The following is a 60948-nucleotide window of genomic DNA, read 5'->3' on the forward strand; positions in this document are numbered from 1 at the left end:
AAAAGTTAATTATTTGATGTTTCTGTTTTGGCAGCAATCATGGCTCTATTATTTGATCTGAAGGCACTTGTTGACATGATGTCAATTGGAACACTCTTTGCCTACACTCTTGTAGCAATATGTATTCTGATATTAAGGTATGCATCGTTCAAATCAAATTAAATTATATGTGGGAGGTCTTAATCAAGTTATCTGTGGGAGAAACGAAAAACAACAAACTAATTGATAGAGGCAGTCCATCCTTTTCTGGTTGGCAAAACATTCTTAACAATTGTTGCATTCGCACAAAACATTAACTGTATATTTCACAAAATCCAAATATACTTATACGTATAAATATATATGTTTTATTAGTATAAAGTAAACGTATATAATGTAGTTATTGGTTACTGTGACTTGTATGTGTTTCAGGTACCAACCAGATGCCTCTGAGGGTTCCATTGATGATGACAAATCTGAATCATTCTCTGTGACTAGGCTCCTCCACCCTCCCTCTCATCCCACTGCTCGAACCTCTAAAAATGTATCCATGTTCACTGTCTTTATTAGTGAGTGATTCTCTTTATATCCTTTTCTCTGGGTTGTATACTGTATTTGGTCTCATATTCAATACTTTGACCAAGTTCATGTTGTTTTATGAGTCTGACATAGGTCTGTTGACCTTTTTTTCCACAGTATTTTTAGCTATAGTTTTAAGTGTCATCATGACCAAGGCTGTGGAGTCTGTGCTGAACCAGGAGTGGTGGAGTCTTTTATTGGTCTCTGTGATCCTTTTGCTTCTGGTTCTCACTGTCACCATTATCTGGAGACAGCCTCAAAGTACAACCAAAGCTGCTTTCATGGTAAGGTTTCAGTACAGTATTGAAAATAGAGTAGGTTGATATTAAACCGGAACGTTTGTTTGACTACATTTTGTTTGATATTTCTGTAGGTTCCTTTCATTCCAGTGCTTCCTATTTTGAGTACTTTTGTCAATGTCTATTTAATGGTTCAATTGGGAGAAGACACATGGATTCGTTATGCTGTTTGGATGGCAGTGGGTAAGAAATATCTATGAACATCATGAAACATACTTTAAGTACAATTAAATCTATTATTTAAGTATTATGTCATTGTAATAATATATTTAGTGACATTGCATTTCTTCACATAGGGTTACTCATCTACTTTTGCTATGGAGTTCATCACAGTGTGCAAAAGCAAAGGCTAGAAAATGCACACAACCAAGCCAACATTCAAAGCCTCAACACAAACATGGATCAGAACTTTGTGACAGAGGATAACTCCTGTGGACCTGATATCTGATATGCAATTTGAACTGAAGATCTGAAAATAAATGAAGAAGAAAAAGAGACAATATTGTTTAATGTAGTCATGAGGACAAAAAGGTCATGAAATGTCTAATCTTATTTTATCTTTCAAAATATATGCCCCTCTAAGTCATTACACCGTATATATTAATTATGTCAGAAACGTGTAATTGTGGATGTCATAAATAGAGTTATAGCTTACATACACAATAATAAAATGTATATTAATAGAGAAATCTGAAAGGTTATGGAATAATTGGTTAGAAACATCCTTCATTGTATGATGTGGAGCAATGCAATATGATTTTAAACTGTAAATTGAAATGTTTTCACTGTCGAATTACTAAATATAATAGATGTTTTTATTCTGTTGTGATTGTCATTACAATTTCTCTATCAAATAAGTGTGTTCTTCGCTATATTCCACACTATATAATTGTTTGCCTGACTGGCCATCGGATTTGGGCAACTAATAGCTAAAAAGCAATACTGTTTTCTTATTTTAGCCGTAGCGTATTAAAGTAGCAAAGACCACAAATTTGCATTGACCACCAGTCAAACTCCGAAAACGTCTACCACCCAAAAAGGGGCGTGGACATGACAGGAGGGCAAAGTTCCCGGATACTAGATTTCTCGCATACTCACATTTCACATACTTATACAGTGTGAACGCACTGCATACTCAAAATCTACGTCATACCTAGCATGAATATTATACTAGTACGCTATTCCGAACACAGCCTCCGTTTAGGGCAGTTCAGAGATATTGAGCGTCAAAGTTTTTACATTCCATTATGTTTTGTGAGATGGAACCTTTGTATTTTATGAATTACTAACTCAAAAATGTCAACATTTAAAAAAAATAACACCACACAGGCATTAATAAACACCTAATGGATCAGATTATGTAAAAAACTCAATTTTGACAAAAATGGAGATAGAACCGTATAATTCTAACGTCACCTATTCATAGCTTTCATGTGACGTCACAGCATAGTGGAAACGCCCACCTGACGGGCAAAAGGCACTTTTTGCGGGCAAAACCCACGGGCAAAACCCACTTTTTGCGGGTTAATAACTTTGATTTCCCGTGGGTTAGGAAAATAATTCCAACGTGTCCGGATAGAGTAGAAGACAGGGAATCCAACACTATTTGAATGGAGTCGATCCTCCACTCCTATCACCGTGGACACAGCAAGGAGCGAATTCCCGGATATAAATATTCCCTCGCCTCGCTGACAGCGGGAGTTGGGAGTTTCGTCCAGCAGCCGGTGAACGCCCGGTTGATCGAGTTTCATATTAACTCTTTGACTGCCAGCCATGTTCAGAGCGGAGAGCTCCACACTGCCAGACTTTTGGGGCATTTTCGCTGAACTTTGAAGACCCACCAAATATTGACTTTTCGGACTACATAAACATTGAACATATCTACCAAAACGAAAGTTTGTTTCTAGCCTCTTTGAGTGTTTAGAAATCGGCCGTAGAACATAGGGTGGTTTCAGCAAAAACACCTGATTTTGACCAATAAACAGAGAAAACGAGTTTTTTCTGCAGAGAAGCAAATTCAAGCAAAACGGTGACTGACGTCCACATATTTTAGTTTTAGTGACACCTCAAACATCTGAAAAGTTGTTTACTTCTATGAAACAATAAAAACAACACAGGAAAAAAGGCTTTTGATGACAAAATAACTACATTTATTCACAGATTTAGAACATTTAGAATCATCATCACTCAATAATAATTTTTTTATGTGTGGTAGGCTTTGAAGCACTCTCCTGAGTGCAGGGGTACATGGCAGGACCTGCACCACATTCTGGTCTCTCTCCTTTTACCCCTTCGAACGCAGACCCTACATTTTCTTGCTGGCTGTGTGTTATTGCTGGTGGGCCTTAATTTTTCCAACTCATGCCTGGCCATCCGGCCATCCAGCCTGCTGTCTGGGTCTCTCTGTCTTGCTGCCCTGGTTTGTCGGACCTCCTCTTCCTCCTCCTCCTCCTCCTCCTCCTCCTCCTCCTCCCCCCCCCTCCTCCTCTCTCCCCCTCCTCCCCCTCCTCCTCTCTCATCCTCTTCCTCCCCCTCCTCCTCCTCTCTCCTCCTCCTCCTCCTCCTCCCCCTCCTCCTCCTCCTCCGCTACATAGTTTTTTTCAGTCCACGACCTCGCCACCCTCCTCATGAACTCCAAGTGTGTTTTGCACATCCCCGGGTTCCTGGCCTTGTACAGCACATATGCATTGAACACACACAGCTGAAATAAGTATGCCACAAACTTCTTTGACCAGTTGAGTGTTTTCCGTATGAATGGGTAATATGCAATGTTCTGGTCAAGTTTGTCCACCCCATTCATGCAGGCATTGTATGCCACAACACACTGCGGTTTGAGCTGACCCACCTTCTCCTTCTTCCCCTTCTGCCACACCTCCACCCTCTGCATGCTGTCATGGTGGCAGGTTGTCACCATCCTCACCAGACGCTTGTCCTGCCATGCCATAACCAGCACCCTGCCATTGTGCCGCACCACCCTCCCCTCCACACCCAAGTCGTTCTTTGTCGGCTCCCTTATGATCTGCGGTTCCCCCCTGTTTTTTCGCAGTGTTCCGCAGACGTTGGTGTTGGCTTTGATCAACTGCTCACACAGTTGAACAGAGTTGTAGAAGTTGTCCATGTAAAGTGTGTATCCGTGTCCTGTGAGACGGTCAAGGAGGGAGAACACTGTGTCTGGGAGTGTGTTATGCTGGCCAACATAAGGCTTCATGTTAAAACAATACCCAGTATAAGAGTCACACAGTATGTAGGATTTAATTCCATACTTCACCGGCTTCTGAGGGTAATACACTTTGAATGATAGGCGGCCACGCCACTGCATCATTCCTTCATCAATGCAGATACTTTCAAAGGGCTGATACAGCTCTTTGAATTTGGCTACAACATGATCTAAAATAGGACGCACTTTATACATTTTATCTGTGGCGTCCTGTGATGCATTATTGTTGTAGTGGAGGAACTTCCAGATGAGCTGATACCTGTTCCTGGACATGGTTTTATTGAAGTATGGAGTGGCGTCCTGTGGATCCACACTCCAATACATTTCTAGTTTTGGCTTTTTTATGTAATCGTTTCAGTTCTGGGACTGTCACCGGTTTCCATGACCTCCCTCTGGAGTGTCGGGATGTGTCGGGATGTGCCTGTAAAAACTGCTTGGCATACAGGTTGGTTTGATCTGCAATGTGCTGCAGCAGCTCATCAGGAATAAGCAGCTCCAGGAAATCAACTGGCAGGTCAGATTCCAGCTCTGCAGCAGCATTCTGGGGTCCAGGGGTTGCCGTGAATGGAACCTTTGTGGGTTGCCAGTCACCGTGACCCCAACCAGCTGCTTTCTCTGAAGACAGCCGTCTCCTTGCAGTAAACCCACTGGTTGAGGCACGTCCTCTGCTCGATTCAGGAACTGTAAAATATTGAAATATATACCATTTTATACAAAATATATATACAAAAGGCATGTTTTATTGCTTTGTAATGATGTAGTGTAATAGTGTAATAGTAATAGTAATAGTGTTATACTGCTATAGTGATGGTTATAGTTTCAGCACAACACACACAGGTAGACATCAACACAGAGAGGTCACACACAGGTCATCAACACACACATCAACACACAGGGGTAGACTTCAAAGACACAGGTCACACACAGGTCATCAACACACACATCAACATACAGAGGTAGACTTCAAAGACACAGGTAAACATCAACACAGAGGTAGACATCAACACAGGTAGACATCGCACGCACGCACACACACACACACACACACGCACGCACACACGCACGCACACGCACACACACGCGCGTGTGAAACAGAGCCTCTCTGACCTGAGGCAAGGACCCCAATTGAAATAAGCCAGTGGCTTTCTTGGTTTTTTATCCTTTTAGTTGACCTTGTATGTAATATGTACTTTCATGTACCTACTTCTGCAAACCTTCTAATAAAGTTTTCAATCAATCAATCAAAAGGCAAATGTATTTGTGTAGCACATACATGTAGACCCAAGGTTACCCATAACTACCTCATAACTAATATTAGCCTTACATCACATTACCCATAAACATCCCCTCTTCATCTCCCTCATATCTGCACACACACACACACACACACACACACACACACACACACACACACACACACACACATACACACACTCACACACACACACTCACACATACAGGCACACACACACACACACACAGACACACACACACACACATACACACACACGGTCTGTAAAGAATACAAAAAGAAAAACAAATTCATTCATTCATTCATTCATCATTCAACAGTTTTACCTTTGCTTTTCACACGTGTGTCTTGGATCGTGGATCCGCGCTGATCTGGAGAGGAGCCCCTGCTGCTATCCGATATGGGTGGCAACCACTCGTCCGACGAGTCGGGGTCTGTTTGAAGAACTACTTTGCTCCAATGGCCGCGCGTCTTCTATACCAGATCTGCTCGCAGATCTGCTTGACTTGATCGGCACCACACTCCTTGCAGATCCACTGCCAGACAAGCTCTGTGCCAGTGTCAACTGCTTATAATGCTTCTCTCCTGCTCTCGCTATTTTCGCTATACGTTTCGCCATCTCTTCAACCCTCAACAAGCCAGTTCCGTCTCCAGGCTTTTATAGCTGAGCTAAATCGAACTACTGCCTCCATCTGGGACAGAAATACATTACACCCAAGTCTGAAATTCACACACTAGGTGTAGAACATGTCAATAAAGCGATCCCCACGAAAAAAAAAAAAAAAAAAAAAGACGCCAAATGGCGTCTTTGGCAGTCAATAAAGGTTGGCTTTCAAATTAAAATGTCCCTTAGTTATAAACTATTTTCATTAGTTAGTTTCACCCGCCCACAGAATGCGGTACATTCAACGTAACGTTCCATAGTGAACGAGCCCGGATCTGTAGCAGGTGCACGCGAGCTAGAACGAAAATTCAGAGAGATGAAAAATGGCCAAACGGTTGGTAAAGAGAAAAGTTGATTCAGAATGCAGGGTTTTTAACCAACAGTGCACAAGTGATTATTATTGTTAAATGCAAAGAAGTTTGTCAATAAATGTATTAATGTGATCGCGGAGGAGGTGTGTCCCGTGAGTCTGTCCCAAGTAGGCACCAGATGAATTGAAACAATGGGGGATAGATAATGTAGATGCCCAGCTGCAGGAGAAAACGAAAAAATGTTTCCGATATGTTCATGATCTGTGTCAAGCAGGGTTTATCCTGCATAGAGAATTATGAGGCGGCCGCCTCCGTCATATTTCTAGCCGCCTCCAGCTCTCAACAAAACTCTGACGGTCGTATTAAACTCGGTGGATTTCTGTCATTTCTGACTGCAATTGCGGCACTGCGCCGACGTGGTGGCGGGGGCGCTGTTTCGCAAATAAGTTATTGATTGATTGATTGAAAACTTTATTAGAATGTTTGCAGAAGTAGGTACAGGAAAGTACATATTACATACAAGGTCAAACTAAGAGGATAAAAACCCAAGAAAGCCACTGGCTTATTTCAATTGGGGTCCTTGATTTTCAATTCATCGTTACATGTAAGACAGACATAAGAAAAGAACTAGTACTATCTACATGATAATACAGACAAATAACTATTACTATCTACAAGATAAACGTACATCCATCATGGGAAGAACAATACAACAAAACATAAGGTATGTACAGCGGGTAGGACAGGTGGGGACATACACCACAGGTGGGGGCGGGGGATAAAACACAAAGTATGTACAGTGGGTAGTTCGGGTCTTTTAATCTGATTTTTGTTTTAGAGGGTCCAGTTACGGATTGCAGCCTCCTGTAAATGTTTTTTGAGAGTGGTTTTGAAGGTGGGCAGTGTTTTGCACTCCTTTAAGATTATAGGAAGGGCGTTCCACATCTTTACTGCATAGTTTGCAAACGAGTTTAATCCCTTGTTTGTGGTGCAACGCGGTTGAACGTGGTTCGTGGAGCTTCCTCTGGTGTTGTAAGTGTGGACGTTGTTCACTTTTTGGAAGTATGTTGACAGGTACTTGGGTGTCTTTGTGGTGTAGCGTATCTTGAAGACTAGGCCCAGTGCAAGCTGCTGCACTCTGTCAACTACTCGTAGCCAATCAAGGCTCAAAAAATGAGCAGCGGTTAGATGTGTCCTAGGGTTGAGGCCTAGCAGAAGCCTAACCAGTTTATTTTGGGCTGTCTGGAGTCTTGTTTTATGGGCCTTTGTGGTTCTATAGTACCATGATGTTACGGCATAGTCGAAGTGACATTGAATGAGAGCTCCTGATAGGGTCCTCAGTGTGTTTTTACTGACAAGTGAGGATATCCTGTACAAGAATCTAGTTTTATGGTTCACTTTTTTGATTACTTTTGCTGCCATTTTATCTCCGGAAAGATTTGCCTCTAAGATGGAGCCCAGGTATGTAATATCCTCTTTTCTTGTGATATTAATGTTACCCACTTTTATTTTAAAATTTTCAGCCTTTCTGAGTTTAGATGGGGATCCGTATAGGATGGTTTCAGTTTTACCTAGGTGTATTGATAGTTTATTGTCAGCTAGCCAGATGCAGATTCTACTCAGTTCAGTGCTTAGCGCTTTTTCCACCTGCAATATGTCCCTGTCAGAGACCAGCAGAGCCGAGTCATCCGCGAACAGGAACAAATTGCAATTACATGCTGATGACATGTCATTCACATATATTAGGAACAGTAAAGGTCCCAATATGCTTCCTTGTGGAACGCCGCAGGTCACTGGGAGGGGGGGGGACAGTGTTCCGTTCACACTAACCACCTGTTCCCTCCCCTCTAAGTAGGATTGCATCCAGCTCACCGATGTTCTATCGAACCCAATTGCTTTCAGTTTATCTAACAATATGTGGTGATCTACTGTGTCGAAGGCCTTCTGGAGGTCCAGCATGACCATGCCGCAGTACTTGCCCGAGTCCACCTCATGGTTGATGTGGTCGTTCAAATAGAGAAGGCATGTGTCAGTGGAATGGGATGTTCTGAATCCTGATTGAAATTCATACATCAGATTTTTTTCGGTAAGGTACCTATCGACCTGTTCATAAACTATTTTTTCCATAAGTTTCGAGATGGAATTAAGAATAGAAACAGGTCGGTAGTTGCCTGGGTCTAATTTGCTTCCTTTTTTATACAGTGGGGTTACCCTTGCTATTTTAAAGTCAAGGGGGACGTGTCCCTGTTTGATGGAGAGGTTTATTATGTGGGTGATGATTGGGGAAATGGAGGCAGCTGAGTCTTTTAGAAATCTGGCTGGAATATTGTCATGGCCCGTGGCCTTTTCTGAGTGTAGAGCGCCTAGCTTTTTAAACACCTCATCGTTTGACACCATGGAGAGTTTAAAATCATCATTGCGTACACCCAGCTTTCGTGTTTACTAGTGAAACAGCTGATAGTTGATGTTGACTGCTCAAGGAGAATACATATTTGAAAGTACAGAATGCCTGAGAGCCTTATATTGCATTACATTTTGAATGGTCATCTGGTGCCTGAATATTGTGTTTTCCTTTACATAAATAATGACATTTCCACCATAAATTGATGCAGAAAGGGCACAAATTGCATCTAAATTCACCAGAATGCAAGAAATTAAGTGTTTGATGCTCGTTTAAGGACCCCCAGACAGCCCTGCTTCATGGGTCCCCCCGTGTATGATGAGGGTCCTCCCTCATGTATCAGACTGTAAAACTGATTATATTTCATTGACATATCACTATAGGTATAAATTCCATCCAAATTCAACTGTTTAGACTTTGTTTGCTTTGCGCAACCGCCTCCATTCCACTCCGTTCCATATTATTTTATGTTAGTGACCGACCCAGGCCCCCCATCACAGAAAGGAAAAATGATGTGGCCCTCACAGAAAAAAGTTTGGGGACCCCTGCGGGCGGCTAAAATAAGAAAACAGTATTGCTTTTTAGCTATTAGTTGCCCAAATCCGATGGCCAGTCAGGCAAACAATTATATAGTGTGGAATATAGCGAAGAAAACACTTATTTGATAGAGAAATTGTAATGACAATCACAACAGAATAAAAACATCTATTATATTTAGTAATTCGACAGTGAAAACATTTCAATTTACAGTTTAAAATCATATTGCATTGCTCCACATCATACAATGAAGGATGTTTCTAACCAATTATTCCATAACCTTTCAGATTTCTCTATTAATATACATTTTATTATTGTGTATGTAAGCTATAACTCTATTTATGACATCCACAATTACAAGTTTCTGACATAATTAATATATACGGTGTAATGACTTAGAGGGGCATATATTTCGAAAGATAAAATAAGATTAGACATTTCATGACCTTTTTGTCCTCATGACTACATTAAACAATATTGTCTCTTTTTCTTCTTCATTTATTTTCAGATCTTCAGTTCAAATTGCATATCAGATATCAGGTCCACAGGAGTTATCCTCTGTCACAAAGTTCTGATCCATGTTTGTGTTGAGGCTTTGAATGTTGGCTTGGTTGTGTGCATTTTCTAGCCTTTGCTTTTGCACACTGTGATGAACTCCATAGCAAAAGTAGATGAGTAACCCTGTGAAGAAATGCAATGTCACTAAATATATTATTACAATGACATAATACTTAAATAATAGATGTAATTGTACTTAAAGTATGTTTCATGATGTTCATAGATATTTCTTACCCACTGCCATCCAAACAGCATAACGAATCCATGTGTCTTCTCCCAATTGAACCATTAAATAGACATTGACAAAAGTACTCAAAATAGGAAGCACTGGAATGAAAGGAACCTACAGAAATATCAAACAAAATGTAGTCAAACAAACGTTCCGGTTTAATATCATCCTACTCTATTTTCAATACTGTACTGAAACCTTACCATGAAAGCAGCTTTGGTTGTACTTTGAGGCTGTCTCCAGATAATGGTGACAGTGAGAACCAGAAGCAAAAGGATCACAGAGACCAATAAAAGACTCCACCACTCCTGGTTCAGCACAGACTCCACAGCCTTGGTCATGACACTTAAAACTATAGCTAAAAATACTGTGGAAAAAAAGGTCAACAGACCTATGTCAGACTCATAAAACAACATGAACTTGGTCAAAGTATTGAATATGAGACCAAATACAGTATACAACCCAGAGAAAAGGATATAAAGAGAATCACTCACTAATAAAGACAGTGAACATGGATACATTTTTAGAGGTTCGAGCAGTGGGATGAGAGGGAGGGTGGAGGAGCCTAGTCACAGAGAATGATTCAGATTTGTCATCATCAATGGAACCCTCAGAGGCATCTGGTTGGTACCTGAAACACATACAAGTCACAGTAACCAATAACTACATTATATACGTTTACTTTATACTAATAAAACATATATATTTATACGTATAAGTATATTTGGATTTTGTGAAATATACAGTTAATGTTTTGTGCGAATGCAACAATTGTTAAGAATGTTTTGCCAACCAGAAAAGGATGGACTGCCTCTATCAATTAGTTTGTTGTTTTTCGTTTCTCCCACAGATAACTTGATTAAGACCTCCCACATATAATTTAATTAGATTTGAACGATGCATACCTTAATATCAGAATACATATTGCTACAAGAGTGTAGGCAAAGAGTGTTCCAATTGACATCATGTCAACAAGTGCCTTCAGATGAAATAATAGAGCCATGATTGCTGTTAAAACAGAAACATCAAATAATTAACTTTTTTTGATAAGTGAATTATGAGAGGGAATCCAAACAGATTTTTAACAGGACTATATGTGTGGTGGCCTGGGAAAACCCTTCACATGGTGGCATTTTGACATTTTGATTTTTTAATATTTCCATAAATTAGAAATTCTCAGCTATTCATAACTGGTTGAATGACTGAGATAGCCCTTTATTTTAAAAAGTTATGAGCATTTTAATGTATCATGTCAAAAAAGTGAAGGGTCATTGTTCTGAAGGCCCAGAGTAAGAATTCGAATTAGTTAAAATAGGAGTCAATTATATTTATTATTACCGGTAGTAGTAGTTATCTGGCGAGTGTCCACCGCTTGCCATGTTGGCACTAGTTTATCCGGCTCGAAGGACCAATTGTATCGGGGGGGATACACACCCGTGGACTATTATAACCTTAGTGGCACTAATTTAACACTAACACTCTATATAGACTAAATGGGATTTAAATGGTGGACACTGACTAAATAACTGAGGGGGAGGGGACAGGTATCAAAGATGGAACAATTACAACATTTAATATATACAGATAACATACACAAATGCACATACATATAACATTGACATATATCTAGCCTATCTAATGGTACCAGTAGCCCGGGTGTAGCACGTGTGGTGATGGATGGAGGGAGAGGTGGAAAGTTCAGTGGAAACTCCGTGGAGGTAGCTAGTAGACAGATGGATCGTCTTCTGAATTTCCCGACTCAGGACTGGACGGGCACGTCAGACTCACGATGAATTGGAGCAGAGATGGCTAGCGTCGTTTACTAGCCGCATCCCACGGTCCTAGTTCGTTGTTCACTTCAACTATCCACACAACAGCAATCTTTAACTTCGGTTTACTAGAGGTTTATGATTTAGCTTATATGTAGGTGATACATTTCTCTATCCTAGCCACTCACGAGTCCCGAAATTAACCCTCTTCTCCGTTACGAAACCACCAACTGACTCGACGTCGTCAGGAGCACCAAACATTTCCTCGCGAGAGCATTCTAGGGTGCGTTCACCAAAACTCGCACAATTATCCAGCAACACAAAAACGGCAACGTCTCACAACAGAACACACACAGCATTCAAACGAGTGGCATTAATAGAAAATAACAAACTTGGGAACCTGAAGGGGTGGGAGTGGGGTGAACTACTACTAATAATAAATATAATTGACTCCTATTTTAACTAATTCGAATTCTTACTCTGGGCCTTCAGAACAGCCGCCCCCTAATTAGTGGGCTAATTAGTTAACTTAAACAATAAGGCACAGAGTCATGTCACGTCAGGTGGTTGAGTCAATTACTGTCCATAGTCGATCTCTGACTAGGTTGGGGGTATAGATGTGGAGGGGTCGGGTCGATCGTCATCCTGGGAGTCTGGGAAAGCAGGGAGCTCGATCAATTCCGCTACAGGTCTGGTGTAGGTCCGCCCTTGGACTACGACTTCAGCAGCCCTGACCTTCCCGTCCGATCCCTTAATGACTTTGCTCACTCGACCCGCTGGCCACATGGCTCGGGGCAGCGACTGGTCCACAACCATTACGACTGTCCCTACTGTCAGGTTGTCTCTTTCCTTGACCCATTTCTGGCGGGCTTGAAGGGATGGTAGGTAGTACAAGAGAAAGTGGGACCAGAATTGATCGGCCAGCACCTGGCTGTCTCCACATCCTCCTCCCACGCATCTCATCTTGCCGGTACACAGCCTGTGGTAGGGCAGGGTCCAGCCGCCCCATAAGGAGGTAGTTCGGTGTAATGGGGTCGACATCAGCTACGTCCGTGGATACGTAGCCGAGCGGCTTAGAGTTCAGTACCCCTTCTATCTCTGTGAGGACGGTGGCCAGAACCTCATCTCCTACAGTCTGGGCTCCCAGGACTGTGTACAGGGCTGCCTTGATAGACCGCACCTCCCTCTCCCAAGCCCCTCCGAAGTGGGGGGCGTTAGGGGGGTTGAATTGGAAGGTCACTTGTGATGGAGCAAGGCGGGTCCTGAGCTCTTTGCTCATCTCTTTGAAGCTCTCCCTCAGCTCTGTATATCCTCCGCGGAAGTTAGTTCCTTGGTCAGACAACAGAACCGAGGGGGTCCCTCTCCTGGCCTGGAACCTCCGGAACGACATGAGGAAGGAATCTGTACTCAAGGATTGGAAGAGGTCTATATGTACAGCTCAGGTAGTCATACATTTGTAAACGATTCCCCACCGCTTCTCTGTTCCTCTTCCTCTCTTCACACTGAAGGGGCCAAAACAGTCCACTCCGGTGGAGTGGAAGGCTCGTTCTCCGACCCTGAGGCGGCAGGGGGGCAGGTCTGCCATCTTTGGTATTACAGGTTGTGCCCTCCACTTACGGCAGTCAGCACAATTCCGTTGGAACCTGCGTACGGCTTCTCTCCCTTGTGGGATCCAAAAGCGTCGCCGGATCTCCGCGAATACTCGCTCGGCCCCAGCGTGGCACACCGCCTGGTCGTACTTCTGGATGACTAACTCTGTCACCCTGTGACGGGTACCCAGGACGATAGGGTGTTTTGTGTCCTCTGATAGATTCGGGGCCCTTCTCAACCTGCCACCCACTCTGATGAGCCCCTGGGCGTCAAGTTCCGGGGCTAGGGTCAGGAGTCGACTGTCTGATGCGACTGGCTTTCCTTGTGTCAGGCACTCCCTTTCTTCTGGGAAGGAGTCCCTCTGCGCTCTCTGCCACACCAGGAGCTCCGCTTCCTCGTAGTCAGCTGCACTGAGGTCGGTAGTAGTGGGGAACTCCGAGTGGTGCCAGAGGAACGTTTTCTTCTGGAGGCTCACCAATGTCAGGCAGTCATCCATGTTGGGGCCCTCCGGGGCCTGATCTTGACTCAGCCCGCAGAAGAGGGACTTCTTGATCTCCGACTCATCCTGACTCTTCATCAGGGATGGTTGGGTGGGCCACTCCTCCTCTGGTAGCCGGAGGAACTCTGGTCCGTTGTTGTAAGAATTAGGGAGGACAAGATTGGCAAGGGACGTCCCTCTAGTGATAACATCTGCAGGGTTTTGTCCGGTGTCTATGTACCTCCAGCACTCCGCTCCTACCAGTTCCTGGATCTCCGATACTCGGACTCCTACAAACACCTTGTACCGGCAGGATTGGGACTGGAGCCAGGTGATAACGGTCGTAGAGTCCGACCACAAGACAGTATCACGCACAGGTAAGGTGAGTTCTTCCTTCACCAACTTAGCTAACTGTGCGCCAACCAGAGCTGCGCAGAGCTCCAGGCGCGGGATCGACTGCTGCTTTCGTGGGGCTACCCTGGATCGGGCTAGGACAAAGGCGACGTGGACCTCTCCTCCCTTGTCCTTAGCCCGAAGATAAGCCACTGACCCGTAAGCGGTCTCCGAAGCGTCACTGAAGATGTGCAGGTCAATCTCACTGGTCTCCAGGTTGACCATCGAAGTGAAGTAACTCCGGGGGATGGCGATCTCGCAAAGCAGGGGGAGTTCTTCTTCCCACTCTCTCCATTGGTCAGCGAGATGCTCCGGGATGGGGTCGTCCCAGCCCTGTTCTTTGGCCCACAGCTCTCTCACCAGCATTTTCGCTGGTGAATCAAGGTCATCTCTTGAGCTTCGCCTGGTGTCTGCGCCATCCATGTTTCACTGCTCGCGGCTTTGGCCTCTGGGGGGAGGCGACGGAGGACTCGGGGGTCACTGCTGGCCCACTGTCGGAGGTCGAACCCGCCCTTTGCCAGCGAGGTCCGCAGCTTCATTAGAATGCTCTCCGCTTCTTCAGGAGTAGCGACGCTCTGTAGACAGTTGTCCACATAGAAACACCGCTCGACACTGTGACGGACATCCTCTCCGGCGTCGGGGTCTTCGGCGACGTGCTTCTGGAGCGCGAATGTGTCGCAGCACGGACTACAGGTGGTGCCGAAGGGAAGTACCTCCCACTGGTAGATGGAGGGATGTTCGTCGTCGGGTTTCTCTCTCCATAGAAACCTCAAGAGGGGTTTATCTTCCTCCATCAGCCGGACTTGTAGAAACATCCCTTTTATGTCTCCGCTGATGGCGACCTTGTCCTGCCGAAAGCGGATCAGGACTCCAAGGAGGGAGGGTCCAAGTGTGGGACCAGGAAGGAGTAAGCTGTTCAGGTTCTGCTGCCCTACCTGAAAGCTGCAGTTAAAGACTAAGCGGTCCTTTCCGTTGTGTGAAACTTTGTGGTGAGGCACGTACCAGGACTCCTCGGTCCGTTCGGCTTCCTGGTCACCGATCTTCCTCACGTAACCGGCCACCATCAGTTTTTTCCATCTCAGCTCGGTAGATTGCTGCTTGTTTGGGATCCTTGGCTAGGCGCCGCTCTGTGCCCCGCAGGTAGTTACCCGTGATTTCCTTGGGCACACGTAGAGTCGGCATACCTTCTCGCCGTAGGATGGGGGTCACGTATCTTAGCACTCCTTTGTCCTCGAGCCTCGTGGTCTTCTGCTCGAGGAGGGCTACTGCAAACTTGTCTTCCTTGGATCGGACCATCTGTCTCTCGTTCTTAAACGGGAGGTCGTCCAGTTTCCACAACCGTTCGACGTGCTGCAGGAGGGTGGAGTCTATGTGGTCCACCATTGTGTACATACATCGGGTTGATGTAGATCGACCATGGGGCACGGAGATGGGACCCTGGAGGGTCCACCCCAGACGGGTCTTAATCGCAGCTGGGCATCCTCTGGGTCCGAGGTAGACCGCACGTGTGTAGGGACTATGAGGTCTGCGTGGTCGGATCCAATGAGGAGGGTCGGGGTGACTCCATTGATGGGCGGTATGGGTAGATGGCGCAGATGTTCGTACTTTCCCTCAACTGTTGGATGGGGTAATCGTAACGGGACAAGCCAAGTCATTACTACCCCTTTCTCCTCCGGGTCGGGGGAGGAGCCTATGCAGATCGGCCGGTCTCGTTTGTCTGCTTGTGATGCGGTGTTAGTCTGCTCGCCTCGTCGGTATGCGAGGGACAGATCCATTTGTGTGTCTTCTAGTTAAGATTTTATTACTTTATGCTTATTGTGAGCATCAGTAAACTGGCAATAACACAGGTGGAAGTATCGTCTCTCCTTTCGCTCATGTGTGCGTGCGTTGCTTAACTGAGAATGAGACACGTTCAACGTGACGTTGTTTCTCTAGCAAACTAGCCACCACAAAAAGTGCTGAGTGCTGAGGCACAAACATGTACATTTTCAAGCCTGCAAACTGTGACACTTTAAAATAATGTGAAAAAATACTTTTGTGCAATATGACAACCCTAGTTGACTATCTGTGCAGTATAGTACAGTGGATTGTGTACATAGCCTATTGATGTAAACCAGCTCCTTTACCTTCTTGTGATTTTATGCTTTTATGCTTTTTCTAAAAAAAAAAAATAAATCCTTTCCTAACACCAGGGGAGCCACCCCTCCTAAATTTCGTTGTTTGGTACCTGTACTGTAGCAATGACAAAGTCCATTCCATTCCAAAACATAAAAATAAGTACTTTCTCTTTTGTTTTCTTAAAATGTTTATTCACCATAATGTAGTATGGAGTTCAAAGTACTAGAATACCACATAATATCAAAATCGCCAAAAATCGCGATTTCCATCTATTTTTGCTCTTTGCCACAAACGAACGCCAGCGACATCCGACGGGTTTTCCCAGGCCACCACACATATTATGAAAGAACCTTTCTGCAAATAGGTTGTGTCATCAGTAACATAAAAGACTGGAATGTTTAAAACAAAACAGAATTGATTAACACTGCCAATCTTCCACTGCTAGGGAACATAAGAGGACGACAATCTTCTCACTCAGTTGAGGATTGTTTTTTGTCATCCATCCTTTTCTGAAAAAAAAAAAGACAAGAAATCATTTAAACTAGATAATAAGTCCCAAAAGGAACGCCACTGATGCCCAAGAACACCAGCACTACATTAACACATCGCCATAGTAACCTCATCTTTGAATTTGGCAGAGATTCCTGGGTGCTCTGGGAGGTGACAAATCCCTACAGTGCCGTCAGTAAATATTCACCCCCCCCCCAGACTTTCTCTCCTTTCTTTTTCCCTCCACATTCTGTTGTGTTACAACCTCATTAAGATTTCCAACCTTTAAGGTTTCCAACGCGTTCACTTTGACAGCCCTAATTTTAAAGTCTGGTTGTAAACAACTAAATGTGGAAACGGTCCAGAGGTGGGAATACTTGCCAAAGGCACTGTATATTTATTTAGAGATGTAGATTGACAGTAAAAAACTGAGGAAAGTGGAGAACGTGTTCTGGTCTACCAAGGTTAATGACGCAGAAGTTCTTATAATGCTTTTCAGCGACATGCTCATTCTTCTGTTTGTTCCTTTAAAAAAAAGAGCAGAAAATCACCTTAAGGTTCAGGTAATGTTCCTCACTGCTACAGTGGATCGATTTGGCTGTTTTCTCATTGGTGTAGAACATGTTGCACAGCTTGCAGAAGAATCCAGTCCTTGGTTCCACATAATCAACCCCTGCAAATAAAAGAAAAAGATAATCTCAGGTTTGTTGTCTCACTGACGTTCAATATACGTTCTCAATGACAGTGATAGTAAACCTTCCTTTACACATGACCACGTGCCAATTCAGGGAGAAACATCCAATAAAGCAACATCATTGAGAAAAAAAGAAGAAAAAAAAAAAAGAAAAAGTGTCCTTACCGATGGGGTTGTCGGGTTGGTAAGGACCTAGAGGTTCCTCCTCCTTCTTCTCCTCCTCCTCCTCCTCCTCCTCCTCCTCCTCACCTTCTGGGACGGCTCCAACACCACCGGCCTCCTTACCCTCAGGGTCCCCAGAGGGCCCCTCGCAGTCAGACACCGCGCTCTGGACCTCCTTTCCCTGGAAACACAGCAATGTCATTCACTCAGCCGCTCTACACATTCTGAGATACAGAGATACCACCGCACAAGTGAATGCACCCGTATTCATATGTCCTCACCTCCCCCACGGAACACCTCTTTGTCCCATCATCTCCACCACAATCCTTGTGTCCATATCTCCTCTTTTTTTGCTGGGCCAACCATCGTTGTTCGTATTTCAGTGGAGCATTCCTGTGTTCAGAGAGCAAGAGAATACAATGTCACCCCATTAACAGTAAAATAATGACTGGATACATACAAGCATATGGACAGTTATCAATAGTTTCAAGAAAAGAAAGGAGCAAACCAGTTGAGCTAGCAGTGCAAATGATGTAGCTAGATACAACCATAACTCAGACATGTTCAACGAACAAGGATGTTATTCCAAACACTAATCTAAATAATGTTTGTGGTCAGAATATATTAATGTAAAAAATACTTTACCATGGTACCAGTGAATCTCCCTTTCTGCACAAAGAGATCATTAAATTGGTTCCTTTGAATCGGGCAGGGGATTTAGAATATTTCTTCACTATTTTCTGAGCAGCTTCCACCGTCTCCATCTGGATGTAGCACTGAAAGATTAAACGAAGAAACAATTCACATCAGAATTTTTACATTTCTCTAAGAAACCCCCTCAAATAACAAAATGGGCCCGCCGCGAAAGGCTACCTTTCTCTGACGCCAGTTCAAATTAAAGCCAGTGATTTTTCCATAAGGATAGAAGAATCGGAACAGGGAGGCGTCAGAGTACTTCAGGAGCGGAAGCATTCCTACGTAGATGGATCTCCCACTGGGACCCTACATGGACAACATCACATGATCATACTGTACATATAATAGAGACAACATCCAGCATCCATGTCTGCTACAACCTCACCATATGGATAGGTATAGCTTATTCAAATGATATATTATTCAAAATCAGATTTCAATCTTCTCATATCAAGTTACAGTATGGGTACTACACCAAACCTACCTCCAATTTTTGCAGTGTAAGGCACTTGCTTACATAGACATTTTTCCCAAAGATCTGGGCTTTCTTCTTGTCTTTGTAAAATGTCACCATTTCACTTGCTTGTTCTGAAGTTTCAAGCTCTAACCATGCCTGGAAATAAAGCAACATTAGTTAGTTAACATTAGTACCCCATAGAAAAACAGGAGAGTATCTCATTTATAAACCTACCTCCTGTTTGTAGAAGGATATGGCATGGTTCACCACTTTCCCAAAAGGCTCTGCCAGTTTCAAGAGGACATCCTCCAAGCCATAGCCCCTTCTGATGGGGCGTATACTAATCACTTTTCGTTCCTGTAATGAAAGACAAAAACGTTGTTTTTGCAACCGAAAAAACTGCCCTAAATGCCAATATGGTGGCAAAATAATATGCTGCCTATTAGTACAGTAGAGGGGAGGGGGTTTTGAGAATTAATAACATACATTAAATTCCACTTAATCTTTATCGATGGCATTTTATTTTTGGGTGTATTTGGCTGTTTTGATTTCGGGTATGCTATAGCTCGACTATTGATAAACAATTTTTGCAATTGGAAATGGTTTGGACAGCTGTAATTTTAATTGGTTATACAAAATGCATGCACCGCTTTAATGCATGTGTCGGGATTAGTGGCATTCTTTTTCCCCCTGTTCTGCATTATTGTTATGTTAGCCTAATTTCCGTATTCATAAGAAGATATAAGATTAACACTAGAAATAAGTGAATAAGTTAAAGTTGGCTTATTTTGCGTTTAAGATTAAGTGATTTCTTGCCGATGACTGCCTTTGTGAATGTTGTAATCGAAATATTGATTATTTGTTCATACCACCCACTAATTATTGGACCATGAACATTTTCGAAAGAGTTATGCACATCCTTAGTTTAATAGCATACAGTAATAGTGCTGATTGAGTGAACTATTCACACAGTTCACATGGCCATTGTTGACATTGTCTTCCTAGATGAACCAAGTACAGTAGTTGCCATTTGGATGAATACCAACCTGTGAAGAAGACTCAGTTGGATCTGCAAATAAGAACAAGAGTTGATTATAGATTGGAATCTACAAATGACCGTAATGCACTTTTCATATATCTGAATAGTAAGAATATATTTTTCTTTTGGTGTCAAGTAAGATCCGTTTGTTTTGCATCATTCATTGCTTACCGTCCTCTGACCCCCCTGCAGCATTGTTATCAAGTTCATCCAATGTAACAAAATCATCCATGTTCTCAGGAAAATCCATATCGTCCATGTCCTCCTGTGGAAATATCAATCAATAAATTACATAACAAAGAGTTTCAAAAGCAACGCAACGCGATATTGGGTCTCTCATGACAATGGTTATGCTGCAATCATTTGTCACCTTTAAAAGCTGATGAAACACTGAATATGACAGTTACATAATCTTCTATTCAATGGTCTGAAACTATGCTGCATGAAAACAAATGACATTGAGTCAGTGTTTCCTCTATATGCATTTATTGGTGGCGGGCCGCCACGAATGAATTTCCTCCGCCACAAATTGATTCAGTCCACAAACAAAACAAAAAAAAGTTCTCAAAAAAATAAATAAAAAAATCTGAACATTTTAGCTGATTAAAATATATCTGATCCTAGATCAGCGCTATAATGGATAATGGATGTTGACTAAAAGTACACCTAAATCCACGCCCATCTCTCTCTAACCGCTGATCCAAAATCAGATTAATGACATTAAACATTCAGTTGACGACGTGACACAAGGGCTCCTGATTGGTCTAAATGTGAACTGTGGTATTCTGTGTACAGGTCACCGTAGTGACATCAGGTCAGGTGGGCAGGTTACGACGAGACAACAAGAGACCGGTATTGTAGAGCTTACAGAGCGAGTTAAAATAAAGACACTACATTGAAATACAGAAGGACTCACGTGTATGTTTAATAGAATAACACGACATGGTGTCAGAAGTCCTGTAAGTGAGTGTTAAGAGTTAGATCGGCCGACAAGTGTAATTTGAGCTCGTGACGGTGAGAAGGGAGAAGAAAAGATGGATGCTAATGCTAACGCGGGAGCAGCTGCAGTCCAGGGGGGTATTCCATCAACGTCGCTAAAGGAAAATCCTGGCTTATTTTGGATAACTCTCGCGAGACTTGTCAGAATATGCCTGGATATTTTTCCAGTTTCAAGTGCTACGTTCAGCATCCAGCCTCCGGATCAGCCTAGCATCTAAAAGATACAAAAAGCTGATCTAGCTAGCTAGGTGCACAAATAAGCTACAGCGGGAGAGCCATCAGCATCGGCTAGCTGTGGTGGTGTATCAGCAGACATTAGCAAGTCAAAAAACGATTCTTATGTGCCGTCACTTTAGCAACGACACAGTATTGTCAAGGGGAAAAGAAGGGGAGACGATTTTTTTATTGACAACGGAATTACATGCTGGAAAAACATGCAGACACAGACAATAAGAGACACACGGGAGAAGTACGGGAAAACAGGGCTGATGTGGGTGTCATCAAAGGTAAGAGTTTGTTTTCTTTAACTCAGCTGATACTCAGCTGTTTACCGAATGCTCCATCTGACTGTGAATTTACTTCTGTAATTATTGTAATTCGTATTATATTATAGCTGATGATCTTTGTGTGTGTGTATGTGACTGTCAGTCACAAGTTTATATTCTGTATTTTCATAAAAAAAATTTGGGCCATCCTCTAGTTTTGGCTGAAATTACGTCGTTGTTTTGAGCACGCGTGCGCGGGGAAAAAAAATCGTGCACGCGGTGCGCGCGGTCAGGGCTACCCGCCACCAATGTAAAAATTCCTGGAGGAAACACTGAGAGTTGTCAAACAGTTTAAACCCACTGGTCAGGATGATGCCATGCTAGGGTTGCCGATAATCTACATGACAGTTAGGCATATCTATTGCTCCTTTAAGAGGCCAGGGCAGACATGGTACTGCAAAGACTTGCCCATGTGTTCTAGTTGAATCCATGTTCAACCATTAAGTTAACCATTTCAAAGGCCAAATACTAGCCAACCTTACACAGTGACTATTCCATAATGAATATCAAATGTCAAATCAACATGTGTTATGTAGTTAGATATGTAGTGTCTAGATTCTGTGCCCTTGGAAACCGTTCAAATGACTAGCTATTTCACCATTAGAGATACCAAGCTTATAACGCTACCCAACAAACTCACAATGGTCAAAGAATATTCCAACAATCCATGACTGAAACTGGGCCTTGCTGACTTGAGCCACAGACAACATGTCTGGGCTGACGACGACACTGTCAGACCGACTTGATTAGCCAATGAAATCTCAGCAAGATTTCAGCAGTTCTAGAATATAAAATGACCGTAGTAGCCATTTCAAATGATCACAGTGGAAGATCTCAACCAAACCAATTTTTCTTGGGAATGTTCCCAGAATTTCAACCAAGTTGAGGGGTTAAAACAAAAATGCTTTATGGGCCCCATGGCTGGGTACCTGCAACTTGGTCACTTGATATAAACCTTATTTTCAATTCTGGGAACAATAAGCCTTGCTTTGTTGGTTCAGGTCACAAATATGAATGACAAGAATTCCTTACATCATCTTCATGAAAGCTCCTCTGCTCCATCTCATCCTCCAATGGGACGTCAGTATTGCAAAGAGCAGGATCATCCGTAGCCTTTGGATCAGAATCCACCAAGCTCTCGTCGACCAAAAGTTCGGGGGTTTCCTGTTCCCTCTTGTCTTTAGCGTCTGCCGCAACAGAGTCACTTTTGGAACAAGCAGGGTCTTCAGCATCAACATCAGTGCCGGCCTTAGCATCAGCATCATCGCCAGTCTTAGCATCAGCATCATCGCCAGTCTTAGCATCAGCATCATCGCCATTCTTAGCATCAGCATCATCGCCAGTCTCAGTGTGAACATCATCGCCAGCCTTAATGTGAACATCACCAGTCTCAGTGTCAACATCACCAGTCTTAGTGTCAACATCACCAGTCTTAGTGTGAACATCACCAGTCTCAGTGTCAACATCACCAGTCTCAGTGTGAACATCATCACCAGTCTCAGTGTGAACATCACCAGTCTCAGTGTCAACATCACCAGTCTCAGTGTCGTCAACATCATCTAACATGTTTTCTTCGTCTTCCACCGTAATCCCCTCTTCAGTTGGATCCGTGTTTTCCATATCAAGTGGGTCCTCCTTGTTGTCCTCTGATGTGCTTTTCTGGCTCTCTCCTTGCTCCACCACTTTCTCAACAGGTTGTTTGCTTGCGCTGGTTTTCTGTTTGTTTGTTGAGTTTGAGGTCTTGCTGGTATCTTCACTCTTGTGCCTTTTACTGGACTCTACTCTTCTGGACGTGGCGGAGTCAGGACTCTCTCTACAAGGCAAAAACCATTGAAGTAAACTTCTCCAACACTCAGATGAGTCCCATAGGAAAATTAACCTGGCCACCGAAGCCCCAGGAGAAGGACTCATTACTTACCTTAATCGCTTGTTTGAGGAGTTGACTTTGACACTCTTTCCATTGATCCTGAGGGGGTTGGTGTGGTAGTACTTCACCATAATGACAGCATCCTCCCAATCTACCATCTCGATCAGGGCCTGCAGAGAAACAAGAAAAAGGTCTACAGAGAGATGCTTCAAGAGTGGTACAATGCACATTTTGGTGTGTTCATTTTGGTACATTTTGTAAATACATGCCCTGGATTATGCATTTATCTCTAGTAATTGTGTTCCTTACAAATAAAAAGAAGTCATAACTTGAAATCACCACAAAAATGTTAAGCCAACCTGATCGTTTTGAAATTGAGAATGCCGCACTTCCCCAAACATTTTGGCCAGCTCCATAATCTCAGTTTCTCTTTCCTTCCCAGGAGGAACACAGGAAAAAGTGACCAGTGCGTTGTTGATGTTGCGTTTGGTTGACCGTTTCTCTGGTTCATCCAACCTTGGTGTCTGAAGAAACAAAAACAAAGCTCATACTATGGTCTGTGAAAAACGGGAGAGACTGACAGTTTTGACTTTAAGAGGGTACACTTACATGAATATTGCACACCCTAGGTGACAGGTACATGGTTATGTTATTGTTCTTCACGTAAGCTGGCTTAACACGCATCAAGCTGTTCACCATACTGACTGCCTCCTCGTGTTCACTAAACTCCAGGAAGCCCTACAACAAAGCAAAAGACAACATTTGGTAGATATTAAACTACAGACAATTTCAAGAGTTGAGTATTCATTCATTTGCTATTCCAACACACTTTTAAATTACCTGGCAGAGAAACACCAAATGTTTTACAACCGTGCCAAAGGGCTTAGCCAGAGTCAGCAAGTCTTCAACACCAACAGAAGAACCCCGGGGAAATTTGGTTACCACCACCTTTGTTCCAGCCTGAAGCAAGTTATGAATAAAACAGTCAAACTTCAACCAAGTGTTTAGGTTAGCACACAGTAATAATTATACCTTAGATAATAGCCCACAAAACTGCAACAGTCAATGAGAACAATAACAAATTGGTATAAAAGATCAACATAAATAGCACTGTATGTAAACGGATTAGCCAATCAAAATGGCATTCTAAAGTGTAGGATAACATCTACAGTATAACACTACTTCATATTCACCTAATCAATCACAGGTTTATTATCATCATGGCATACCATCATAGTCTTATTTGTAGACAAGACTAGCAAAATGTATGCCAATAAATTACAGTATATAAGAGGTGAATAGAAAGGGGGCTAGTTATGAGAAAACATGCAATGAAAACAAAAGGGTCATTACCATCGGCTTCAAACGGTGCGTATAGACACCTAAAGATAAAAAGACAAAACATGAGGAGGTGGTGATTTAAATGTTCCAATATATTCCGATATGTAACACATTTGTCTAAGAAAGTGAATCATCATCAGCAAGGAAGTCATGCTCGGGCCAGGGGCAGACATAATGCTAGAAGGACTTTTTTTATTTTTTACAGTAGAGGAACTGTACAGTGGGGTAGAGGGGATGGGGAGGTTTCGGAAGGGTCAACAGGATGTCTTGTTGTGCTGTGGCCTGTGGACACTTGATTGTAGAAGTGCAGGGAGTAATCACCTGAGGCATGCTCTGAGTTATGTGATCTCTTATATGGCATAAAAGGACGGGGTCCTCTTCTTGGAGGAGAAACATCCTCTCTACGTGGGACAGGAATCACCCTGAAAGTTTAACATATTACGGGTTAGAGGTAAGGACAAAGCATTGTCAATCATTATTAATCATGAACAGTCTTTTGGAGTCAGATATAACGTAATGTTAAGTTGTGTAAGTTGGTCATTTGACCACTTGTATGAGTTTGTTCGATCATGTCCATGACTATTAGAAATAATCATTGGGAATAAATCTATGTCTTATGCTTGACCCGTCATCTATTTTCAGTGTGTTATTTTCATATTATATTGTGTGTTGTATTCGTTTTGTGGGTAACGTGCGTTCTCACTGCAAATGCATCACTCCGTGGAGCGATTGCAATCGGATCAAGACCACCTTGTCTAGGCGGACTCGGTCCGGTTGATTTGCTGCGGATCAGAGTGCGGTTGCTGTGTTCACATATGCCCAAACGAACCAGATTAGGAGGGGAAACGCTCCCTGATTCGGACCAACTAGCTACGTGTGAATCCACCCTTACTATGATTCTATTGAAGGTAGCCAGTTTTCTATCAAAAAGTTTCATGCCACTTACTTCTTATTGGATGTCTCATGTTTCTCCAAATCTGGATATCTGTCAAAACAAACTTGAAATCAGGCAACCTAATAAAATCACATGCAAAATGTTACACACTAATGTAATCTTAACAAGTACAACTGACTAAGACTACGTCACACACATACATTCTGAGGGCGGTGCTACACACCGAAACGTCAGCCATTCTGTGTGTCCCTCAATACATTTTCTTTTTGATTAAGACTTAGTTATTGCTCCTATTTTTCTCTTTGTTCTGAATGTCTGAGAGGATGAGAAAATGTTGCTGTCCAAGTTGAGCACCATTTTTAAGCTGGACTGTAGTGCATCTGGTAGTGCATCACGTCTTGTTCTCAGATTTCACCAGATCAGTAATTTAAACAAATCTAAATGACATTATAATATGAACTGTAATATGCAAAAATGTTCCCAGGAAACACTCACTGAAGCAACAGTTGTCGTCGGCTGGAACTATGGGTCACTCCGTTGAAGTGGTCCTTCCATGTCTGGGAAAAGAGAAACATTTATGCACGCGCTGATAAAGGCCGAGATCACTTCTTTCAATAAATTGCTGCAATACGTCTTTCAACCGTCAATGTAATACATTCCAGAAGTATCACACGACCCTTACCTTGCTGGAATTTGACATGGAGTTACATAGAGAGCATGTGTGTGGAAACACCTTCGGCGTAATTCCACGAAAATCATCCACTTGATAAGAGAGTGGAAACCTGGGCAAGCTGTCTGATGGCTTTTGAGGGCCCCTTGAGGGCCTTGCGTGACAAGAATCTCTCCTCCCTTCTGTCCGCTCAGGCCGTCTATAGCTTTGCCCTCTCCTGTAGTCAGTGTCGCCGTGGTTGTTTGACCGGCGAGGGCCCACCACGGCAGGACTACCCTGTCTGCCGCGACCTTTTGAACCGGTATCCTCTTGGTGTCTGACTCTTGGGGGGGAGGTCTCCCCCTGCTCCTCTTTCTTGGCTCGTTTGGTCTTCAGCTGCATTATCAGAAAAGGCAAGGTCTCCACGCTGATCTCGTTCTCTGGGATCTGGGCCAGAGCGTCCACGTCTTCCGGAGAGAGCCCCAGAGTGGCGTACAGGCTCACGGTGCTCATCCCTGGCCCTGCATCGGCAGAACCGTGAGCTTTTGCAGAGCTGTGACTCTCGCCAGATTTCTTCTCACTGTAGTTCTCTCTTTCCTCCATCCTCAAACACCCAGGGTTATTCTGAAAGGGAAACGAGTATATTTCATTGCATGGCTTAAAGTCTTTTAAACCAAACCCTGTCTGAATTGTTGAGTGATGGGCAAGAGGTGTCCAAGAGCCAAGCAGTGTTTGACAACGATACATAACTGGGACCAGTTCCATCCCGTTTCAGCAATTAGACCAACCCAATACCTTTAGAATTCCAAACACTCAACAGTAATAATAAAAAAAAGCAAGATGCAATAATAGCTACGATTATAACAAAAGTCAACGATGAGATGAAACCACAGAAGTCAAGTCAGCTGGCGGGTTAGGGGCTAACCTAGCATGTTAGCTTAGCATCATGACACGGACACAACGGGCTACCTAGCATGTTAGCTTAGCATAATCACATGGACATAACGTTACAGCCAACCGCCATCTAGCCTTTGTGGCCTTCTCGTTGTTACCGCCACCACGCGAGTCTGACAAATTAGACCCCATTAGATGTGCACATGTAACTAGATTACTGTCTCGATGTTTGTATTTGTGAGATGATAAAAACGAATTCATCGTCCTGAAATTGTTCATCAGTGTTTGATAACGATACATAAAATGGGACGCGTTCCATACCATGCCAGCAATTAGACCGACCCATTTAGCTGGCTACACCGTGTTACGCGGTACGCACGCTCGAGACTCTAGACTATGGCAAACAGACGACAAATTCAAATTGTCGTTAACAAATTAATCAAGATATCTTTGTTTAACGCTGAAAAGACCGTGCATATAATAATACATACCGTTTGCGTTTAAGATGATGTCCTCTCGAGTTTTGGGGCTAGTCTGTCTTGGAGACACAGCGAGCAGGACCGTAAGCAAACAGGATGTAGCTGACAACCAATCGGTGCAGGGTATGCTGCTCTTCGACCAATCCCACGGTAGTCTGGGGACAACCCCCAGAGAGTCCCTCCCAGTAGGAAGAAGCTAAGCCAATGGAGTGAGACTAGGATGAAGCCTATAGGTGACGTTAGAATTATACGGTTCTTTCTCCATTTTTGTCAAAATTGAGTTTTTTTTTTTACATAATCTGATCCATTAGGTGTTTATTAATGCCTGTGTGGTGTTATTTTTTAAAATGTTGACATTTTTGAGTTAGTAATTCATAAAATACAAAGGTTCCATCTCACAAAACATAATGTAAAAACTTTGACGCTCAATATCTCTGAACTGCCCTAAACGGAGATAGAACCTTATCATTCTAAGCTCACGTAAAGGCTGTGTTCGGAATAGTGTACTAGTATAATATTCATGCTAGGTATGACGTAGATTTTGAGTATGCAGTGCGTTCACACTGTATAAGTACGTGAAATGTGAGTATGCGAGAAATCTAGTATCCGGGAACTTTGCCCTCCTGTCATGTCCACGCCCCTTTTTGGGTGGTAGACGTTTTAGGAGTTTGACTGGTGGTCAATGCACTGTGGTCTTTGCTACTTTAATACGCTAAAATAAGAAAACAGTATTGCTTTTTAGCTATTAGTTGCCCAAATCCGATGGCCAGTCAGGCAAACAATTACATAGTGTGGAATATAGCGAAGAAAACACTTATTTGATAGAGAAATTGTCACAATCAGATCAATCACAACAGAATAAAAACATCTATTATATTTAGTAATTCGACAGTGAAAACATTTCAATGTACAGTTTAAAATCATATTGCATTGCTCCACATCATACAATGAAGGATGTTTCTAACCAATTATTCCATAACCTTTCAGATTTCTCTATTAATATACATTTTATTATTGTGTATGTAAGCTATAACTCTATTTATGACATCCACAATTACACGTTTCTGACATAATTAATATATACGGTGTAATGACTTAGATGGGCATATATTTCGAAAGATAAAATAAGATTAGACATTTCATGACCTTTTTGTCCTCATGACTACATTAAACAATATTGTCTCTTTTTCTTCTTCATTTATTTTCAGATCTTCAGTTCAAATTGCATATCAGATATCAGGTCCACAGGAGTTATCCTCTGTCACAAAGTTCTGATCCATGTTTGTGTTGAGGCTTTGAATGTTGGCTTGGTTGTGTGCATTTTCTAGCCTTTGCTTTTGCACACTGTGATGAACTCCATAGCAAAAGTAGATGAGTAACCCTATGTGAAGAAATGCAATGTCACTAAATATATTATTACAATGACATAATACTTAAATAATAGATTTAATTGTACTTAAAGTATGTTTCATGATGTTCATAGATATTTCTTACCCACTGCCATCCAAACAGCATAACGAATCCATGTGTCTTCTCCCAATTGAACCATTAAATAGACATTGACAAAAGTACTCAAAATAGGAAGCACTGGAATGAAAGGAACCTACAGAAATATCAAACAAAATGTAGTCAAACAAACGTTCCGGTTTAATATCATCCTACTCTATTTTCAATACTGTACTGAAACCTTACCATGAAAGCAGCTTTGGTTGTACTTTGAGGCTGTCTCCAGATAATGGTGACAGTGAGAACCAGAAGCAAAAGGATCACAGAGACCAATAAAAGACTCCACCACTCCTGGTTCAGCACAGACTCCACAGCCTTGGTCATGATGACACTTAAAACTATAGCTAAAAATACTCATAAAACAACATGAACTTGGTCAAAGTATTGAATATGAGACCAAATACAGTATAAAACCGAGAGAAAAGGATATAAAGAGAATCACTCACTAATAAAGACAGTAAACATGGATACATTTTTAGAGGTTCGAGCAGTGGGATGAGAGGGAGGGTGGAGGAGCCTAGTCACAGAGAATGATTCAGATTTGTCATCATCAATGGAACCCTCAGAGGCATCTGGTTGGTACCTGAAACACATACAAGTCACAGTAACCAATAACTACATTATATACGTTTACTTTATACTAATAAAACATATATATTTATACGTATAAGTATATTTGGATTTTGTGAAATATAGTTAATGTTTTGTGCGAATGCAACAATTGTTAAGAATGTTTTGCCAACCAGAAAAGGATGGACTGCCTCTATCAATTAGTTTGTTGTTTTTCGTTTCTCCCACAGATAACTTGATTAAGACCTCCCACATATAATTTAATTTGATTTGAACGATGCATACCTTAATATCAGAATACATATTGCTACAAGAGTGTAGGCAAAGAGTGTTCCAATTGACATCATGTCAACAAGTGCCTTCAGATCAAATAATAGAGCCATGATTGCTGCCAAAACAGAAACATCAAATAATTAACTTTTTTTGATAAGTGAATTATGAGAGGGAATCCAAACAGATTTTTTTTACGTCATCTCCACAGAGTGTAATGATTCAGTCTCAATCATGTCATGACGCTCAACTGCATACCCGCCACAACACCCGAAGACAGAGTGGCAATGACAGGACTTTGTCGAGAACTCATGTTACTGAGGGGCTTGAAGAGAAGCCCATCCCTGGCCATGGCAAAGAGGACCCGTGGCATGGGGAACATTGATCCCAGGAGACTGTTGGACCAACACATTTTTATTACAGTTAGTCATATAATCATTCATACATACTCAACGTTTTCCCTCAGTTTGATGAATTGGATGACGCCACCATTAGACACCATCTGAGCCCTAAAAAGTGGATTGTATTTGTTCCTATTGTTTAACATATGATATGAGTATCTGAGCATGGGTTACTGTGCTATAAATTAGGGGTCTATCTCTTGTTATATCACCCCATGTATAGATAGTAGTAGTTATAGATGACACGGCAGGGCAACATTTCATCACCATACCTTGTTGCAAGTGCACAAAGGGAGCCTACTGCCACGGCATACTTTGCAGGGCCCCAGCCGATGTATGTAAATGCCACAGGTAGCGGGCTATTCACGCTGAGCATGTAGTAAGGCATCATAAGGGTCAGGGCCGCAGACACACCAAAGTAAGCCAGGAAGCAGATGAGCAAGGATGCTACAATGCCCAGGGGGATGGACTTCTGAGGGTTCTGTACCTCCTCACCTGAGAGAAGAGACCTTTCATTGGTTTACATGGTCTCTCTATAGTCCTGCTGATCATTCTGAGTGGCCTGTTCGGCACATTTATATCACATTTACATGTTTGGTATGCAGCCAACGACTTACAACAAATACTTTTTTTTTTTAATTAAGTAAGTTTAATCATCTATCCATCAGTCATAGCAGGAAAAGTGGAAGGATTCTTCAAACGAACATTTGAGTTTATTCAATAAGAGACAACTTAATTAATGTACCGGTCATAACCACACAACAGGACTATATTATGAAAGAACCTTTCTGCAAATAGGTTGTGTCATCAGTAACATAAAAGACTGGAATGTTTAAAACAAAACAGAATTGATTAACACTGCCAATCTTCCACTGCTAGGGAACATAAGAGGACGACAATCTTCTCACTCAGTTGAGGACTGTTTTTTGTCATCCATCCTTTTCTGAAAAAAAAAGACAAGAAATCATTTAAACTAGATAATAAGTCCCAAAAGGAACGCCACTGATGCCCAAGAACACCAGCACTACATTAACACATCGCCATAGTAACCTCATCTTTGAATTTGGCAGAGATTCCTGGGTGCTCTGGGAGGTGACAAATCCCTACAGTGCCGTCAGTAAATATTCACCCCCCCAGACTTTCTCTCCTTTCTTTTTCCCTCCACATTCTGTTGTGTTACAACCTCATTAAGATTTCCAACCTTTAAGGTTTCCAACGCGTTCACTTTGACAGCCCTAATTTTAAAGTCTGGTTGTAAACAACTAAATGTGGAAACGGTCCAGAGGTGGGAATACTTGCCAAAGGCACTGTATATTTATTTAGAGATGTAGATTGACAGTAAAAAACTGAGGAAAGTGGAGAACGTGTTCTGGTCTACCAAGGTTAATGACGCAGAAGTTCTTATAATGCTTTTCAGCGACATGCTCATTCTTCTGTTTGTTCCTTTAAAAAAAAGAGCAGAAAATCACCTTAAGGTTCAGGTAATGTTCCTCACTGCTACAGTGGATCGATTTGGCTGTTTTCTCATTGGTGTAGAACATGTTGCACAGCTTGCAGAAGAATCCAGTCCTTGGTTCCACATAATCAACCCCTGCAAATAAAAGAAAAAGATAATCTCAGGTTTGTTGTCTCACTGACGTTCAATATACGTTCTCAATGACAGTGATAGTAAACCTTCCTTTACACATGACCACGTGCCAATTCAGGGAGAAACATCCAATAAAGCAACATCATTGAGAAAAAAAGAAGAAAAAAAAAAAAGAAAAAGTGTCCTTACCGATGGGGTTGTCGGGTTGGTAAGGACCTAGAGGTTCCTCCTCCTTCTTCTCCTCCTCCTCCTCACCTTCTGGGACGGCTCCAACACCACCGGCCTCCTTACCCTCAGGGTCCCCAGAGGGCCCCTCGCAGTCAGACACCGCGCTCTGGACCTCCTTTCCCTGGAAACACAGCAATGCCATTCACTCAGCCGCTCTACACATTCTGAGATACAGAGATACCACCGCTCAAGTGAATGCACCCGTATTCATATGTCCTCACCTCCCCCACGGAACGCCTCTTTGTCCCATCATCTCCACCACAATCCTTGTGTCCATATCTCCTCTTTTTTTGCTGGGCCAACCATCGTTCGTATTTCAGTGGAGTATTCCTGTGTTCAGAGAGCAAGAGAATACAATGTCACCCCATTAACAGTAAAATAATGACTGGATACATACAAGCATATGGACAGTTATCAATAGTTTCAAGAAAAGAAAGGAGCAAACCAGTTGAGCTAGCAGTGCAAATGACGTAGCTAGATACAACCATAACTCAGACATGTTCAACGAACAAGGATGTTATTCCAAACAACACTAATCTAAATAATGTTTGTGGTCAGAATATATTAATGTAAAAAATACTTTACCATGGTACCAGTGAATCTCCCTTTCTGCACAAAGAGATCATTAAATTGGTTCCTTTGAATCGGGCAGGGGATTGAGAATATTTCTTCACTATTTTCTGAGCAGCTTCCACCGTCTCCATCTGGATGTAGCACTGAAAGATTAAACGAAGAAACAATTCACATCAGAATTTTTACATTTCTCTAAGAAACCCCCTCAAATAACAAAATGGGCCCGCCGCGAAAGGCTACCTTTCTCTGACGCCAGTTCAAATTAAAGCCAGTGATTTTTCCATAAGGATAGAAGAATCGGAACAGGGAGGCGTCAGAGTACTTCAGGAGCGGAAGCATTCCTACGTAGATGGATCTCCCACTGGGACCCTACATGGACAACATCACATGATCATACTGTACATATAATAGAGACAACATCCAGCATCCATGTCTGCTACAACCTCACCATATGGATAGGTATAGCTTATTCAAATGATATATTATTCAAAATCAGATTTCAATCTTCTCATATCAAGTTACAGTATGGGTACTACACCAAACCTACCTCCAATTTTTGCAGTGTAAGGCACTTGCTTACATAGACATTTTTCCCAAAGATCTGGGCTTTCTTCTTGTCTTTGTAAAATGTCACCATTTCACTTGCTTGTTCTGAAGTTTCAAGCTCTAACCATGCCTGGAAATAAAGCAACATTAGTTAGTTAACATTAGTACCCCATAGAAAAACAGGAGAGTATCTCATTTATAAACCTACCTCCTGTTTGTAGAAGGATATGGCATGGTTCACCACTTTCCCAAAGGGCTCTGCCAGTTTCAAGAGGACATCCTCCAAGCCATAGCCCCTTCTGATGGGGCGTATACTAATCACTTTTCGTTCCTGTAATGAAAGACAAAAACGTTGTTTTTGCAACCGAAAAAACTGCCCTAAATGCCAATATGGTGGCAAAATAATATGCTGCCTATTAGTACAGTAGAGGGGAGGGGGTTTTGAGAATTAATAACATACATTAAATTCCACTTAATCTTTATCGATGGCATTTTATTTTTGGGTGTATTTGGCTGTTTTGATTTCGGGTAGGCTATAGCTCGACTATTGATAAACAATTTTTGCAATTGGAAATGGTTTGGACAGCTGTAATTTTAATTGGTTATACAAAATGCATGCACCGCTTTAATGCATGTGTCGGGATTAGTGGCATTCTTTTTCCCCCTGTTCTGCATTATTGTTATGTTAGCCTAATTTCCGTATTCATAAGAAGATATAAGATTAACACTAGAAATAAGTGAATAAGTTAAAGTTAGCTTATTTTGCGTTTAAGATTAAGTGATTTCTTGCCGATGACTGCCTTTGTGAATGTTGTAATCGAAATATTGATTATTTGTTCATACCACCCACTAATTATTGGACCATGAACATTTTCGAAAGAGTTATGCACATCCTTAGTCTAATAGCATACAGTAATAGTGCTGATTGAGTGAACTATTCACACAGTTCACATGGCCATTGTTGACATTGTCTTCCTAGATTAACCAAGTACAGTAGTTGCCATTTGGATGAATACCAACCTGTGAAGAAGACTCAGTTGGATCTGCAAATAAAAACAACAGTTGATTATAGATTGGAATCTACAAATGACCGTAATGCACTTTTCATATATCTGAATAGTAAGAATATATTTTTCTTTTGGTGTCAAGTAAGATCCGTTTGTTTTGCATCATTCATTGCTTACCGTCATCTGACCCCCCTGCAGCATTGTTATCAAGTTCATCCAATGTAACAAAATCATCCATGTTCTCAGGAAAATCCATATCGTCCATGTCCTCCTGTGGAAATATCAATCAATAAATTACATAACAAACCGTTTCAAAAGAAACGCAACGCGATATTGGGTCTCTCATGACAATGGTTATATTGCAATCATTTGTCACCTTTAAAAGCTGATGAAACACTGAATATGACAGTTACATAATCTTCTATTCAATGGTCTGAAACTATGCTGCATGAAAACAAATGACATTGAGTTGTCAAACAGTTTAAACCCACTGGTCAGGATGATGCCATGCTAGGGTTGCTGATAATCTACATGACAGTTAGGCATATCTATTGCTCCTTTAAGAGGCCAGGGCAGACATGGTACTGCAAAGACTTGCCCATGTGTTCTAGTTGAATCCATGTTCAACCAAGTTAACCATTTCAAAGGCCAAATACTAGCCAACCTTACACAGTGACTATTCCATAATGAATATCAAATGTCAAATCAACATGTGTTATGTAGTTAGATATGTAGTGTCTAGATTCTGTGCCCTTGGAAACCGTTCAAATGACTAGCTATTTCACCATTAGAGATACCGAGCTTATAACGCTACCCAACAAACTCACAATGGTCAAAGAATATTCCAACAATCCATGACTGAAACTGGGCCTTGCTGACTTGAGCCACAGACAACATGTCTGGGCTGACGACGACACTGTCAGACCGACTTCAATAGCCAATGAAATCTCAGCCAGATTTCAGCAGTTCTAGAATATAAAATGACCGTAGTAGCCATTTCAAATGATCACAGTGGAAGATCTCAACCAAACCAATTTTTCTTGGGAATGTTCCCAGAATTTCAACCAAGTTGAGGGGTTCAAACAAAAATGCTTTATGGGCCCCATGGCTGGGTACCTGCAACTTGGTCACTTGATATAAACCTTATTTTCAATTCTGGGAACAATAAGCCTTGCTTTGTTGGTTCAGGTCACAAATATGAATGACAAGAATTCCTTACATCATCTTCATGAAAGCTCCTCTGCTCCATCTCATCCTCCAATGGGACGTCAGTATTGCAAAGAGCAGGATCATCCGTAGCCTTTGGATCAGAATCCACCAAGCTCTCGTCGACCAAAAGTTCGGGGGTTTCCTGTTCCCTCTTGTCTTTAGCGTCTGCCGCAACAGAGTCACTTTTGGAACAAGCAGGGTCTTCAGCATCAACATCAGTGCCGGCCTTAGTATCAGCATCATCGCCAGTCTTAGCATCAGCATCATTGCCAGTCTTAGTGTGAACATCATCGCCAGCCTTAATGTGAACATCATCACCAGTCTTAGTGTGAACATCATCACCAGTCTTAGTGTCAACATCATCGCCAGTCTTAGTGTGAACATCACCAGTCTCAGTGTCAACATCACCAGTCTCAGTGTCAACATCACCAGTCTTAATGTCAACATCACCAGTCTCAGTGTCAACATCACCAGTCTCAGTGTCGTCAACATCATCTAACATGTTTTCTTCGTCTTCCACCTTAATCCCCTCTTCAGTTGGATCCGTGTTTTCCATATCAAGTGGGTCCTCCTTGTTGTCCTCTGATGTGCTTTTCTGGCTCTCTCCTTGCTCCACCACTTTCTCAACAGGTTGTTTGCTTGCGCTGGTTTTCTGTTTGTTTGTTGAGTTTGAGGTCTTGCTGGTATCTTCACTCTTGTGCCTTTTACTGGACTCTACTCTTCTGGACGTGGCGGAGTCAGGACTCTCTCTACAAGGCAAAAACCATTGAAGTAAACTTCTCCAACACTCAGATGAGTCCCATAGGAAAATTTACCTGGCCACCGAAGCCCCAGGAGAAGGACTCTTACTTACATTAATCGCTTGTTTGAGGAGTTGACTTTGACACTCTTTCCATTGATCCTGAGGGGGTTGGTGTGGTAGTACTTCACCATAATGACAGCATCCTTCCCATTTACCATCTCGATCAGGGCCTGCAGAGAAACAAGAAAAAGGTCTACAGAGAGATGCTTCAAGAGTGGTACAATGCACATTTTGGTGTGTTCATTTTGGTACATTTTGTAAATACATGCCCTGGATTATGCATTTATCTCTAGTAATTGTGTTCCTTACAAATAAAAAGAAGTCATAACTTGAAATCACCACAAAAATGTTAAGCCAACCTGATCGTGTTGAAATTGAGAATTCCGCACTTCCCCAAACATTTTGGCCAGCTCCATAATCTCAGTTTCTCTTTCCTTCCCAGGAGGAACACGGGAAAAAGTGACCAGACACCTTGGTGTCTGAAGAAACAAAAACAAAGCTCATACTATGGTCTGTGAAAAACGAGAGAGACTGACAGTTTTGACTTTAAGAGGGTACACTTACGTGAATATTGCACACTATAGGTGACAGGTACATGGTTATCTTATTGTTCTTCACGTAAGCTGGATTAACAAACATCAAGCTGTTCACCATACTGACTGCCTCCTCGTGTTCACTAAACTCCAGGAAGCACTACAACAAAGCAAAAGACAACATTTGGTAGATATTCAACTACAGACCATTTCAAGAGTTGAGTATTCATTCATTTGCTATTCCAACACACTTTTAAATTACCTTGCAGGGAAACACCAAATGTTTTACAACCGTGCCAAAGGGCTTAGCCAGAGTCAGCAAGTCTTCAACACCAACAGAAGAACCCAGGGGAAATTTGGTTACCACCACCTTTGTTCCAGCCTGAAGCAAGTTATGAATAAAACAGTCAAACTTCAACCAAGTGTTTAGGTTAGCACACAGTAATAATTATACCTTAGATAATAGCCCACAAAACTGCAACAGTCAATGATAACAATAACAAATTGGTATAAAAGATCAACATAAATAGCACTGTATGTAAACGGATTAGCCAATCAAAATGTCAAAAGTCTTGTCGCTTGGGTAAGTGCCCCTCAAATATATTTCTGATCTTTTTTTTTTTTTTTTACAAATGGCTAAATTCAATCCCAACAGCTTTTGAAATAATGTTTTGGTGCAAAACGAAACTGCTGAAAAGCATTCTAACGTTCACAGCTTGGTAAAGCCCACTGAGTCAGTTTTTGCAAAGACAAAAGTTTTGTCGCCTTGTCATATGATGCACCCAATCCTAGATTACAGCCTCACCTGTGATCAAGAATTGATCAATCAATTAGTGGGTGTGTATAAAAAGAACCCCAGCACACCAGACCTTCACATCAACTGCAACTTGACCTCTGACAACATGCCTAAGATTCACCCTGAGACCAAAGCGTTGATTATCAAGAGGCTGAAGTCTCAGCGTCAAGTACAAAGAATAAGAAAAAGATTTGAAGAGACTGGAGATGTTTTTGAAGTCCAGGTCCGGCAGACCCCGCAAGACAACTGCTCGGGAGGACCGTTTGTTGGCTCGAAAATCCAAGGCCAGCCCCTTTTCCACTGCAGCAGAGCTCCACCAGGCCTGGTCACTCCGTGTCAACCAGAACAGTTTGTAGAATTCTGTCTCGAAATGGCCTCCATGGTCGAATCAGTGCCCAGAAACCAGCACTAAACAAAAGGCAATTAAAAAAACGTGTAGCATTTGCCAAGACCCACAGCCTGCTAAAAGGATGGACGCTGGAAAAGTGGCAGAAGGTGTATATTGCAGGAGGCCTACTGGAGCCCGCATGGATCCGAGATTCACCCAGAAAACAGTTACGTTTGGTGTCGGAAAAATCATGGTCTGGGGTTACATCCAGTATGGGGGTGTGCGAGAGATTTGCAGGGTGGAAGGCCATATCAATAGCCTAAAATATCAAGAAGTATTAGCTACCTCTTACATTCCCAACCATAAAAGGGGTCAAATTTTGCAGCAGGATTGTGCTCCATCGCATACTTCCATCTCTACATCAAAGTTCCTCAAGGCGAAGAAGATCAAGGTGCTCCAGGACTGGCCAGCCCAGTCACCAGACATGAACATCATTGAGCATCTGGGGTAGAATGAAAGAGGAAGCATGGAAGACGAAACCAAAGAATCTTGATGAACTCTGGGAGGCATGTAAGACTGCTTTCTTCGCTATTCCTGATGACTTCATCAGTAAATTGTATGAATCATTGCCGAACCGCATGGATGCAGTCCTTCAAGCTCATGGAAGTCATACAAGATATTAGATATGGATCTCACAGCACCACTACTTAATTCACTGATGTTATGCAACATATTTTTGTATTTGAAGTAAATTATTTGTTCAATTTTCACATTACTCTCTGTAGGCGACAAAACTTTTGTCTTGCCAAAATCTGACCTTTCTGTGTTCATTCACTGATCAATCTTTCTTCAGTGAAGCAAATTTATTTTGGTATATTAAACATAATTTGGGAGGGTTTTTGCTTTCATATGAGCCATTTCTAAAACCAATGGATTAATTAAAAGTCAGGTTATAAACTGTTGTTTCTACAAAATGGATCAGTGACAAGACTTTTGTCAGGGACTGTATAACACTACTTCATATTCACCTAATCAATCACAGGTTTATTATCATCATGGCATACCATCATAGTCTTATTTGTAGACAAGACTAGCAAAATGTATGCCAATAAATTACAGTATATAAGAGGTGAATAGAAAGGGGGCTAGTTATAAGAAAACATGCAATGAAAACAAAAGGGTCATTACCATGGGCTTCAAACGGTGCGTATAGGCGCCTAAAGATAAAAAGACAAAACATGAGGAGGTGGTGATTTAAATGTTCCAATATATTCCGATATGTAACACATTTGTCTAAGAAAGTGAATCATCATCAGCAAGGAAAAGTCATGCTCGGGCCAGGGGCAGACATAATGCTAGAAGGACTTTTTTATTTTTTACAGTAGAGGAACTGTACAGTGGGGTAGAGGGGATGGGGAGGTTTCGAAAGGGTCAACAGGATGTCTTGTTGTGCTGTGGCCTGTGGACACTTGATTGTAGAAGTGCAGGGAGTAATCACCTGAGGCATGCTCTGAGTTATGTGGTCTCTTATATGGCATAGAAGGACGGGGTCCTCTTCTTGGAGGAGAAACATCCTCTCTACGTGGGACAGGAATCACCCTGAAAGTTTAACATATTACGGGTTAGAGGTAAGGATGAGGTAAGGGGTAGAGGTAAGGACAAAGCATTGTCAATCATTATTAATCATGAACAGTCTTTTGGAGTCAGATATAACGTAATGGTAAGTTGTGTAAGTTGGTCATTTGACCACTTGTATGAGTTTGTTCGATCATGTCCATGACTATTAGAAATAATCATTGGGAATAAATCTATGTCTTATGCTTGACCCGTCATCTATTTTCAGTGTGTTCTTTTCATATTATATTGTGTGTTGTATTCGTTTTGTGGGTAACGTGCGTTCTCACTGCAAATGCATCACTCCGTGGAGCGATTGCAATCGGATCAAGACCACCTTGTCTAGGCGGACTCGGTCCGGTTGATTTGCTGCGGATCAGAGTGCGGTTGCTGTGCTCACATATGCCCAAACGAACCAGATTAGGAGGGGAAACGCTCCCTGATTCGGACCAACTAGCTAGGTGTGAATCCACCCTTATTATGATTCTATTGAAGGTAGCCAGTTTTCTATCAAAAAGCTTCATGCCACTTACTTCTTATTGGATGTCTCATGTTTCTCCAAATCTGGATAGCTGTCAAAACAAACTTGAAATCAGGCAACCTAATAAAATCACATGCAAAATGTTTTAACAACTTTCAATTATTCAATACCACACTAATGTAATCTTAACAAGTACAACTGACTAAGACTACATTACACACATACATTCTGAGGGCGGTGCTACACACCGGAACGTCAGCCATTCTGTGTGTCCCTCAATACATTTTCTTTTTGATTAAGACTTAGTTATTGCTCCTATTTTTCTCTTTGTTCTGAATGTCTGAGAGGATGAGAAAATGTTGCTGTCCAAGTTGAGCACCATTTTTAAGCTGGACTGTAGTGCATCTGGTAGTGCATCACGTCTTGTTCTCAGATTTCACCAGATCAGTAATTTAAAAAAATCTAAATATGACATTATAATATGAACTGTAATATGCAAAAATGTTCCCAGGAAACACTCACTGAAGCAACAGTTTTTGTCGGCTGTAACTATGGGTCACTCCGTTGAAGTGGTCCTTCCATGTCTGGGAAAAGAGAAACATTTATGCACGCGCTGATAAAGGCCGAGATCACTTCTTTCAATAAATTGCTGCAATACGTCTTTCAACCGTCAATGTAATACATTCCAGAAGTATCACACGACCCTTACCTTGCTGGAATTTGACATGGAGTTACATAGAGAGCATGTGTGTGGAAACACCTTCGGCGTAATTCCACGAAAATCATCCACTTGATAAGAGAGTGGAAACCTGGGCAAGCTGTCTGATGGCTTTTGAGGGCCCCTTGAGGGCCTTGTGTGACGAGAATCTCTCCTCCCTTCTGTCCGCTCAGGCCGTCTATAGCTTTGCCCTCTCCTGTAGTCAGTGTCGCCGTGGTTGTTTGACCGGCGAGGGCCCACCACGGCAGGACTATCCTGTCTGCCGCGACCTTTTGAACCGGTATCCTCTTGGTGTCTGACTCTTGGTGGGGAGGTCTCCCCCTGCTCCTCTTTCTTGGCTCGTTTGGTCTTCAGCTGCATTATCAGAAAAGGCAAGGTCTCCACGCTGATCTCGTTCTCTGGGATCTGGGCCAGAGCGTCCACGTCTTCCGGAGAGAGCCCCAGAGTGGCGTACAGGCTCACGGTGCACATCCCTGGCCCTGCATCGGCAGAACCGTGAGCTTTTGCAGAGCTGTGACTCTCGCCAGATTTCTTCTCACTGTAGTTCTCTCTTTCCTCCATCCTCAAACACCCAGGGTTATTCTGAAAGGGAAACGAATATATTTCATTGCATGGCTTAAAGTCTTTCAAACCAAACCCTGTCTGAATTGTTGAGTGATGGGCAAGAGGTGTCCAAGAGCCAAGCAGTGTTTGACAACGATACATAACTGGGACCAGTTCCATCCCGTTTCAGCAATTAGACCAACCCAATACCTTCAACCGAGCTGGCTGCACGCTGTTATGTAACCTAGACTATCGAAACATAGTTGGCAGATTGTAGTTAGCAAATCAATCAAGAAAATTATCCCACAATTCATTCACCGTATGAAACCATCAACTGGTCACACTGACTGTAAATCTAGGCTGGCCGCTTGTTTATTGCGATCCAGTTGTTAAAATAGTAGATAGCCCTCGTAAGGTTACAAATTGCAATATATTCTCAGTGCACAACGTTGCAGAATCTGATGAATTCCAAACACTCAACAGTAATAAAATAAAAAAAAGCAAGCTGGCAATAATAGCTACGATTATAACAAAAGTCAACGATGAGATGAAACCACAGAAGTCAAGTCAGCTGGCGGGTTAGGGGCTAACCTAGCATGTTAGCTTAGCATCATGACACGGACACAACGGGCTACCAAGCATGTTAGCTTAGCATAATCACATGGACATAACGTTACAGCCAGCCGCCATCTAGCCTTTGTGGCTTTTAGGCGGTGGGCCGAAGCTGTCTATCTGCTTTCGTTTGTGAAATGATCGATCTACAACTACAGACTAGTTGATTTTTTCATATAAGCTAACTAGTTTTTTTTGGAACATGTTTCCGTCAGTTGGTAGACGTTGGTCGATCAACGTTTTATGAAAAGTAAACTTACGATCCATAAGTTAATAAGGAGAATGACAGATATGGCCGAGGCACACGGGAAGCGGCATATTGGCCGGCCGCTTCCGAGGGGGGTATAGGAGTATTTCTGGACTAGGATCCGTCGCGCAACACCGCCCCCTGGGTGCCGGAATAACGGTACTGGGCTCGAGGAGCCAGTCAGCCTAGTCTGCCTGGCGCCCTCCTCTGGGACTGCCGGCCACGGGGTCGTGCAGCGGATCCTATGCAATAGGCAGGGGATAATTGGATGCTAAGTTGGGTTAAATTGGCTACCAAATTGGGTGAAAAAGGGATAAAATCTGGAACAAAACAAAAAAATAAATAAATAAGGAGAATGATTGGGGCTACTATGCCGCTAACCAATCAAAACCCGTTAAAGCGTCACCTGACTTGACGTCTGCCAATGATATTCCTTCAAAATACGGAACTAGGAAGTAAACAACGTATTATCTGGAAAGACGAGAAGACTGAGTTGTTTCGGATAACTTTACTGTCAAGTAATGTTTCAGGTAAGATTTGCACGTCATACTAATTCATATCACATATTAATGAACAAGTCCATGTCATGTTGTGTCAATACAAACATGTTCTAATATGCTATTTTAGTGAAAAATCCAACCAAACGTCACCCGCGATTGTGAAGCTAATGAATTAACAAGCTATCTAACTTTAAAGGGTACAATAGCTAAGTTACCAATGTCAACTATGTCTATTCTCAATCATTTCAGTAATAATTGTGCCAAATTGGGACCAGTAACATTAACTTGTGTGTGAGTACGTTACAGTACCGTATTTTCCGGACTATAAGTCGCACCCGAGTATAAGTCGCAGCAGACCAAAAATGGGTCATGAAGAGGAAAAAACCACATATAAGTCGCATGGTTCAAGGGAACGGGCTTGGCGGAATCAGCGGGGAAAGAAGACCCTGTTGAGCTTGACTCTAGTCTGGCACTGTGAAGAGACATGAGAGGATTTGTAAGCCCAGGAAGGACATAATTCACGTTAAAACTTCTTCTGAAAGGTTAGAAATACTTAAATTATCGAGTGTAAAGCCAGGGCTAGCTAGCGCGTTGCTAACGAAGGTTAGCAAAATGGCGTCGCGGGAGCAAGCAAACAGGATGGAACAGCCTCTGAAAGGTAATAAATGACTTTAATATCGTGTATAACGTTCATAATAGCGTGTATAACGTTCATAATATAGTGCTTAATGTCCACATTGTCGAGTGTAACGACTATTTATCGTGTATAAGGCCATGACAAAGATAGCTTGGTGAAAAACGGAAGTAGTTAGGATGAAGGGCGGCCTACAAACAATGCAACATTGAACAGCCTCTGAAAGGTAATAAATGACTTTAATATCGTGTATAACGTTCATAATATCGTGTATAAGGTCCATAATATCATGTTTAATGTCCACATTGTCGTGTGTAATGTCCACATTGTCGAGTATAATGGCTATTCTATCGCGTATGTGGCGCTAGCGGAAGTAGCAAAATAGCCTCGCGGGGGTAACTTAGCAACATAGAACAGTCTCTGGAAGGAATAAATGACTTTAATATCGTTTATAACGTCCATAACATTGTGTATAAGGTCCATAACATCATGTTTAATGTCCACATTGTCGTGTTTAATGTCCACATTGTCAAGTATAATGGCTATTCTATCGTGTATGAGGCGCTAGCGGAAGTTACTCCTTGGTTCATGTCAGTCAGAGATTACCGTATGTCAGTTCATGTCAGTCAGAGATTATGAATTATTGATATATAAGTCGCACCTGACTATAAGTCGCAGGACCAGCCAAAGTATGAAAAAAACCGCGACTTATAGTCCGGAAAATACGGTATACGTGTGTGCAAGCATGTTTTTGATATTGTCAATCGTCTCACTTTTACGAGGTGAGCTGGTAAGACAAAACCCAAGACTAAATGTATCTTCACTTGCCTTGCCTATAATTGACGAGACTAGACAAAGATTCAAGTGTTTAGAGAACATTTATAACACTAGTGTGTTTTCGCAGTGCAAACACAGACACATGTCTGTACATGGTAGGTTGTTAGATTTGCATGTGCATCTCCCTTTCACACATTTTGTTTTTTTGCAGGAGCAGTATACAAGCTCTAAAACTGAAATATTTGTCCCGTCTGCATATTATGCACTGGGCGGGAAGAAGATGTGGTTTTTTATTTAGGCTGAACGTAGTGGTAGTCTTTGAGCGGAGAAGTCTAGGCTTTGGTGGTGTATAATTTTCAGTTTGACCTTCTGCTTCTACTACATTGTAAGGGAGGGGGGGGAGGGAAGGGAGAGAGAGAGAGAGAGACATATGATACTCTATCAGTGTTTCCTCTACATGCATTTCATCGTGGCGGACCGCCACGATGGAATTTCCTCCGCCACCATTCAGATTTCTCAAAAAAAAAAAAAAAAAAATTTAGGCCGCTTTTCAGACCTTCACATCGCTAGACACACCCACAAGCGCGAAGCGACGCGCTTGCAAAACTGTTTTGTGATTGGTCGAATACATCTAGGCTGCGTGTAGTCTACAAACTACTTCAAATGTTACAATATGCGCGACGACGGTGCTGGATCCTGGATCTGTGCATCGGTGTGCAGGAAGAACACGGAGCAGGCGCCAGACCAGACTAGATGATCGTGGAGTGAAGATATTATGAAAGTGTACGTGCTTGTCGATCACCCGTCGCATCGCGTACGCTTTAATAATCTCTTCACTCCACAATCATCTAGTCTGGTCTGGCGCCTGCTCCGTCTGTTTTTCTTCCTGCACACAGGTAAACAGATCCAGGATCCAGCAGCGTCTTCGGGCTCGCGCAAACAAACCCGGCGAATTTTTTTACTTGCCCCAGGCAAGCGTTACTGTTGAACCCTGCTGATACATGATTCTTCCCTGCACATTGACAATGTTTTCTCTCTCCTCTTTCTTCTGCGTTGTGAAGGGATCCACTGCAGCGTACACGAAAAGCGGCTACTGTGTCAACCGCTTCCCATAATAGTTACAACAACCATAAAGCCTCCATAATGATAATGAAAAGAAGGGGAGACGAATTTTTTATTGACAACGGAATTACATGCTGGAAAAACATGCAGACACAGACAATAAGAGACACACGGGAGAAGTACGGGAAAACATTTTATTTTTTTTGGCCATCCTCGAGTTTTGGCTGAAATTACGTCGTTGTTTTGAGCGCGCGTGCGCGTTTCATGCGCGTGCACGCGGAAAAAATCGCGGGCGCGGTCAACGCTACCCGCCACCATTGTAAAAATTCCTGGAGGAAACACTGTCTATGCATTGTAATAGTAATGCTTCCAACGTTATAGCCTAGTTTATTTACAACTCTCCTAATCTGTTTCCCCAGGTAACCCCAGATGCTCAGCCCTGGACTGCACTGCACATCTTCTGGACCTGACCTGACAGGGCTGACCCTGACCCATTGATGCCTTGTTCATATCTTGTTCATGTCATATCTTAGCTTGTTTATATCATATTGTTAATAATGTTCATGTCATATCATATCATATTAATCTTAGCTTGTTTATATCATATTGTTCTTATAAATAACTTATATTGCTATAAAACACACCTGCAGCCTCCTGTACTGATTTTTCCCTTCTCTTGCGGGCTCTTTCAATGTTTCGTATGTTGGCATACTGCATATAGCATTGTCTATGGTAGCCAATATTGTGGTTATAGTGGTTCTCCAGCTGCACAGCCGCAGAGAGGAAAGCGCTACAGAGAGTCGTGAGATCGGCCCAGAAGATCATCGGCGCCCCCCTCCCCTCTCTGGAAGAGCTGTACAACACACGCTGCCTCAGGAAGGCCTCCAAGATCTCCAGAGACCCATCCCACCCTGGGAACGAACACTTTGTTCGGCTGCCCTCGGGCAGGCGGTTCAGGACCATGTCCGCAAGGACAAATAGACTGAAGCTCAGTTTCTACCCCAGGGCCATTCAGGCCCTGAACACAGCAAAGACCTAGGTTCTAGGCCCTGGACAATCTAGACAATTTGATGGCAGCTACTAGATTGTAATCAAGTGCAATACTGAAACACAACTGTGAACATTTCAAACCTGCAAACTGCGACACTTTAAATGAATGTGCAATAATACTATGTGCAATATGACAACCCTCGGGTACATAAGGTTCAGAGATAGGAAATGTTAGGATATGTATAGCATAGCATAGAGTACAGCACAGTGTTTTATTTGTATAGTATAGTATAGTGGATAGTGTACATAGCCTTTATTTATGTAAACCAGCTCTTTTCCCTTCTTGTTTTTAGTATTTTTTTTCCTAGCACCAGGGGAGCCCCCCCCTCCCAATATAATACCTATAGTTATATTTTTTTTTTTTACAGCCCTTTCTGCAATTTGGCTTTCTGCAGTGTGAAGATTCACCCACTGTAGAGAACAATGTACAAATTTGGTCCAACTTGCATCTGAAAATGCTGTAATATCGTCCGTTCGGTTTGTTAAATGCATACAACACTCCATAATTCATCACATCTCGTTATTTCCCCGCGGTTGCTAGGGTTAACATAGTCAGTTGCTAGGGTTAACAGCCATTGTTTACATTTCGGGGTCCTAATGAAGCCGTACTCGAATTCTGATTGGTTTATCAACTAGAGCGACCAGCGATGTGCCTGAGCAGACAGACTATTAAAAAATAAGTTTGTGAAAATCTCCGACATAATACAGCTGCAAACAAAATTGTTATAGACTTAAGAGAATTACTTAATATCGTATGTAAGAGATCGTTTACTCTGTAGATGGAAAAAGATAAACTTCGCGATAAACGCATTCGGCCCACCACCTATTTCCCGTTGTTACCGCCACCATGCGGGTCTGACCAATTCCTGGAACAAAAAATGTTCCATAGCATAGGGCGTTCTATCCAGGGTTCGAGTTATGTGGGAGCCAATGGGAGCTGAGCTCCCATAGAGATGGTCTGAGGCTCTCTGAGCTCCCATGAAGGCAGTAAAATCAAAAATCTGTGGGGGTCGCTAATAATACATTACCACAACTATTATTTGATCAAAATGTCAATGTAATGAATATTATTTAATTTATATTATAAATATTGTAAAATAAACACGTTTTCCAAAAGAACTACGCGCACCATTAATCTCCTGTGAATGACAGTATGCCTTTGACTGCCTGCACTTCACCACCAAGACACCATGGGGCGCAGTAGAATATTGTGCAACAGCAAAAGGTTGATTAATCAGCTGTGCGGTAAACCGTTGGAACACACAGTGCACAGCTGATTAATCAATTAAACCAATAGAGTGAGACACCAGTTGCCTTTCAGGAAGTAGTGAGATCGTGCACCTAGCCTATTATTGAGAAGCAAACATTCATTCATTAGCTATACAGGAGTATATACATACAGTAGCTACCATGCCGCCCAAAAAAAGGCCACTGCTGCCGACCGGGTCATCAAGCCTAGAAAATGTCGGGGTTTTATCAAAGACAAATTTGACCCTCTCCCGTTCATCCAATCTTGGATAAAGAAAGGACATCGGACGTCAGCATCATGGGTTCCAGGACCGCGACCGCAGCCTACTGAAAACAGACCACTTTGGTCTATCTTGTCTCCGTAAAGGTAAGGTGGCTTTTACTTTTTACTAACCTAGTGTACTAACCTAATGTATTTTTCGCTCTTTCTGTATAGCAAAAATAACACAATTATTGGCCGAGATACATGTGTGACTATCGCTTTTATAGCTGTTGTTTCATGTGGGGCTGTTGATGTGGTGAAATGAGTAGCCTGCAGCTGTAGCGTCAGGATATGTTGGGATTTGAGGATGAGGATGATGTTTCGGTACCGGTACAGATTTAAAGTATCGATTTGTCACCGGTATCGAATAAAACCCAAACTGTACCCAACCCTAACTATATGTTTACATGCCAACTAATTAGCTAGTTCATTTTCTGTCATTTAGAGCTGAGGGGAGCAACAGAGAGACGGACAACAGGACAGCAACAGAGACAGACAACAGGACAGTAACAGAGAGACAACGGGAGAGGAGAGCAATAGAGACAGAACTGAATGCACTGAACCTTTTTTTTTATTCTTTGCATTATTAACACTGTTGTGTTATTGTGTTATTAAAGTGTTTAAGTGTTTTATGGTAAAGCATTATGAGTGGTGTGTGTGTGCAGGGTGCTCGTGAGTTGTATATTTTGGGGAGGGGGGAGGCTTGTGTATGGGGGCAGGGGGGTCCTCACACAAAGGAGTAGCCTAGGGCCACTGACCACCTTAATCCGCTACTGCCTATAGCTAATTAAAACGTGTAAGTCCCATCGCTGTGTGGGCATGATTCGCGCGTGCATGAGAACATTTCGCACTGTTATTTTGGAGACCCCCACAGAGTTCAGCTTATAACTCGAACCCTGGTTCTATCTAAACGTTAACCAAGCAAACATTTTTGGTTACCAACCCTATTAGATGTGCACATGTAACTAGATTACTGTTTGTATTTGTGAGATGATAAAAACGAATTCATTGTCCTGAAATTGTTCATCAGTGTTTGATAACGATACATAAAATGGGACGCGTTCCATACCATGCCAGCAATTAGACCGACCCATTTAGCTGGCTGCACCGTGTTACGCAGAACGCACGCTCTTAGAGTCTAGACTATGGCAAACAGACGGCAAATTCAAATGGTCGTTAACAAATTAATCCAGATATCTTTGTTTAGCGCTGAAAAAGACCGTGCATATAATAATACATACCGTTTGCGTTTAAGATGATGTCCTCTCGAGTTTTGGGGCTAGTCTGTCTTGGAGACACAGCGAGCAGGACCGTAAGCAAACAGGATGTAGCTGACAACCAATCGGTGCAGGGTATGCTGCTCTTCGACCAATCCCACGGTAGTCTGGGGACAACCCCCAGAGAGTCCCTCCCAGTAGGAAGAAGCTAAGCCAATGGAGTGAGACTAGGATGAAGCCTATTCATAGCTTTCAGTCACGTGGTTTCTTCCCTAGCAACCACCAACCTGACGGGCAAAAAGTATCATAGCAACATCGCTCAACATGGCTGCCTACTATTTAGACCACCTCACTCATGAAGAACTATCAAGATACACGACGGTGATAGGAGTGGAGGATTGACACCATTCAAATAGTGTTGGATTCCCTGTCTTCTACTCTATCCAGACACGTTGGAATTATTTTCCTAACCCCTGGAGAATCAAAGTTATTGACCTGCAAAGGGTGCCTCCTTGACCGGCTTTTCCCGTGAATAACACCGGTTATGGAGGTGGTACAAACATAAGACTATTATTGCTAAATTCACCATCAGTATACGGTCATTTTGAGCCCTTAACCACTGCGCTGACACCCCGAGAAGATATACTTTTAATGCCTGTGTGGTGTTATTTTTTTAAATGTTGACATTTTTGAGTTAGTAATTCATAAAATACAAAGGTTCCATCTCACAAAACATAATGGAATGTAAAAACTTTGACGCTCAATATCTCTGAACTGCCCTAAACGGAGGCTGTGTTCGGAATAGCGTACTAGTATAATATTCATGCTAGGTATGACGTAGATTTTGAGTATGCAGTGCGTTCACACTGTATAAGTATGTGAAATGTGAGTATGCGAGAAATCTAGTATCCGGGAACTTTGCCCTCCTGTCATGTCCACGCCCCTTTTTGGGTGGTAGACGTTTTAGGAGTTTGACTGGTGGTCAATGCAAATGTATGGTCTTTGCTACTTTAATACGCTAAATTGGGGTCCCCAAACTACGGCCCGCGGGCCGGACACGGCCCGCCCCCACACTTGGACCGGCCCTTTGAACAACGTCGCCCCCACACACTCTCAACAATGCCAGAAACATATTTTGAAAATTAAACTTTAAATATATGTTTTAATCATATCATATCTGTATTTGATATTAATAAACACCTAATGGATCAGATTATGTAAAAAAACTCAATTTTGACAACAATTGAGATAGAACCTTATAATTCTAACGTCACCTATAGGCTTCATCTTAGTCTCACCCCATTGGCTTAGCTTCTTCCTACTGGGAGGGACTCTCTGGGGGTTGTCCCCAGACTACCGTGGGATTGGTCGAAGAGCAGCATACCCTGCACCGATTGGTTGTCAGCTACATCCTGTTTGCTTACGGTCCTGCTCGCTGTGTCTCCAAGACAGACTTCTCCCCAAAACTCGAGAGGACATCATCTTAAACGCAAACGGTATGTATTATTATATGCACGGTCTTTTTCAGCGTTAAACAAAGATATCTTGATTAATTTGTTAACGACAATTTGAATTTGCCGTCTGTTTGCCATAGTCTAGAGTCTCGAGCGTGCGTACCGCGTAACACGGTGTAGCCAGCTAAATGGGTCGGTCTAATTGCTGGCATGGTATGGAACGCGTCCCATTTTATGTATCGTTATCAAACACTGATGAACAATTTCAGGACGATTAATTCGTTTTTATCATCTCACAAATACAAACATCGAGACAGTGATCTAGTTACATGTGCACATCTAATGGGGTCTAATTTGTCAGACCCGCGTGGTGGCGGTAACAACGAGAAGGCCACAAAGGCTAGATGGCGGCTGGCTGTAACGTTATGTCCATGTGATTATGCTAAGCTAACATGCTAGGTAGCCCGTTGTGTCCGTGTCATGATGCTAAGCTAACATGCTAGGTTAGCCCCTAACCCGCCAGCTGACTTGACTTCTGTGGTTTCATCTCATCGTTGACTTTTGTTATAATCGTAGCTATTATTGCAAGCGTGCTTTTTTTTTTTTATTACTGTTGAGTGTTTGGAATTCTAAAGGTATTGGGTTGGTCTAATTGCTGAAACGGGATGGAACTGGTCCCAGTTATGTATCGTTGTCAAACACTGCTTGGCTCTTGGACACCTCTTGCCCATCACTCAACAATTCAGACAGGGTTTGGTTTGAAAGACTTTAAGCCATGCAATGAAATATACTCGTTTCCCTTTCAGAATAACCCTGGGTGTTTGAGGATGGAGGAAAGAGAGAACTACAGTGAGAAGAAATCTGGCGAGAGTCACAGCTCTGCAAAAGCTCACGGTTCTGCCGATGCAGGGCCAGGGATGAGCACCCTGAGCCTGTACGCCACTCTGGGGCTCTCTCTGGAAGACGTGGACGCTCTGGCCCAGATCCCAGAGAACGAGATCAGCGTGGAGACCTTGCCTTTTCTGATAATGCAGCTGAAGACCAAACGAGCCAAGAAAGAGGAGCAGGGGGAGACCTCCCCCCCAAGAGTCAGACACCAAGAGGATACCGGTTCAAAAGGTCGCGGCAGACAGGATAGTCCTGCCGTGGTGGGCCCTCGCCGGTCAAACAACCACGGCGACACTGACTACAGGAGAGGGCAAAGCTATAGACGGCCTGAGCGGACAGAAGGGAGGAGAGATTCTCGTCACTCAAGCAGCCCTCAAAAGCCATCACTGGCCAGCTTGCCCAGGTTTCCACTCTCTTATCAAGTGGATGATTTTCATGGAATTACGCCGAAGGTGTTTCCACACACATGCTCTCTATGTAACGCCATGATAAATTGCAGCAAGGTAAGGGTCGTGTGATACTTCTGGAATGTATTACATTGACGGTTGAAAGACGTATTGCAGCAATTTATTGAAAGAAGTGATCTCGGCCTTTATCAGCGCGTGCATAAATGTTTCTCTTTTCCCAGACATGGAAGGGCCACTTCAACGGAGTGAACCATAGTTACAGCCGACGACAACTGTTGCTTCAGTGAGTGTTTCCTGGGAACATTTTTGCATATTACAGTTCATATTATAATGTCATATTTAGATTTAAAAAATTACTGATCTGGTGAAATCTGAGAACAAGACGTGATGCACTACCAGATGCACTACAGTCCAGCTTAAAAATGGTGCTCAACTTGGACAGCAACATTTTCTCATCCTCTCAGACATTCAGAACAAAGAGAAAAATAGGAGCAATAACTAAGTCTTAATCAAAAAAAAATGTATTGAGGGACACACAGAATGGCTGACGTTTCGGTGTGTAGCACCTCCCTCAGAATGTATGTGTGTAATGTAGTCTTAGTCAGTTGTACTTGTTAAGATTACATTAGTGTGGTATTGTATTGAATAATTGAAAGTTGTTCAAACATTTTGCATGTGATTTTATTAGGTTGCCTGATTTCAAGTTTGTTTTGACAGATATCCAGATTTGGAGAAACATGAGACATCCAATAAGAAGTAAGTGGCATGAAACTTTTTGATAGAAAACTGGCTACCTTCAATAGAATCATAATAAGGGTGGATTCACACCTAGCTAGTTGGTCCGAATCAGGGAGCGTTTCCCCTCCTAATCTGGTTCGTTTGGGCATATGTGAACACAGCAACCGCACTCTGATCCGCAGCAAATCAACCGGACCGAGTCCGCCTAGACAAGGTGGTCTTGATCCGATTGCAATCGCTCCACGGAGTGATGCATTTGCAGTGAGAACGCACGTTACCCACAAAACGAATACAACACACAATATGATATGAAAAGAACACACTGAAAATAGATGACGGGTCAAGCATAAGACATAGATTTATTCCCAATGATTATTTCTAATAGTCATGGACATGATCGAACAAACTCATACAAGTGGTCAAATGACCAACTTACACAACTTACCATTACGTTATATCTGACTCCAAAAGACTGTTCATGATTAATAATGATTGACAATGCTTTGTCCTTACCTCTACCCCTTACCTCATCCTTACCTCTAACCCGTAATATGTTAAACTTTCAGGATGATTCCTGTCCCACGTAGAGAGGATGTTTCTCCTCCAAGAAGAGGACCCCGTCCTTCTATGCCATATAAGAGACCACATAACTCAGAGTATGCCTCAGGTGATTACTCCCTGCACTTCTACAATCAAGTGTCCACAGGCCACAGCACAACAAGACATCCTGTTGACCCTTTCGAAACCTCCCCATCCCCTCTATCCCACTGTACAGTTCCTCTACTGTAAAAAATAAAAAAAGTCCTTCTAGCTTTATGTCTGCCCCTGGCCCGAGCATGACTTTTCCTTGCTGATGATGATTCACTTTCTTAGACAAATGTGTTACATATCGGAATATATTGGAACATTTAAATCACCACCTCATGTTTTGTCTTTTTATCTTTAGGTGCCTATACGCACCGTTTGAAGCCCATGGTAATGACCCTTTTGTTTTCATTGCATGTTTTCTTATAACTAGCCCCCTTTCTATTCACCTCTTATATACTGTAATTTATTGGCATACATTTGCTAGTCTTGTCTACAAATAAGACTATAATGGTATGCCATGATGATAATAAACCTGTGATTGATTAGGTGAATATGAAGTAGTGTTATAGATGTTATCCTACACTTTAGAATGCCATTTTGATTGGCTAATCCGTTTACATACAGTGCTATTTATGTTGATCTTTTATACCAATTTGTTATTGTTATCATTGACTGTTGCAGTTTTGTGGGCTATTATCTAAGGTATAATTATTACTGTGTGCTAACCTAAACACTTGGTTGAAGTTTGACTGTTTTATTCATAACTTGCTTCAGGCTGAAAGCCTATAGAGGTTTATAAAGAGTTCAATAAAGGGGATCTAATAAAGGGTTAAATAACCGTGTTATTACCGTGTTGTTATAACCACGCCAGGTGGAGAACGAGTTCCGCCAGGAGTACGAGGAGCTGTCCCAGCAGTGCAAGCTGTTAGCCAAGGACCTGCTGGACCAGGCGAGGAGCAGCCGGGAGCTGGAGACCATCCTGAACCACCGGGACGACCCGCCGGAGTGTGCTAACCTAAACACTTGGTTGAAGTTTGACTGTTTTATTCATAACTTGCTTCAGGCTGGAACAAAGGTGGTGGTAACCAAATTTCCCCTGGGTTCTGTTGGTGTTGAAGACTTGCTGACTCTGGCTAAGCCCTTTGGCACGGTTGTAAAACATTTCGTGTTTCCCTGCGAGGTAATTTAAAAGTGTGTTGGAATAGCAAATGAATGAATACTCAACTCTTGAAATTGTCTGTAGTTGAATATCTACCAAATGTTGTCTTTTGCTTTGTTGTAGTGCTTCCTGGAGTTTAGTGAACACGAGGAGGCAGTCAGTATGGTGAACAGCTTGATGTCTGTTAAGCCAGCTTACGTGAAGAGCAATAACATAACCATGTACCTGTCACCTATGGTGTGCTATATTCACGTAAGTGTACCCTCTTAAAGTCAAAACTGTCAGTCTCTCTCGTTTTACGCAGACCATAGTATGAGCTTTGTTTTTGTTTCTTCAGATACCAAGGTGTCTGGTCACTTTTTCCCGTGTTCCTCCTGGGAAGGAAAGAGAAACTGAGATTATGGAGCTGGCCAAAATGTTTGGGGAAGTGCGGCATGCTCAATTTCAAAACGATGAGGTTGGCTTAACATTTTTGTGGTGATTTCAAGTTATGACTTCTTTTTATTTGTAAGGAACACAATTACTAGAGATAAATGCATAATCCAGGGCATGTATTTACAAAATGTACCAAAATGAACACACCAAAATGTGCATTGTACCACTCTTGAAGCATCTTTCTGTAGACCTTTTTCTTGTTTCTCTGCAGGCCCTGATCGAGATGGTAGATTGGGAGGATGCTGTCATTATGGTGAAGTACTACCACACCAACCCCCTCAGGATCAATGGAAAGAGTGTCAAAGTCAACTCCTCAAACAAGCGGTTTTTGTCTTGTAGAGAGAGTCCTGACTCCGCCACGTACAGAAGAGTACCGGTAGAGTTCAGTAAAAGGCACAAGAGTGAAGATACCAGCAAGACCTCAAACTCAACAAACAAACAGAAAACCAGCGCAAGCAAACAACCTGTTGAGAAAGTGGTGGAGCAAGGAGAGAGCCAGAAAAGCACATCAGAGGACAACAAGGAGGACCCACTTGATATGGAAAACACGGATCCAACTGAAGAGGGGATTACGGTGGAAGACGAAGAGAACATGTTAGATGATGTTGACGACACTGAGACTGGTGATGTTGACACTGAGACTGGTGATGTTCACACTGAGACTGGTGATGTTGACACTGAGACTGGTGATGATGTTCACATTAAGGCTGGCGATGATGTTCACACTGAGACTGGCGATGATGCTGATGCTAAGACTGGCGATGATGCTGATGCTAAGACTGGCGATGATGCTGATGCTAAGGCCGGCACTGATGTTGATGCTGAAGACCCTGCTTGTTCCAAAAGTGACTCTGTTGCGGCAGACGCTAAAGACAAGAGGGAACAGGAAACCCCCGAACTTTTGGTCGACGAGAGCTTGGTGGATTCTGATCCAAAGGCTACGGATGATCCTGCTCTTTGCAATACTGACGTCCCATTGGAGGATGAGATGGAGCAGAGGAGCTTTCATGAAGATGATGTAAGGAATTCTTGTCATTCATATTTGTGACCTGAACCAACAAAGCAAGGCTTATTGTTCCCAGAATTGAAAATAAGGTTTATATCAAGTGACCAAGTTGCAGGTACCCAGCCATGGGGCCCATAAAGCATTTTTGTTTGAACCCCTCAACTTGGTTGAAATTCTGGGAACATTCCCAAGAAAAATTGGTTTGGTTGAGATCTTCCACTGTGATCATTTGAAATGGCTACTACGGTCATTTTATATTCTAGAACTGCTGAAATCTGGCTGAGATTTCATTGGCTATTGAAGTCGGTCTGACAGTGTCGTCGTCAGCCCAGACATGTTGTCTGTGGCTCAAGTCAGCAAGGCCCAGTTTCAGTCATGGATTGTTGGAATATTCTTTGACCATTGTGAGTTTGTTGGGTAGCGTTATAAGCTCGGTATCTCTAATGGTGAAATAGCTAGTCATTTGAATGGTTTCCAAGGGCACAGAATCTAGACACTACATATCTAACTACATAACACATGTTGATTTGACATTTGATATTCATTATGGAATAGTCACTGTGTAAGGTTGGCTAGTATTTGGCCTTTGAAATGGTTAACTTGGTTGAACATGGATTCAACTAGAACACATGGGCAAGTCTTTGCAGTACCATGTCTGCCCTGGCCTCTTAAAGGAGCAATAGATATGCCTAACTGTCATGTAGATTATCAGCAACCCTAGCATGGCATCATCCTGACCAGTGGGTTTAAACTGTTTGACAACTCAATGTCATTTGTTTTCATGCAGCATAGTTTCAGACCATTGAATAGAAGATTATGTAACTGTCATATTCAGTGTTTCATCAGCTTTTAAAGGTGACAAATGATTGCAGCATAACCATTGTCATGAGAGACCCAATATCGCGTTGCGTTGCTTTTGAAACTCTTTGTTATGTAATTTATTGATTGATATTTCCACAGGAGGACATGGACGATATGGATTTTCCTGAGAACATGGATGATTTTGTTACATTGGATGAACTTGATAACAATGCTGCAGGGGTGTCAGAGGATGGTAAGCAATGAATGATGCAAAACAAACGGATCTTACTTGACACCAAAGGAAAAATATATTCTTTCAGATATATGAAAAGTGCATTACGGTCATTTGTAGATTCCAATCTATAATCAACTGTTGTTTTTATTTGCAGATCCAACTGAGTCTTCTTCACAGGTTGGTATTCATCCAAATGGCAACTTGGTTAATCTAGGAAGACAATGTCAACAATGGCCATGTGAACTGTGTGAATAGTTCACTCAATCAGCACTATTACTGTATGCTATTAAACTAAGGATGTGCATAACTCTTTCGAAAATGTTCATGGTCCAATAATTAGTGAGTGGTATGACAAATAATCAATATTTCGATTACAACATTCACAAAGGCAGTCATCGGCAAGAAATCACTTAATCTTAAACGCAAAATAAGCTAACTTTTACTTATTCACTTATTTCTAGTGTTAATCTTATATCTTCTTATGAATACGGAAATTAGGCTAACATAACAATAATGCAGAACAGGGGGAAAAATAATGCCACTAATCCCGACACATGCATTAAAGCGGTGCATGCATTTTGTATAACCAATTAAAATTACAGCTGTCCAAACCATTTCCAATTGCAAAAATTGTTTATCAATAGTCGAGCTATAGCCTACCCGAAATCAAAACAGCCAAATACACCCAAAAATAAAATGCCATCGATAAAGATTAAGTGGAATTTAATGTATGTTATTAATTCTCAAAAACCCCTCCCCTCTACTGTACTAATAGGCAGCATATTATTTTGCCACCATATTGGCATTTAGGGCAGTTTTTTCGGTTGCAAAAACAACGTTTTTGTCTTTCATTACAGGAACGAAAAGTGATTAGTATACGCCCCATCAGAAGGGGCTATGGCTTGGAGGATGTCCTCTTGAAACTGGCAGAGCCTTTTGGGAAAGTGGTGAACCATGCCATATCCTTCTACAAACAGGAGGTAGGTTTATAAATGAGATACACTCCTGTTTTTCTATGGGGTACTAATGTTAACTAACTAATGTTGCTTTATTTCCAGGCATGGTTAGAGCTTGAAACTTCAGAACAAGCAAGTGAAATGATGACATTTTACAATTACAAGAAGAAAGCCCAGATCTTTGGGAAAAATGTCTCTGTAAGCAGGTGCCTTACACTGCAAAAATTGGAGGTAGGTTTGGTGTAGTACCCATACTGTAACTTGATATGAGAAGATTGAAATCTGATTTTGAATAATATATCATTTGAATAAGCTATACCTATCCAGTCATTATTTTACTGTTAATGGGGTGACATTGTATTCTCTTGCTCTCTGAACACAGGAATGCTCCACTGAAATACGAACAACGATGGTTGGCCCAGCAAAAAAAGAGGAGATATGGACACAAGGATTGTGGTGGAGATGATGGGACAAAGAGGTGTTCCGTGGGAGAGGTGAGGACATATGAATACGGGTGCATTCACTTGTGCGGTGGTATCTCTGTATCTCAGAATGTGTAGAGCGGCTGAGTGAATGACATTGCTGTGTTTCCAGGGAAAGGAGGTCCAGAGCGCGGTGTCTGACTGCGGGGGGCCCTCTGGGGACCCTGAGGGTAAGGAGGCCGGTGGTGTTGGAGCCGTCCCAGAAGGTGAGGAGGAGGAGGAGGAGAAGGAGGAGGAGGAACCTCTAGGTCCTTACCAACCCGACAACCCCATCGGTAAGGACACTTTTTCTTTTCTTTTTTCTTCTTTTTTTCTCAATGATGTTGCTTTATTGGATGTTTCTCCCTGAATTGGCACGTGGTCATGTGTAAAGGAAGGTTTACTATCACTGTCATTGAGAACGTATATTGAACGTCAGTGAGACAACAAACCTGAGATTATCTTTTTCTTTTATTTGCAGGGGTTGATTATGTGGAACCAAGGACTGGATTCTTCTGCAAGCTGTGCAACATGTTCTACACCAATGAGAAAACAGCCAAATCGATCCACTGTAGCAGTGAGGAACATTACCTGAACCTTAAGGTGATTTTCTGCTCTTTTTTTTAAAGGAACAAACAGAAGAATGAGCATGTCGCTGAAAAGCATTATAAGAACTTCTGCGTCATTAACCTTGGTAGACCAGAACACATTCTCCACTTTCCTCAGTTTTTTACTGTCAATCTACATCTCTAAATAAATATACAGTGCCTTTGGCAAGTATTCCCACCTCTGGACCGTTTCCACATTTAGTTGTTTACAACCAGACTTTAAAATTAGGGCTGTCAAAGTGAACACGTTGGAAACCTTAAAGGTTGGAAATCTTAATGAGGTTGTAACACAACAGAATGTGGAGGGAAAAAGAAAGGAGAGAAAGTCTGGGGGGGTGAATATTTACTGACGGCACTGTAGGGATTTGTCACCTCCCAGAGCACCCAGGAATCTCTGCCAAATTCAAAGATGAGGTTACTATGGCGATGTGTTAATGTAGTGCTGGTGTTCTTGGGCATCAGTGGCGTTCCTTTTGGGACTTATTATCTAGTTTAAATGATTTCTTGTCTCTTTTTTTTTCAGAAAAGGATGGATGACAAAAAACAGTCCTCAACTGAGTGAGAAGATTGTCGTCCTCTTATGTTCCCTAGCAGTGGAAGATTGGCAGTGTTAATCAATTCTGTTTTGTTTTAAACATTCCAGTCTTTTATGTTACTGATGACACAACCTATTTGCAGAAAGGTTCTTTCATAATATGTGTGGTGGCCTGGGAAAACCCGTCGGATGTCGCTGGCGTTCGTTTGTGGCAAAGAGCAAAAATAGATGGAAATCGCGATTTTTGGCGATTTTGATATTATGTGGTATTCTAGTACTTTGAACTCCATACTACATTATGGTGAATAAACATTTTAAGAAAATAAAAGAGAAAGTACTTATTTTTATGTTTTTGTGGTGGGTAGTTTGCTAGAGAAACAACGTCACGTTGAACGTGTCTCATTCTCAGTTAAGCAACGCACGCACACATGAGCGAAAGGAGAGACGATACTTCCACCTGTGTTATTGCCAGTTTACTGATGCTCACAATAAGCATAAAGTAATAAAATCTTAACTAGAAGACACACAAATGGATCTGTCCCTCGCATACCGACGAGGCGAGCAGACTAACACCGCATCACAAGCAGACAAACGAGACCGGCCGATCTGCATAGGCTCCTCCCCCGACCCGGAGGAGAAAGGGGTAGTAATGACTATTGGCTTGTCCCGTTACGATTACCCCATCCAACAGTTGAGGGAAAAGTACGAACATCTGCGCCATCTACCCATACCGCCCATCAATGGAGTCACCCCGACCCTCCTCATTGGATCCGACCACGCAGACCTCATAGTCTCTACACTTGCGGTCTACCTCGGACCCAGAGGATGCCCAGCTGCGATTAAGACCCGTCTGGGGTGGACCCTCCAGGGTCCCATCTCCGTGCCCCATGGTCGATCTACATCAACCCGATGTATGTACACAAAGGTGGACCACATAGACTCCACCCTCCTGCAGCACGTCGAACGGTTGTGGAAACTGGACGACCTCCCGTTTAAGAACGAGAGACAGATGGTCCGATCCAAGGAAGACAAGTTTGCAGTAGCCCTCCTCGAGCAGAAGACCACGAGGCTCGAGGACAAAGGAGTGCTAAGATACGTGACCCCCCTCCTACGGCGAGAAGGTATGCCGACTCTACGTGTGCCCAAGGAAATCACGGGTAACTACCTGCGGAGCACAGAGCGGCGCCTAGCCAAGGATCCCAAACAAGCAGCAATCTACCGAGCTGAGATGGAAAAAACTCATGGTGGCCGGTTACGTGAGGAAGATCGGTGACCAGGAAGCCGAACGGACCGAGGAGTCCTGGTACGTGCCTCACCACAAAGTTTCACACAACGGAAAGGACCGCTTAGTCTTTAACTGCAGCTTTCAGGTAGGGCAGCAGAACCTGAACAGCTTACTCCTTCCTGGTCCCACACTTGGACCCTCCCTCCTTGGAGTCCTGATCCGCTTTCGGCAGGACAAGGTCGCCATCAGCGGAGACATAAAAGGGATGTTTCTACAAGTCCGGCTGATGGAGGAAGATAAACCCCTCTTGAGGTTTCTATGGAGAGAGAAACCTGACGACGAACATCCCTCCATCTACCAGTGGGAGGTACTTCCCTTCGGCACCACCTGTAGTCCGTGCTGCGCCACATTCGAGCTCCAGAAGCACGTCGCCGAAGACCCCGACGCCGGAGAGGATGTCCGTCACAGTGTCGAGCGGTGTTTCTATGTGGACAACTGTCTACAGAGCGTCGCTACTCCTGAAGAAGCGGAGAGCATTCTAATGAAGCTG

The 60948-nt window shown here is 42.6% G+C and overlaps 6 protein-coding genes and 1 long non-coding RNA gene across 7 annotated transcripts in view; 2 read left to right on the forward strand and 5 right to left on the reverse strand.

Moving 5' to 3' along the window:
- LOC308174722 (cationic amino acid transporter 2-like) overlaps positions 1-1557 on the forward strand; it is a gene marked incomplete at its 5' end in the record, with an annotated part of 4053 nt that extends 2496 nt beyond the window's left edge. Inside the window, 5 exons of the mRNA XM_080549825.1 lie at positions 35-137; positions 412-548; positions 676-842; positions 932-1040; positions 1154-1557. Of these exons, the coding sequence (XP_080405951.1) occupies positions 35-137; positions 412-548; positions 676-842; positions 932-1040; positions 1154-1305 (668 nt within the window). The 3' untranslated portion in view covers positions 1306-1557. The remainder of the gene's footprint in view (positions 1-34; positions 138-411; positions 549-675; positions 843-931; positions 1041-1153) is intronic.
- Positions 1558-9468: 7911 nt separating this feature from the next.
- Positions 9469-11031, reverse strand: LOC308174724. The gene is made up of 5 exons (XR_013937932.1): positions 10932-11031; positions 10521-10657; positions 10230-10393; positions 10032-10140; positions 9469-9920 (listed from the first exon to the last, which is right to left on the reverse strand). It is a non-coding gene; the product is annotated as an uncharacterized lncRNA (long non-coding RNA).
- Positions 11032-16592: 5561 nt separating this feature from the next.
- On the reverse strand, positions 16593-27683 carry LOC308174919 (uncharacterized protein). Its single transcript, XM_080550031.1, has 21 exons — positions 27593-27683; positions 26241-26831; positions 26054-26115; positions 25610-25648; positions 24985-25085; positions 24676-24704; positions 24163-24282; positions 23932-24060; positions 23682-23846; positions 23374-23492; positions 22488-23268; positions 20083-20176; positions 19915-19941; positions 19107-19276; positions 18900-19028; positions 18593-18721; positions 18365-18495; positions 18001-18112; positions 17723-17900; positions 17415-17536; positions 16593-16883 (listed from the first exon to the last, which is right to left on the reverse strand). Exons 2-21 carry the CDS (start codon positions 26808-26810, stop codon positions 16845-16847), a joined length of 3246 nt encoding a protein of 1081 aa, XP_080406157.1. The 5' UTR covers positions 26811-26831; positions 27593-27683; the 3' UTR covers positions 16593-16844.
- An 835-nt stretch (positions 27684-28518) lies between these two features.
- Positions 28519-30847, reverse strand: LOC308174920 (cationic amino acid transporter 2-like; the record flags this gene model as incomplete). The annotated part of the gene is made up of 7 exons (XM_080550032.1): positions 28519-28961; positions 29075-29183; positions 29273-29424; positions 29533-29669; positions 29942-30044; positions 30185-30321; positions 30600-30847. Coding segments are annotated over 7 exons (1038 nt in total), but the record flags the coding sequence as incomplete, so codon positions are not given.
- A 149-nt stretch (positions 30848-30996) lies between these two features.
- On the reverse strand, positions 30997-33597 carry LOC308174723 (uncharacterized protein). Its single transcript, XM_080549826.1, has 8 exons — positions 33471-33597; positions 33264-33392; positions 32957-33085; positions 32729-32859; positions 32365-32473; positions 32105-32264; positions 31797-31918; positions 30997-31270 (listed from the first exon to the last, which is right to left on the reverse strand). The coding sequence occupies exons 2-8, from the start codon at positions 33351-33353 to the stop codon at positions 31232-31234; spliced, it is 780 nt and encodes a 259-aa protein (XP_080405952.1). The 5' UTR covers positions 33354-33392; positions 33471-33597; the 3' UTR covers positions 30997-31231.
- An 838-nt stretch (positions 33598-34435) lies between these two features.
- On the reverse strand, positions 34436-41311 carry LOC308174921 (matrin-3-like; the record flags this gene model as incomplete). Its single annotated transcript, XM_080550033.1, has 11 exons — positions 34436-34540; positions 35489-36227; positions 36332-36450; positions 36640-36759; positions 36845-36973; positions 37076-37195; positions 39126-39154; positions 39436-39536; positions 40085-40123; positions 40555-40616; positions 40742-41311. The coding sequence occupies 11 exons, from the start codon at positions 41309-41311 to the stop codon at positions 34436-34438; spliced, it is 2133 nt and encodes a 710-aa protein (XP_080406159.1).
- Positions 41312-50314: 9003 nt separating this feature from the next.
- LOC308174922 (uncharacterized protein) lies at positions 50315-59400 on the forward strand. Its single transcript, XM_080550034.1, has 18 exons — positions 50315-50398; positions 51163-51747; positions 51873-51934; positions 52369-52407; positions 52956-53056; positions 53336-53364; positions 53849-54157; positions 54260-54388; positions 54474-54593; positions 54783-55589; positions 56538-56631; positions 56768-56790; positions 57471-57593; positions 57672-57800; positions 57952-57981; positions 58164-58326; positions 58512-58633; positions 59162-59400. The coding sequence occupies exons 2-18, from the start codon at positions 51184-51186 to the stop codon at positions 59198-59200; spliced, it is 2883 nt and encodes a 960-aa protein (XP_080406160.1). The 5' UTR covers positions 50315-50398; positions 51163-51183; the 3' UTR covers positions 59201-59400.
- Positions 59401-60948: the final 1548 nt, after the last annotated feature.

The sequence above is a fragment of the Nansenia antarctica genome, assembly GCF_963989245.1.
Source record: "Nansenia antarctica genome assembly, chromosome: 20".
Lineage (NCBI taxonomy): Eukaryota > Metazoa > Chordata > Actinopteri > Argentiniformes > Microstomatidae > Nansenia > Nansenia antarctica.

Coding starts and splice junctions, on each gene's coding strand:
- LOC308174919 (XM_080550031.1), bottom strand. CDS start 26,810: ATGGAGGAAAGAGAGAACTACAGTGAGAAGAAATCTGGCGAGAGTCAC. Junction 25,649..26,053: donor CGACGACAACTGTTGCTTCA/GTGAGTGTTTCC, acceptor TTGTTTTGACAG/ATATCCAGATTTGGAGAAAC. Junction 18,496..18,592: donor TGAACTGGCGTCAGAGAAAG/GTAGCCTTTCGC, acceptor TTAATCTTTCAG/TGCTACATCCAGATGGAGAC.
- LOC308174723 (XM_080549826.1), bottom strand. CDS start 33,353: ATGGTGACATTTTACAAAGACAAGAAGAAAGCCCAGATCTTTGGGAAA. Junction 33,086..33,263: donor TTACACTGCAAAAATTGGAG/GTAGGTTTGGTG, acceptor TTGTCCATGTAG/GGTCCCAGTGGGAGATCCAT. Junction 31,919..32,104: donor CCAACCCGACAACCCCATCG/GTAAGGACACTT, acceptor TTTTATTTGCAG/GGGTTGATTATGTGGAACCA.
- LOC308174922 (XM_080550034.1), top strand. CDS start 51,184: ATGGAGGAAAGAGAGAACTACAGTGAGAAGAAATCTGGCGAGAGTCAC. Junction 51,748..51,872: donor CCATGATAAATTGCAGCAAG/GTAAGGGTCGTG, acceptor CTCTTTTCCCAG/ACATGGAAGGGCCACTTCAA. Junction 56,791..57,470: donor CAACTGAGTCTTCTTCACAG/GTTGGTATTCAT, acceptor CTTTCATTACAG/GAACGAAAAGTGATTAGTAT.